General features: G+C 43.0%; 1 long non-coding RNA gene across 2 annotated transcripts; it reads left to right on the top strand.

Moving 5' to 3' along the window:
* The first annotated feature begins 48,175 nt into the window (after positions 1 to 48,175).
* On the top strand, positions 48,176 to 59,774 carry LOC107968837 (uncharacterized). 2 transcript variants are annotated; one of them, XR_001710328.4, is made up of 3 exons: positions 48,176 to 48,347; positions 50,503 to 50,601; positions 59,277 to 59,774. It is a non-coding gene; the product is annotated as an uncharacterized LOC107968837 (long non-coding RNA). The 2 variants fall into 2 exon arrangements; XR_001710327.4 differs by having other exon boundaries at positions 59,136 to 59,774.
* The last annotated feature ends 9,454 nt before the right edge of the window (positions 59,775 to 69,228 follow it).

Raw genomic sequence — 69,228 nt, 5'->3', positions numbered from 1 at the left:
GCTGATCACTTGAAGTCAGGAGTTTGAGACCAGCCCGGCCAACAGGGTGAAACCCCATCTCTACTAAAAATACAAAAGTTAGCCAAGCATGGTATGGTGGCTCGTGCCTGTAATCCTAGCTACTCGGGAGGCTGAGGCATGAGAATCCCTTGAACCCAGGAGGTAGAGGTGCAGTGAGCCGAGACTGTGCCACTGCGCTCCAGCCTGGGGGACAGAGCAAGACTCTTGTTTTAAAATAAAATGTGTGTGTGGGGGGGGTGCTATCACTTAGGGTTAATGAGAGAATTCAGTTAAGCCATATGGAGCACTTAGCAGAGTTTCAGGCATACTGTCAGTGACCCCCCAGAAAAACCCAAAAACAGTTATTATTGTGCTGCTGAAAAAGTGGGGCGGGCACAGCAGCACTACAGATGTGATATCAACTGCCTGGGCAACCTGAGCCATCCCTAAGGGCCCAAAACAGGGAGAGGGGTGAGAAGGAACAGGGTATCCAGATCCCCAGTGATCATGGGTCACTATCAAGAGAAGGCAGCCTCTGCATTTACTGCTGGCTATATACCCATGGCCTGCCCTGAAAAGCCACGTGGTTCACTCTGGGTAAAAGTGTTCCAGCTTACTGGATGCACCAGTAATAATTGTAATACTTCATTGTAAGAATTCATATGTAACTTAAAATGTGTACAATCATTCATTCATTTATTGATCAGTAACCACTTACTAATCACCTACTGTGTGCCAGCCACTAGAACCTGGGGTTACAGCAACAAATAAGACACACAGTGGCTGGGCGCAGTGGCTCATGCCTGTAATCCCAGCACTTTGGGAAGTCAAGGTAGGTGGATCAGTTGAGCTCAGGACTTTGAGACCAGCCTGGGCAACATCGTGAAACCCCATCTCTACAAAAAAATACAAAAATTACCCGGGCATGGTGGTGCATGCCTGTGGTTCCAGCTACTCGGGAGGCTGAGGTGGGAGGATCACTTGAGCTGGGGAGGTTGAGGCTGCAGTGAGCTGAGATGGTGCCACTGCACCCAGCCTGAACAACAGAGAGAGAGAGACCGTCTCAAAAAAAAAAAAAAATCATACAGCATTCCTGCTGTCATGGAGCTTATATTCTAAAGTGGCTTTGCCACATGATGCCTGTGTCCTTAACTTCTTGTCATTTAACTTTTGTTGCCTCAGTTTCCTAACCTAGGACATGGAGATAGTAATAACAGCCACCTCAGAAAGTTGTCATGAGTTTTGAATGTGTTACTATCATAAAGCACTTAGAACAGTGCAAAGCATGGAGTAAGCACTGTGTAAATGCTGACTATCATTATTCAGAGGAAGGCTGAATGAGAAACAGGTTTGGCGAAGAAGATCAAGAGTCTCCTTTGGGTGCTTGTTAATGCTGAGGTATCAGCTGAATACCCAACTTAGGATTATTGATCGGGAGTTCAGATATGTCTGGAGGTCAACGGACAGGTCTGAGTTGGAGGTATAAATCTAGGGGTAATTGGCGTATTGTTGGTATTTAAAGTCCTGAAATTAATTGAGAACAGGCTCAGGGACTCACACCTATAATCCCAGCATTTGGGAGGCCAAGGTGGGAGGATTGTTTGAGGGCAGGAATTTGACACCAGCCTGGGCAACGTAGCAAGACCCCATCTCTACAAACAAAAACTAAGAAAAATCAGCCAGGCACAGTGGTGTGCACTTGTAGTCCCAGCTACTTGGGAGGCTGAAGCAAGAGAATTGCTTGAGCATAGGAGGTGTTTTGTTTTGTTATGTTTTGTTTTGTGTGTGTGTGTGTGTTTTGTTTTTTGGTTTTTGGTTTTTTTTTTTAGACAAACTCCCTCTTTTCCCCAGACTGGAGTGCAATGGCACGATCTCGGCTCACTGAAACCTCCACCTCCCAGGTTCAAGTGATTCTCTTGCCTCAGCCTCCTGAGTAGCTGGGATTATAGGCATGCACCACCACACCCGGCTAAGTTTTATATTTTTAGTAGAGGCAGGGTTTCACCATGTTGGCCAGGCTGGTCTCGAACTCCTGACCTCAGGTGATCTACCTGCCTCAGCCTCCCAAAGTGCTGGGATTACAGGCGTGAGCCCACTGTGCCTGCCCGAGCCCGGGAGTTTGAGGCTACAATGAGCTATGATTGTGCCGCTACATTCCAGCATGAGCAACAAAGCAAGACCTTGTGTCTTTTTTTTTTTTTTAAGCAAATTAATTGAGATCACCAAAGGAGTAGAGATAGAGAAGAGAAACATCCCAAAGACTGAGCCCTGGGGCACCCCAAAGTTTAAGACTTGGGGCTTTGAGGAGGAATAAACAAAGGAGACTGAGAAGGGGCAGCGAGAGAGATAGGAGGAAAACCTCAAGAGTATGGGGTTCTGGAAGCTGAGCGAAGAAAAGCTTTGCAAGAAAGACAGGAGTCAACTGTCAAATGCTCCTGAAGGCAAAGTGAGACAAGAGCTGAGAGTGGTCATTCAATGTGGCCATAGGAGGGTCACTGGTAACCTTGGAGCAGTTCTGGTGAACAGGTAGAGACAAATGCTGTGTTGGTGAATATTTAAGAGAGAATGGGAGGACTTGCTGAGCATAGTATAGATATCTCTTTTGAGATGTAAAGGAAAACAAAGAAATGAGAGGTAGAAAGGAATATGAGGTCAAGGAAATTTTCTTCATTTGTTTGTTTTCACTTCTGTAAGATGGGCTTTATTTCACAATATTTGTAGTGATACGTACGTGTATTTGAAGTGTTCCTTTATGGGACATTTCAACAAGGTAGTTTTATCATGGAAAAGTATAGAGCTCTAGGAGAAAATGTCATGTTCTATGTCACACCATTGCATGAGGTTGGAAGTCATTTTAAATATATTGAGTAAAGTAGGGAAATTAATTCAAGGGTCCAAAAAGTTAGGCCATTGGTGTTTAATAGTTGATGTTACAGAATCATTGTAGAGCCTCGTACTTGAACATACACATTAGTCTGGTGTGACATATACCACGGTACATTGCATCTGAAAGAGAAGAGGAAAGCTGATAACTCAGAAGGAATAGAAGCAAAAATTGAAAAGCTCTTACTTGAAGGATGATGGGAAAGGGCTTTATGAAAGTCTTGGACTCTCAATGATATAAAACAGAGTGGTCTCTCTGGGGTCATCCTACAGAGGTGATAAACATAACATAACATGCACCCTCATGTGCAAAGTTTAGAGCTTCCCTGACGAGGTGGGGTGGGATTCTTACAAGTAAGACAAGCAACAAAAGCCTGAAACTACTTGTGGTGAGGAAGCAAGGATGTTTTCAAAGATTTGGGATTTCTGTAGGAACACAGAAGGAGGCCAGCATGTAGGGAAAACTCCCACCTAAAAGGGTGACCATGAAATGAGTTGAGAAGGAAAATCCGGCTGGGCAGTGACTCACAGCTGTAATCCTAGCACTTTAGGAGGCCAGGGAAGGAAGATCAGCTGAGCCCAGGAATTTGGAACTAGCCCTGGCAACAGAACGAGACCCCATCTCTACTAAATAAATAAATAAAATAAAAATTAGCCAGGGGTGGTGGTGCATGCTTGTAGTCCCAGCTACTCAGGAGGCTGAGGTAGGAGGATCACTTAAGCCTGAGAGGTCAAGGCTGCAGTGAGCTGTTGTTGCGCCACTGTGCTCCAGCCTGGGCAACAGAGCAAGACCCAGTATCCACAAAAAAAAAAAAAAATTTATTTAGCCAGTGTGGTGGTGTGCACCTATAGCCTCAACTACTCAGGAGGCTGAGGCAGGAGGACAGCTTGAGCCCAGGAGTTCAAGACCACCCTGGGCAACATAGTGAGACCCTGTCTCTACAAAAAATAAAAAACTAGCCAGGTGTGGTGGTGCACACTCAATGAAGAAGAAGAAGAAGAAGAAGAAGAAGAAGAAGAAGAAGAAGAAGAAGAAGAAGAAGAAGAAGGAGGAGAAGGAAAACCCATAATCTCAGCCTTTTATTGAAGAAGCCAAGTCTTTAAAAAATTATCAAGTCCTAAAAAGGGAATGTTAACACAATATGTTCTATAAGATGGTTATAAGCCCATGTGAATTTCCAGTATTATTTACTAGAGAAAATGCTATCTAGTGATTGAACTGAAGTAGTGGGAGAGTTTTCTGCTAAGATTTTGCCCAACAAGCAAAGTTCCAAACTGATTAATTTTGCCCTGAAGACCATTCAATCTGCTCACACTGGTTCATTAGACACTCAGAATTTCTGCAGTTTCTGCTTGTTCAGATAGTTTTTGATTGGAAAGTAGTGCTTGATCCATGTGTTAAGCAAGAGATGTCTGTAATAGAACTAAACTCCTAGTGTATACACAAGCTTACTATCTGTCAGCGTTAATACCCAAGATGACACATCCACCTGCCTTTATTATGAGGAAAGTAGGTCTTGCTCTTAGACTAAAGAAATACTGGGGAAAGATTCATGCCTGTAATGCCAGCACTTTGGGAGGCCAAGATGGAAGGATTGCTTGAGCCCAGGAGTTCAAGACCAGCCTTGGCAACATGGTGAGACCTCATTTCTACCAAAAATACAAAAATTAGCTGGGTGTGGGGGTGTGTGACTGTAGTCCCAGCTACCTGGGAGGCTGAGGTGGGAGAATAGCTTGAGCTGAGAAGGCAGAGGCAACAGTGGGCTATGATCACACCACTGCTTCAGCCTGGACGACAGAGCAAGGCGCTATCTCAAAAAAAAAAAAATCCCTTAAGAAATATTGGGGAAAGGCCGGGCGTGGTGGCTCATGCCTGTAATCCCAACACTTTGGGAGGCCAAGGTGGGTGGATCATCTGAGGTCAGGAGTTTGAGATCAGCCTGATCAATATGGTGAAACCCCATCTCCACTGAAAATACAAAAATTAGCCAGGCGTGGTGGCAGGCGCCTGTAATCCCAGCTACTCGGGAGGCTGAGGCAGGAGAATCGCTGGAAACTGGGAGGTGGAGGTTGCAGTGAGCTGAGATCATGTCACTGCACTCTAGCCTGGGCAACAGAGCTGGGATTACAAACACCTGCCACCACATCTGGCTAATTTTTGTATTTTTAGTAGAGACGGGGTTTCACCATGTTGGTCAGGCTGGTCTCAAACTCCTGACCTCAGGTGATCTACCAGCCTTGGCCTCCCAAAGTGCTGGGTGAGCCACCGTGACTGGCCAGATTTGAGGGGAGGAGGAAATGAGGTCATGTGTCTAAAACTCAACACAGGTCAAGCGCGGTGGCTCATGCCTGTAATCCCAGCACTTTGGGAGGCTGAGGCGGGTAGATCACCTGAGGTCAGGAGTTGAGACCAGCCTGGCCAACATGGTGAAACCCTGTCACTACTAAAAATACAAAAATTAGCCGGGCATGGTGGTGCATGCCTGTAATCCCAGCTACTCGGGAGGCTGAGGCAGGAGAATCACCTGAACCCAGGAGGTGGAGGCTGCAGTGAGCCAAGATCGCACCACTGCACTCCAGCCTGGGAGACTAGAGCTAAACTCCATCTCAAAAAAAATTAAAAAAGAAAAAGAAAACTCAACACAATGCCTAGAATACAACCAATTTGTCCACAGTCATTACAGACCAAGGCCACGAAAGCCCAGGTTTGTTGACAACATTCTGTTAACATTCAGTCCTCTTTTCATTTTGCAGCCTGAAAATTTGTTCTTTTGGATGAAACCCTGTGTCTAGAATCTAGCAAATAGGGCAGGAGATGCTTCAGGATAATGAGATGCTTCTAGGGAAATAGAAAATTATAAAATTCCAACCCACTACTTAGAAATGCAAACACATTTTATTTATTCATGGTCACTAATGTCTTTATTGGAGCTGGAACATCTAACACATTCAAACAACACATGATTAGTCTCCATAATAGGAACAAAACAAGCTCCCGGTGAATTAATCAGCTAATCATGTTGCAGAGGGTGTTCAGTGCTTTTCCACCATAAATGTAGTGTTCGAAGGGTCCCCTGATACCTTATGTTCATCCACACATGGGCTTCACCTGTCCCAGCACCTGCTGGTGTCAGATGTGTCAGCATCCTTGATCACCTCAGCCTGACACCCTCCAGGTACTGGGCTCAGCTCCAGGCCCTTGGGGCACCAGACCTTATTCTAGACTGTGAGAGATCATGGTGAGACTGAAGAGTGTTGGCTGGCTTGTTTATTTGATTTTAAAAAGAAAAAAACTCACTGTTAAAGAACAAAGGGTGAAAAGCAAACCCCCAGGGCTTGGGCTTGTTCCTAATTCCGTGATTTTACATACATATTTTTAAATACTTAGTCAATATGGAAAATTACACTCTTTCTTAGCAACCAAATTTATAAAGAAAATTAGATCTGAACAACCTATGAAAGCAGGCAGGGCTCCAAAGGGGGATTCAGTCCAGAGGAAGGTCTAGGACCATAATGCTCAGGACTGACTCCCCTCCAAGCCTACATTTGATTCCTAATGATAATCATCGCTAACATGAAATGAGCACTTTGCGGCAGAAGTACTATGCAAAATGTTTTACATTCATTATCTCATTTATTCCTCACAATAACCCCAGAGGCAGATAAACAGAGGCACAAAAAGGTAAGTATGTTGGTCATGGTTACTCAGCCAGTCATAAGTGGTAGATGCAGAATCTGAACTCTAGACCCCAGGTTTTTGGGTACTATGCACACTGACCCAAGAGCACAGTTCCTTGTGCCCCAAACATCCAAATAGCAGAGTTTATGGGAAAAAGATGTGACTCTGAGCTAAATAATCTAAACAGTGAACTTCATTTTTTCCCTTCACTGAGAGACACAGTCATAGATCATGGGAGCTGAAAGGTAGCAGAATATGTCACCCCAAAATATGCCACTTCATCATGAAGATGATTTTGAGCTCAAGATAACTGAGAAGAAGCAGATATAAGAAAAGCTCCCTGCTCTCCCTCTCCCCCTCCCCCTCCCCTCTCCCCCTCCCCCTCCCCCTCTCCCCCTCCCCCTCTCCGTCCCTCCAGAGTCTCCCTCCCCCTCCCCCTCTCCCCCTCCCCCTCCCCCTCTCCCCCTCCCCCTCCCCCTCCCCCTCTCCCCCTCTCCCCCTCCCCCTCTCCCCCTCCCCCTCTCCCCCTCCCCCTCTCCCCCTCCCCCTCTCCCCCTCCCCCTCTCCCTCCCTCCACAGTCTCCCTCTCCCTCTCCCTCCACAGTCTCCCTCTCCCTCCACAGTCTCCCTCTCCCTCTCTCTCCACGGTCTCCCTCTGATGCCGAGCCGAGGCTGGACTGTACTGCCGCCATCTCGGCTCACTGCAACCTCCCTGCCTGATTCTCCTGCCTCAGCCTGCCGAGTTCCTGGGATTGCAGGCACGCGCCGCCACGCCTGACTGGTTTTTGTATTTTTTGGTGGAGACAGGGTTTCGCCGTGTTGGCCGGGCTGGTCTCCAGCTCCTGACCGCGAGTGATCTGCCCGCCTCGGCGTCCCGAGGTGCCAGGATTGCAGATGGAGTCTCGTTCACTTAGTGCTCAATGTTGCCCAGGCTGGAGTGCAGTGGCGTGATCTCGGGTCACTACAACCTCCACCTCCCAGCCGCCTGCCTTGGCCTCCCAAAGCGCCGAGATTGCAGCCTCTGCCAGGCCACCACCCCATCTGGGAAGTGAGGAGCGTCTCTGCCTGGCCGCCCATCATCTGGGATGTGAGGAGCCCCTCTGCCCGGCCGTCCAGTCTGGGAAGTGAGGAGCGCCTCTTCCCGGCTGCCCTCCCATCTGGGAAGTGAGGAGCGTCTCTGCCCGGCCGCCCATCATCTGAGATGTGGGGAGCGCCTCTCGCCTGCCGCCCTGTCTGGGATGTGAGGAGCGCCTCTGCCCGGCCGTGACCCCGTCTGGGAACTGAGGAGTGTCTCTGCCCAACCGCCACCCTGTCTGGGAGGTGAGGAGCGCCTCTGCCCGGCTGCCCCGTCTGAGAAGTGAGGAGCCCCTCTGCCCGGCAGCCGCCCCATCCGGGAAGTGAGGAGCATCTCCGCCCGGCAGCCGCCCCATCCAGGAGGGGTGGGGGGCAGCCCCCGCCTGGCCAGCCGCCCCATCTGGGAGGTGGGGGGCGCCTCTGCCCGCCGCCCTGTCTGGGAAGTGAGGAGCCCCTCTGCCCGGCTGCCACTCCTTCTGGGAGGTGTACCCAACAGCTCATTGAGAACGGGCCATGATGACGATGGCGGTTTTGTCGAATAGAAAAGGGAGAAATGTGGGGAAAAGAAAGAGAAATCAGATTGTTGCTGTGTCTGTGTAGAAAGAAGTAGACATAGGAGACTCCATTTTGTTCTGTACTAAGAAAAATTCTTCTGCCTTGGGATGCTGTTAATCTATAACTTTACCCCCAACCCCGTGCTCTCTGAAACATGTGCTGTGTCCACTCAGGGTTAAATGGATTAAGGGCAGTGCAAGATGTGCTTTGTGAAACAGATGCTTGAAGGCAGCATGCTCGTTAAGAGTCATCACCACTCCCTAATCTCAAGTACCCAGGGACACAAATACTGTGGAAGGCCGCAGGGTCCTCTGCCTAGGAAAACCAGAGACCCTTGTTCACATGTTTATCTGCTGACCTTCCCTCCACTATTGTCCTATGACCCTGCCAAATCCCCCTCTCCGAGAAACACCCAAGAATGATCAATAAATACTTAAAAAAAAAAAAAAAAGAAAAGAAAAGCTCCCTGGCTGGGCATGATGACTCACACCTGTAATCCCAGCACTTTGGGAGGCCGAGGCAGGCAGATCACTTGAGGCCAGGAGTTCAAGACCAGCCTGGCCAACATGGCAAAACCTGGTCTCTACTGAAAAAAAAAAAAAAAAAAGTAACCGGACGTGGTAGTGCACGCATGTAGCCCCAAATGCTGGGGAGGCTGAGGCATGAGAATCATGTAACCCCAGCGGCAGAGGTTGCAGTGAGCTGAGATCACACCACTGCACTCCAGCCTGGGCAACAGAGTAAGACCCTGCCTCAAAAAAAAAAAAAGAAAAAGATCAGAAAAGCTCTCTGCCCTCCCTCTATTTGCCTAAAAACAGGACAAAAGTTTGTTAAGATATCCTCCCTCCCCTCTCTACCGCAAAGGACAGAAATTAATCACTGGAAACAATGCTAGACCCTTAGCCTACAGGGCACCAGAGGAATCGACATAGTAAACCTCATTAACTAGCCCTTATCCTGCATTAGTTTTTCCCATGTATTTGCCTGTGCACATTTTACTAGAAACTCAAAGTCCTTTTCCTTTATCTTGTCACTTTCTAAAACTTTATTTTCTTTTTGTTAAGATGCTCTTTAACCCCACTTTGTAACCATCCCTTGGAGTTACTCATCACTGGGTGCTCCCATGGGTATGTGCAATGCCCACATTAATAAACTTCTGTTTGTTTCTCTCTTGTTAATCTGCCTTTTGCCAATCTAATTTACAGGGCCCCAGCTGGAAAACCTAAGATGGGTAGAGGAAAGAGACTTTTTTTCCTCTCCCCTAAGAAGTAAAGGTAAAGACCACTGTTTTGTTCTGTTACTTTTATAAAATTGATAAACCATCATTGTTTTGCTGATTGTAAAATAAAATATGCGCTTGTTATAAAATATGCAAATATATACAACTACAGAAAGTGAAAACCCACCACATACACACAGACACATATAATCTCATTTGCCACAGATGCCAGAGATAATTGCTTTTACTAGCTTTCTCTAAACAAAATATGTCTTAAGAATAAATGCAGCAGACTTCTGTTTCTAGTCACAGCAAACTAGCTTGTATTAGACCAATGCTTGCACTGAACAACTACAAATACTGATTTCATGAAAACAAAAGTAAAAGACTATTTGAGCAACAAATTTTCCATACAGAAAAAATTCCAAATTAGATAAGTAGATACTTGTCTTTACAGTGGGTGGAGCTTAAATCTCCTTGTGTGTGGGCTGTTCTCAGAGACCCACTTCCAAAGTATACAGTGCAGAAAGGGGAAAACATAACTTTACTGGAGAAATCTGGCAGACACTGCTTTAACTATGTCAAAGTCAAAATAAAATGTAGAGACAAATCTCTAAATTTAACTTTTTATTTTGGGAAGCAAGAATTGCAGTTCAGGGCATACACATAGACTGGATGGTTTCTGGTTTGTCTGCAGAACAAAGAAAATGTTGGGGGTTTTATTAAAAAGATAAATGTTGGCCGGGCGCGGTGGCTCACACCTGTAATCCCAGCACTTTGGGATTACCTGAGCTCAGGAGTGTGAGACCAGCCTGGCCAACATGGTGAAACCCTGTCTCTACTAAAAATACAAAAATTAGCCAGGTGTGGTGGCAGGTGCCTGTAATCCCAGCTACTTGGGAGGCTGAGATGGGAGAATCGCTTGAACCAGGGAGGTGGAGGTTCTAATGAGCTGAGAACACACCATTGCACTCCAGCCTGGGCAACAAGAACAAAACTCCATCTCAAAAAAATATATATATATATTATATATATAATATATAATATATTATATACAATATATTATATATTATATATTTTATATATATATATAAATGTATGTACTGTTTTGAAAGAAAGCTCACTGGCACTAGAGAAGCTCTGGGTAGCTGGCAAGCACTAGAGAGTGACACCATGGGTAAAACTAGTCTTATAGTCACAGCAGGTCATTTCAGCAGCTCCTAGGTAAAATTGGTCTTCAGGTTACAGGCAGTTTTAGCAGCTGGGCTTTCAGATAATTCAATTCTTGGAGCAATGCTATGTGCCTCAAGTGCTTTTTCCCACAGCCCCTCAACTCTGATTTAGTGGTGTATGACAAGAATGACCCAACTTGTGTAATCAGCTTTCACAACTAAGTGATCAAAGTTGAAACCATTAGTAAAAAGTCATGTTTACATCATGTACTCCCTGACATGATGCAATCCATAGAGTACTTAGCATCTCTGTCATTTTTCTCCCAAACCCGTGATCCTGTCTAATCATGAGAAAACATCGGGCAAGCCCAAACTGAGGGACATTCTGCAAAATACCTAACCAGTACTTCTCAAAACTCTCAAGGTCATAAACAACAAAACAAAAAGACTGATAACAACTGTTACAGACCATAAGATACTAAGGAGATATGGCAGATAAACATAATGTGATACCTGGGATTCTACATTGGAACAGAAAAAGGACATCATGAAAAACCTGGTGAAATCTGAATGAAGTCTACAGTTCAGCTAATAGCACTGTGTCAATGTTAACTTCATTTTTCCTAAATGTAACACAGCTAGCAAGGCAAGATGTTAACAATGAGGGAAAACTGGATGAAGGATGTATGGGACCTCTATCCTATTTTGCAACTTTTATTCCAAAATAAAAAGTTTATTTACTTGTTTTTGTTTGCTTATTTGCAGATAACAGGTACCTAAAAAACCAAAATCTCTGAGAAAAAGGAGGTGCATTGAAGTGAGGCTGGCATGATGCCTGGCTCCCCATTGAACCATTAGGCAATTCATAAGCGCCATGGGGCTAAGCTAAGAGGCTCAGAAGCACTCCCCTTGGGGTCTTAGCTGATGCATATGTAGCATTGAGCCTGGCAGCTTGAAAGCTGAGCAGTATTCTCAGCAGTCTTGCATCACTAACGAGACAAAACTTGAAGTTCAGGGTTCACTGTGAAGGAATAAAGACCCCATAGCTCCAATTAGGATCCCAGAAGACCTACACCCTAGGAATAAAGGTAAAATGAAAATAACCTGATCCTTCTAAAGACTAAAATTTGATTTCAAACCAAATCAGGCTCAGACTGGATTAGGGTAATCTGTATTTATTCGAACTGCTTGCCAGAATCAAAAGTAATCCTCCTGGAGAAAAGTAACATCATGAGAGCCTCAAATTATCTCCATAATTTTGTATACACAATGCCCAGCATTCAGTAAAAAACTTAGGTAACACATGGGACATGGTGAAAAGGTCAAACATACATGTAATTGGGATTTCAGGAGAGAAAAAGAATGGGAAATGGGAAATGTTTGACGAGCCTACTGCCAAGTGATAAAAGATATCAAGTCACAGACCCAAGAAACCCCATGAATGTCAACAAGAATGAATACTAAAAAATCTGACACAACTAGTCATACTAAAACTGCAGAAAATGAAAGACAAAACTTCATAAAAGCGACCACAGAATAAAAGGACATATCATTTTCAAAAGAATAATAATTAGCTAACAGTTATTCAGCAGAAAGTTTGGAAGCCTAGAGAATAATCCAATGGAATATTTGTGGAGCTTGTGGTGGCTCAGAAAACGATTCCCCAAATATGGCACTCCGGCATGCTGAGTGCTTTGAAAATTGAAAAGCCTCAGAAATAAGCCTCAGAAACAAGGGCTCTTTTTCACCTCCCCCACCACCCCCCTACCCCGACATTCCTGTCTCTCCGATCCTCTTTCCCAAGGCACTTGGAGGCACTCTCTCTGGAATTTCCTTATCCAACTAAGAAAGCTCCTTTCCAAATGAAATACAGTCAAGGTCCCTTCCCTAGGAATCTCATTAAATCATCAGGAAAGATTAACCACAGGCGAAGAGAAGAGGCTGGAACTCATCACCATGGCCAGACAAACTTTTCATCAATTCTTTTTTTTTTTTTTTTTTTTTGAGACAGAGTTTCACTTTTGTTGCCCAGGCTGGAGTGCAATGGTGCGAGCTCGGCTCACTGCATCCTCCACCTCCCAGGCTCAAGGGATTCTCAGGCCTCAGCCTCCCGAGTAGCTGGGATTACAGGTGCCCGCCACCACTCCTGGCTAATTTTTGTAGTTTTTAGTAAAGATAGGGTTTCACCACGTTGGCCAGGCTGGTCTCAAACTCCTGACTCAGGTAATTCACATAACTTGGCCTCCCAAAGTGTTGGAATTATAGGTGTGAGCCACTGCACCCATAGTTCATCAATTCTTTTGATAGCAACTCTAAGAAATTATTTAGGAGACTTTATTTGTATAGTAGGACAACCTGTGTTCCTGTGCAGTTCTGCCCTTCACTTTCCAGTCATGTCCCAACCAGCTTCCAAAGAGAATCATTTACAAAATAATATCTGCCTCCCCGCTCCATACATCTCTCCCCTAACAAGAGAGTATTTAGGTCTGTCCCCTCTTCACATCTTACACTTTGTGTATGGCTTCCATGTTTGTGCATGCTACAAAAATTTTGTACACCTTCTTTCCCTATTAACCTGCTAGTTCATTTTCAGTGAACCTCTGGAGGACACAGAAGCTTTCCTTGGCTCCTACAAACTCAAGCAAAATGATAGCCCACCTAGAATTCTATTCTCAATTAAAAGTTCTTTCAGAAATGAAGGTAAAATGAGGCCAGGCATGGTGGCTCACACCTGTAATTTCAGCACCTTGGGAGGCCGAGGCAGGCGGATCACTTAAGGCCAGGAGTTTGAGACCAGCCTGGCCAACATGGCGAAAACCCATCTCTACTAAAAATACAAAAATTAGCCAGGCGTGGTGGTGCATGCCTGTAATCCCAGCTACTCGGGAGGCTGAGGCATGAGAATTGCTTGAGCCTAGAAGGTGGAGGTTGTGGTGAGCCGAGATCACACCACTGCACTCCAGCCTGGGCAGCAGAACCAGACTCTGTCTCAAAAAAAAAACAAAAAACAAAAAAAAACAAAGAAATGAAAATATTTCAAAGAAGCAAAAATTGAGAGAACTTATTTCTAGTAGATAGGAATAAAAGAAATACTGGGCTGGATGCAGTGGCTTATTATGCCTGTAATCCCAGCACTTTGGGAGGCCAGGTGGGTGAATCACTTGAGGTCAGGAGTTTGAGACCAGCCTGGCCAACATGTTGAAACCCTGTCTCTACTAAAAATACAAAAAAAAAAAAAAAAAAAAATTAGCTGGGTTTGGTGGCTCATGCCTGTAATCCCAGCTACTCGGGAGGCTGAGGCACGAGAATCCTTTGAACCTGGGAGACAGAGGTTGCAGTTAGCCAAGATCGCACCACTGTACTCCAGCTTGGGCAAAAGGGTGAGACCCGTCTCAAATAAAAATGGTAATAAAATAATTAAAGAAATACTAAAGGAGGCTCTTCAACAGAAGGGAAATTATTGAACACAAAGGTACAAGAATGCAAGAAAGAATGACAAACAGCAGAAAGGTAAGTATATGATTAATTGTAAATAGATACTGACTATATAAAATAATAATAATGTTTCTTGGTGTTTAAAGTATATGTAGAATTAAAATGCAGGATAGAGAGAAGTAATTCTAAAATGGTGCAGTAAGGACTTCCAAAAATTCAGTTTTCCATGAAAGCCATAAGGACATTGGCAACAAAGGACAAAAAAAAATCTTTTCTAGGCTTCGGAAATTAACCACCAGGTTTCAGCAACGAAGGAGATTCTAGTCAAGAAGCAAAGTTGCATCTCAGAAAGAAGAGTGAGTTTTGTGCATTTTAGCCTTTTCTGTTTCCATACCCTTTCCCAGATCCATGGTAGCCTTGAAAACTAGAAGCCTCTCAGAGAATCACAACTTACTGGAGCAGAAACCCACAGGCTGAAACCTCAGTGGGAACCAGAACTGAGGTAGGGAAATCTAATCTGTAACTGACGAATTGCTGGAAGCTCAATGTGGACAAGTCCAATAGATAAAATATCAGGAGGCCCTAGGCATCAGAAGGTCCCCACATTTTTTTTGAGTGTCTGAAATCATTTATTTATGTATTGTTTAATATATTTTTTAATTATTTAAACTTTTATGTTCAAGGGTACATGTGCAGGTTTGTTATATAGGTAAACTCATGTCAGAGGAGTTTGTTGTGTAGATTATTTCATCAGCCAAGTACTAAGCCTAGTACCCAATAATTCTTTTCTCTGATTCTCTCCCTCCTCCCGTTCTACACCCTCAGGTAGGCCCAAGTGTCTGCTGTTCCCTTCTTTATGTCCACATGTTCTCATCATTCAGCTTCCACTTCTAAGTGAGAACATTCAGTATTTGGTTTTCTGTTCCTGTGTTAGTTTGCTAAGGCTAATGGCTTCCAGCTGTACCCATGTTCCCCCAAAGACACCATCTCATTCTTTTTTATGGCTGTATAATATTCCATGGTGTATCTGTACCACGTTTTCTTTATCCAATCTATCATTGATGGGGCCCCCATGTTTTTGTGAGATTTACCTTGCAGTTCTCACAGTGAATTTCTGAGAAAAATCTCCTTGTGCTTTGGGAGGGGGAGGAGGAAAGAAATTTGGAAGAGAATTTGTTGCCATTAGAACTGTCTTGCAAGAAATGTTAACATAACTTCTTCAAAGAGAACAAAAATAATGTAGGTCAGAAACTCAGATTCATATAAAGAAAGGAAGAGGACCAGAGAATGAATAAGTGGAGGTAAAAGAAAAACTTTCATTTTTCTTAATCTTAATTTATCTAACAGATAACCATTTGTTCAAAATAACAACAATGTATTCAGTTATGTATGATTACGCTTGTGTGTGTGTGTGTGTGTGTATGCTTATGTATACAATGAAATGAATAGAACAATGATACAAGAAACAGGAGAGACAAATTAGGAATGTTTTATTGTAAGGTATTTGCACAACCCTTGAAAAGACATAGTGTTATTTGAAAGAGGACTCTATTTAATTATAAATGTATATTGCAAACTCTAGGGCAACCATTAAAAAAAGTTTAAAAAGTGGCCAGCTGACTGGATAAGAAAAATGTGGTACAGATACACCATGGAATATTATGCAGCCATAAAAAAAGAATGAGCTGGTGTTTTTTTGGTAGAGATGGGGTTTCACCATGTTGGCCAGACTGGTCATGAACTCCTGAGTTCAGACCATTCATACCTGTATTCCCAGCACTTCAGGAGGCCAAGGCAGGTGGATCACTTGAGGTCAGGAGTTTGAGACCACTCTGGCCAACATGGTGAAACCCCATCTCTACTAAAAATTCAAAATTAGCCAGGCATGGTGGTGCGTGCCTGTAATCCCAGCTACTCAGGAAGCTGAGGCAGGAGAATCCCTTGAGCCCAGGAGGCAGAGGTTGCAGTGAGCCAAGATCACACCACTGCACTCCAGCCAGGGAAACAGAGTGAGACCGTCTCAAAAAAAAAAAAAAAGTAAAAAAGAAGTATAACTGATATGCCAAGAAAGGACAGAAAACAGAATCATACAAAATGCCTAATTAAAACCACAAAAGGCAGAAAAAGAGTGAAAGGCAAAATTAGGAATGAAGAATGAGAACAACAAATAGAAAACAGTAACAAATATAGTAGATAATAATCAATTATATAAATAATCAGTTTGAAAGTCAGTGGTATAGCTGGTCACAGTGGTACATGAGGCAAAAACTGATAGAACCACAAGGAGAAACACATAAATCCACTATTATAGTTAGAGACTCCAACTTCCCTTTTCATAATGGGACAGATCCAGCAGCCAAAAAAGCAGTAAGGACTTAGGTAAACTCACCACCACCACCAATCAATGAGGTACGATGGCTACTTATAGACAGCTTCATTCAGCAACAGTAGAATACACATTCTTCTCTTCTCAAGCTCATGTGGAACATTCGCCAAGATAGACAACTTCTGGGCTATTAAAAAAGAAAATCACCTTCCATTCCCTCTAAGTGAACAGGAAAAATTTTTAAAAATAGTAAAATAGTAATAATAATTTTAAAAAATTAAAAATAAAAATGTTTTGTTTTTGTCAGGTTTGTCAAAGATCAGATGGTTGGTATTATTTCTGAGGGCTCTGTTCTGTTCCATTGGCCTATATCTCTGTTTTGGTACCAGTACCATGCTGTTTTGGTTACTGTAGCCTTGTAGTATAGTTTGAAGTCAGGTAGTGTGATGCCTCCAGCTTTGTTCTTTTTGCTTAGGATTGACTTGCCAATGTGGGCTCTTTTTTTTGGTTCCATATGAACTTTAAAGTAGTTTTTTCCAATTCTGTGAAGAAAGTCATTGGTAGCTTGATGGGGATGGCATTTAATCTATAAATTACCTTGGGCAGTATGGCCATTTTCACGCTTTTGATTCTTCCTATCCATGAGCATGGAATGTTCTTCCATTTGTTTGTGTCCTCTTTTATTTCATTGAGCAGTGATTTGTAGTTGTCCTTGAAGAGGTCCTTCACATCCCTTGTAAGTTGGATTCCTAGGTATTTTATTCTCTTTGAAGCAATTGTGAATGGGAGTTCACTCATGATTTGGCTCTCTGTTTGTCTGTTATTGGTGTATAAGAATGCTTGTGATTTTTGCACATTGATTTTGTATCCTGAGACTTTGCTGAAGTTGCTTATCAGCTGGATTCCCTATTTAATAAATGGTGCCGGGAAAACTGGCTAGTCATATGTAGAAAGCTGAAACAGGATCCCTTCCTTACACCTTATACAAAAATTAATTCAAGATGGATCAAAGACTTAAATGTTAGACCTAAAACCATAAAAACCCTAGAAGAAAACCCAGGCAATACCATTCAGGACATAGGCATGGGCAAGGACTTCATGTGTAAAACACCAAAAGCAATGGCAACAAAAGCCAAAATTGACAAATGGGATCAATTAAACTAAAAAGCTTCTGTACAGCAAAAGAAACTACCATCAGAATGAACAGGCAACCTACAGAATGGGAGAAAATTTTTGCAATCTACTCATCTGACAAAGGGCTAATATCCAGAATCTACAAAGAACTCAAACTAATTTACAAGAAAAAAACAAACAACCCCATCAAAAAGTGGGCAAAGGATATGAACAGACACTTCTCAAAAGAAGACATTTATGCAGCCAACAGACACATGAAAAAAATGCTCATCATCAGTGGCCATCAGAGAAATGCAAATCAAAACCACAATGAGATACCATCTCACACCAGTTAGAATGGCAATCATTAAAAAGTCAGGAAACAACAGGTGCTGGAGAGGATGTGGAGAAATAGGAACACTTTTACACTGTTGGTGGGACTGTAAATTAGTTCAACCATTGTGGAAGACAGTGTGGCAATTCCTCAAGGATCCAGAACTAGAAATACCATTTGACCCAGCCATCCCATTGCTGGGTATATACCCAACTGATTATAAATCATGCTGCTATAAAGACACATGGACATGTATGTTCATTGCAGCACTATTCACAATAGCAAAGACTTGGAACCAACCCAAATGTCCATGAATGATAGACTGGATTAAGAAAATGTGGCACATATATACCATGAAAAACTATGCAGCCATAAAAAATGATGAGTTCATGTCCTTTGTAGGGACATGGATGAAGCTGGAAACCATCATTCTCAGCAAACTATTGCAAGGACAATAAACCAAACACCGCATGTTCTCCCTCATAGGTGGGAATTGAACAATGAGAACACTTGGACACAGGAAGGGGAACATCACACACCAGAGCCTGTTGTGGGGTGGGGGGATGGGGGAGGGATAGAGTTAGGAGAGATACCTAATGTAAATGACAAGTTAATGGGTGCAGCACGCCAACATAGCACATGTATACATATGTAACAAACCTGCACATTGTACACATGTACCCTAGAACTTAAAGTATAAAAAAAAAATAAAAATAAAAATTTTTAAAACCACCTTAACTTTTTTTTTTTTTTTTTTTTTTTGGGATGGAGTCTTACTCTGTCACACAGGCTGGAGTGCAGTGGTGTCATCTCAGCTCACTGCAGCCTCTGCCTCCCAGGCTCAAGCAATCCTCCCACCTCAGTCTCCTGAGTAGCTGAGACCACAGGTATACACCACCATGCCTAGCTAATCTTTTGTATTTTTGGTAGAGATGCGGGTTTCACCATGTTGGCCAGGCTGGTCTCGAACTCCTGAGCTGAAGCCATCCTCCCAACTTAGCTTCCCAAAATGCTGGGATTACAGGCGTGAGCCACTGTGCCTGGCCAACATTTAAAACAATGGAAATCATATTTCTGTCCTCAGACTACAGTGGAATTAAACTAAAACTCAGTAACAGAAAAATAGCTGGAAAATCTGAAAATACTTGGAGATTAAACAATACACTTCAAAATAACACATGTGGCCCGGCGAGGTAGCTCATGCCTATAATCCCATCACTTTGGGAGGCTGAGGTGGGCAGATCACTTGAGGTCAGGAGTTCAAGATCAGCCTGGCCAGCATGGAGAAACCCCGTCTCTACTAAAAATACAAAAATTAGCCTGTGTGGTGGCCCGTGCCTGTAATCTCAGCTACTTGAGAGGCTGAGGCATGACAATCACTTGAACCCGGGAGGTGGAGGCTGCAGTGAGCTGAGATCGCGCCCCTGCACTCCAGCCTGGGTGACAGAGCGAGGCTCCGCCTCAAAAACAAAAAACAAAAAACCATACGGGGTGGTTGTGGGTGAGTGGGGCTGGGGTGGCCCCCGCAGGCAGACAGGGTTTGGGCTGGGGATGGGCTCTAGGCTGCATGCTCCCAGGGTGATTTCAGTGCTTCCAAGCTGCCTGGCAGGCTCCAGCCCACTGCCTCATGGAGCCCTAGCCCCATGCAGTTTTCCTTTCTGCCCTCCTGGGCTCCTGGCTGCCCACCTGTGCTCTGAGGATACATCCCATCTCATGGTTAGGACCTCAGGCCTGGGAAAATGATGTACATTCCTTGTGTCTTCATTCCAGTTCTGCTCTGAATCTGCAAAAACTTCCGGCCGGGCACAGTGGCTCACGCCTGTAATCCCAGCACTTTGGGGGGCCAAGGTGGGCAGATCACCTGAGGTCAGGAGTTCAAGACCAGCCTGGCAACATGGTGAAACCTCCTCTCTACTAAAAATACAAAATTAGCTGAGTGTGGAGGTGTGGCGCCTGTAATCCCCCAGCTACTCAGGAGGCTGAGGCAGGAGAATTGCTTGAACCCGGGAGGCAGAGGTTGCAGTGAGCTGGGATGGTGCCACTGCACTCCAGCCTGGGTGACAAAGTGAAACTCCATCTCAAAAAAACAAAACAACACAAAAACATCCTGGGTCACACATATACCCTCTGATTTCCCCTTTTGTTGGTCATATATGTCTTAGAAAAACTATACAATAATCCAATGATAAAAATAAAAGCCAAAGAGACTATAATAATGCAGACATAAATGGATTACCAACAAAAGGACCAACAGAAATCTCTGATAAAAAGAAAGACTAAAGCAATTTTCCCAAAGGATCTCATTGTTTTAAAAATGAACCTGATAATATGAAAAACGTTCTTTGTCATTGTCTCTGACCTTTTTCTCTGAGACCAGAATTTGGGATAGAATATTTCAATATTTACCTGATACTAATCAGGAAATGCATGGTATTTATATTTTCAATGTATTTAGTTATATTTAATGACCTCCTTCCTGAGTTCCTTTTTCATTAAAATAGCTTTCATTTCTATTATTACAATTTTAATAAGACGAATAAATGGAAGGTTTGTGCCGGTAGACACCCTGCTACTAAGTCAATATTTAAAAATTGTTGGTACTCCAGCATTTATTCACACAAATTTCACTGCTGTTTGCTCTAATTTCTTTGGGCTCTTCTAATTTGAGTGGAGAACACTTTTACTGTGAAACAGTGCCATAAGACTGTGCTGTGAAATGAAGGATAGAGTTTTTATGATATGAAACATAAACATATAATTACTCTCCAACACAATGGAACAGCTTATCCAGGAGAGCCATAATTATTATTTACCCTCTGAGGAAGATAGGAAAGACAGGAACATAGGGGAAACCTCTTTGGAAAATAACTTTTACGTAAATGTCTAATGTATATTATGAAATTCTGATATTTGTTGCATTCCTTCTATTTCTACAAATGTATTATACATTCAGTTCAAAACAATACATGGGTCAAAGAATGTATCTCAGATAAATTTTAAAATACTGGGAACACAGTGAAAATAAAAAGACAACTTATCAAAATTTGTGGGATGCAACAAAAGCTGTGCTTAGGGGGAAATGTATAGCATCAGATGCATGTATTAGAAAATAGGCCAGGCACAGTGGCTCACGCCTGGAATCCCAGCACTTTGGGAGGCCGAGACAGGAGGATTGCTTACCCCATAAGTTCAAGACCAGCCTGGACAATATAGTGAGAATTTATCTCTACAAAAAAAAAAATTAGCCAGGTGTGGTGGCACACATCTGTAATCTTAGCTACTTGGGAGGCTGAGGCAGAAGAATCACTTGAGTGTGGGAGGTTGAGGCAGCAGTGAGCCCTGATCTCACCACTGCACTCCTGTTTAGGTGACAGAGAAAGATCCTGTCAAAAAAAAAAAAAAAAAAGAAAAGAAAAGAAAAGAAGTAAGAGCTAAAATCAATAATCTAAACTTCTACCTTCAGAAACTAGAAATATAAGAGCAAATTAAATTCACACTAAGCAGGAAAAAAAGAAATAATAAAAACTGAAGCAGAAACCAATGACATTGCAAACAGGAACTCAACAGAGAAAAATCAATGAAACCAACAGGTGGTTTTTTGCAAGATTAATAAAACATAAAACAGACTAGGAAAAAAAGAGGATACAAATCACTAATATCAGAAATGTAAAGGGGATATCACTACAGCTCCTGTGAATTTTTAAAAGATAATAAGGAAATACTATGAACAACCCTATTCCCACAAATTTTATAACCTAGATGAATTGGATCAATTCACTGAAAGACACAACCTGCCTAAATTCACATAGGAAGAAACAGACAATCTGCATAGGTCTATACCTATTGAACAAGTTGAATTAATAATTAATAAATTCCAAAACAGAAAACACCAGGCCCACATGTATTTACTGGTGAATTCTACCAAACATTTAAGGAAGAAATTAGACTGATCTCTACAATCTCCTTTAGAAGACAGAAGCGGAGGGAATCATTTCTAACTCATTCTATGAGAGTAGCATTGCCCTAATACCAAAATTAGATAATGACATTACAAAAAAGATAACTACAGGCCTGGCGCAGAGCCTCACATCTGTCATCCCAGCACTTTGGGAGGCTGAGGCAGGTGGATCACCTGAGATCAGGAGTTCAAGACCAGCCTGGCCAACATGGTGAAGCCCTGTCTCTACTAAAAATACAAAAATTAGCCGGTCATGGTGGTACACACCTGTAATCCCAGCTACTCGGGAGGTTGAGGCAGGAGAATCGCTTGAACCCGGGAGGTGGAGGTTGCAGTGAGCCACAATCATACTACTGCACTCCAGCTTGGGTGACAAGTGAGACTGTCAAAAAAAAAAATACAAAAACAGCACCAATTAAAGTGACTACATAAGTAAATATAAAAGAGAGTATACATGTATTTTTGTTTGTAACCCTTTTTTTCTACCCAATTTAGAAGACAACCACATAATTATAAATTATATATTTATAAATTATATATTTATAAATTATAAATTATAAATATATTTATTTATATATTATATAAATTTATTATATACTTATATATAAATATATATATATTTATTATATATTTATAAATTATAAATTATAAATCAATAATTATAAAACTATGTTAATTGGCTTGTAATGTATAAAGATGTAACATGTATGACAATACTAGCACAAAGGAGTGGGGAGGAAATGAAGCCATACCGAAGCAATGTTTTCATGTAAGAGTGATATAAAGTTGTTAGTAATCCCAACTAGATTGTTTTTAAATTAAGATGCTAATTGTAATCTTCAGGGCTACCACTAAGAAATATGTTAAAAACAAAACAAAATAGTAAAGAAAAGAACAAAGGAATTAAAATAGTACACTATAAAATATCTTTTCAATGCAAAGGCAGCAGTAACTGCAAAATAGTGGAACAAAAAGACATAAAATATATTAAAAATAAATAACAAAACAGTAGGTGTCAATCCTACCTTATTAGTAATTACATTAAATATAAATAGATTTAAACACTGTGATCAAAAGGCAGAATGGGCATAATGGATTTTTTAAAAAATGATTCAACTCTATGCTGTATACAAGAGCACTCTTTAGATTCAAAGATGCAATAAGTTAAAAGTAAAGGGATAGGCTGGGTGCAGTGGCTCACACCTATAATCCTAGCACTTTGGGAGGCAGAGGTGGGTGGATCACTTGACGTCAGGAGTTCAAGACCAGCCTGGCCAACATTGTGAAACCCCATCTCTACTAAAAGTACAAAAATTAGGGGGCATGGTGGCACACACCTGTAATTCCAGCTACTCAGGAGGCTGAGGCATGAGAATCACTTAAACCTGGGAAGTGGAGGTTGCAGTGAGCCAAGATGGTGCCACTGCACTCCAGCCTGGGTGACAGAGTGAGACTCTGTCTCAAAAATAAATAAATAAATAAATAAAGGAATAGAAAAAGGTATACCATGCAAACATTAGCCAAAGCACAGCTAGTATGGCTATACTAATATCAAAAGAAATAAGCTTTAAGGCAAAAATTTGTACTAGAGACAAACAATAGCATTTTATAATGATATAAAAGTTTAATCCATCGGGAAAATATAACAATTACAAGCATACATGCACCTAACAACAGAACCCCAAACATAAGCTATAGGACAATAGTAGCACAAAGAGAAGGATGAAGTAAATGGAGTTAAAATGTTCTAAGGACCTTGCATTATCTAGAAAATATAAAAGTGCTAATCTATATGAGATTCCAATAAGTCAAAGATACATGTTATAATCTCTAGGGCAACCCGTTAAAGAAGAACAAAATAAGGTATAACTACTAAGCTAAAAATGGAGGAAAATTTATTGAAAATATTGATTAATCCAAGAGAAAAGAAGAAAAAAATAAAAATCAACATTAAATCATTTAGCTATAGAGAAAAGAGAATAAAATCTCAATATATCATAGCTATGTTGAGTATAAATGGACAAGATATGTAAATTAGAAGATAAAGATTGTCAATCTAGATTTTGAAAACTAGCTGGTTACAAAAGATGATCTTGGCCAGGTGGAGTGGCTCATGCCTGCAATCCCAGCACTTTGGGAGGCCAAGGTAGGCGGGTCACTTGAGGCCAGGAGTTTGAGACCAGCCTGGCCAACATGGCAAAATCTCATCTCTACTAAAAATACAAAAAATAGCCAGGCATGGTGGTGCGCACCTGTAACCCCAGCTACTCAGGAGGCTGAGGCAGAAGAATCGCTTGAAGCTAGGAGGCAGAGGTTCCAGTGAGCTGAGATCATGCCACTGCACTCCAGCCTGGCTGACAGAGCAAGATTCTGTCTCAAAAAATAAAAAATAAAAAGAACACTGAACTCAACTAAATTATATATATTCTTTTCAAATGCACATGGAAAAATTTAAAAAGTGAATGTATGCTTGGCCATAAAGCAAGTCTCAACAAATTTCAGAGGATTAAAATCACATAGAGCATGTATCTCTGACTACAATAGAAATAAGCTAAATATGAATTACAGAAAGTAAACCAGAAAAACCCCCAAAAGTTTACAAATTAAGCAATACACTTCACAATGACCCATGGGTCAAAAAAAATTACAACAAAAATTAGAAAACTTGTTGAAGAGAATTATAATATAAAAATGGCATGTCAATACTTCTGGGCTGCTGCTTAGGCATGTTTAGAGAAAATTTTATAGCTTCAAATACATATGTAAGAAGAAAAGTACCAAAAATCAGTTATCCATATTTCCAGACAATAGTTAGAAAATAGTAAATTAAGTCTGGGCATGGTGGCTCACGCCTGTAATCCCACCACTTTGGTAGGCCGAGGTGGGTCGGATCACAAAGTCAGGAGTTCGAGATCAGCCTAGCCAACATAGTGAAACCCCATCTCTAATAAAAATACAAAAAATTATCCAGGCATGGTGGCATGCGCCTGTAATTCTAGCTACTCAGGAGGTTGAAGCAGGAAAATTGCTTGAACCCGGGAGGCAGAGGTTGCAGTGAACTGAGATCACACCATTGCACTCCAGCCTGGGTGACAAGAGTGAAACTCTGTCTCAAAAAAAAAAAAAAAAAAACCCGGGGGGTGTTCCAAGATGGCCGAATAGAAACAGCTCCAGTCTACAGCTCCCAGTGTGAGCGACGCAGAAGATGGGTGATTTCTGCATTTCCAACTGAGCTTTCAGGAGAGTAGTGGTTCTCCCAGCACAGAGTTTGAGATCTGAGAATGAACAGACTGCCTCCTCAAGTGGGTCCCTGACCCCCGAGTAGCCTAACTGGGAGACACCCCCCAGTAGGGGCAGACTGACACCTCACACAGCTGGGTATCCCTCTGAGACGAAGCTTCCAGAGGAATGATCAGGCAGCAAGATTTGCTGTTCAGCAACATTCACTGTTCTGCAGCCTCTGCTGCTGATACCCAGGCAAGCAGGGTCTGGAGTGGACCTCCAGCAAACACCAACAGACCTGCAGCTGAGGGTCCTGACTGTTAGAAGGAAAACTAACAAACAGAAAGGACATCCACACCAAAACCCCATCTGTATGTCACCATCATCAAAGACCAAAGGTAGATAAAACCATGAAGATGGGGAAAAAACAGAGCAGAAAAGCTGAAAATTCTAAAAATCAGAGCACCTCTCCCCCTCCAAAGGAATGCAGCTCCTTGCCAGCAATGGAACAAAGCTGGACAGAGAATGACTTTGACGAGTTGAGAGAAGAAGGCTTCAGACGATCAAACTTCTCCAAGCTAAAGGAGGAAATTCGAACCCAACACAAAGAAGCTAAAACCCAAAGATTAGGCGAATGGCTAACTAGAATAACCAGTGTAGAGAAGGCCTCAAATGACCTGATGGAGCTGAAAACCATGGCACGAGAAATATGTGACGAATGCACAAGCTTCAGTAGCCAATTCCATCAGCTGGAAGAAAGGATATCAGTAATGGAAGATCAAATGAATGAAATGAAGTGAGAAGAGAAGTTTAGAGAAAAAAGAGTAAAAAGAAATGAATAAAGCCTCCAAGAAATATGGGACTATGTGAAAAGACCAAATCTACGTCTGATTGGTGTACCTGAAAGTGATGGGGAGAATGGAACCAAGTTGGGAAACACTATTCGGGATATAATCCAGGAGAACTTCCCCAACCTAGCAAGGCAGGCCAACATTCAAATTCAGGAAATACAGAGAATGCCACAAAGATACTCCTCGAGAAGAGCAACTCCAAGACACATAATTGTCAGATTCACCAAAGTTGAAATGAAGTAAAAAATGTTAAGGGCAGCCAGAGAGAAAGGTCAGGTTACCCACAAAGGGAAACCCATCAGACTAACAGTGGATCCCTCGGCAGAAACTCTACAAGTCAGAAGAGAGTGGGGGACAATATTCAACATTCTTAAAGAAAATAATTTTCAACCCATAATTTTATATCCAGCCAAACTAAGCTTCATAAGTGAAGGAGAAATAAAATCCTTTACAGACAAGCAAATGCTGAGAGATTTTGTCACCACCAGGCCTGCCCTAAAAGAGCTCCTGAAGGAAGCACTAAACATGGAAAGGAACAACTTGTACCAGCCACTGTAAAAACATGCCAAATTGTAAAGACCATCAACGCTAGGAAGAAACTGCATCAACTAATGAGCAAAATAACCAGCGAACATCATAATGACAGGATCAAATTCACACATAACAATATTAGCCTTAAATGTAAATGGGCTAAATGCTCCCATTAAAAGACACAGACTGGCAAATTGAATAAAGAGTCAAGACCCATCAGGGTGCTGTATTCAGGAGACCCATCTCACGTGCAGACACACATATAGGCTCAAAATAAAGGGATGGAGGAAGATCTACCAAGCAAATGGAAAACAAAAAAAGGCAAGGGTTGCAATCCTAGTCTCTGATAAAACACACTTTAAACCAACAAAGATCAAAAGAGACAAAGAAGGCCATTACATAACAGTAAAGGGAACAATTCAACATGAAGAGATAACTATCTTAAATATATGTGTGCCCAATACAGGAGCACCCAGATTCATAAAGCAAGTCCTTAGAGATCTACAAAGAGACTTAGACTCCCACACAATAATAGTGGGAGACTTTAACATTCCACTGTCAACATTAGACAGTTGAACGAGACAGAAAGTTAACAAGGATATCCAGGAATTGAACTCAGCTCTGAACCAAGTGAACCTAATAGACATCTACAGAACCCTCCACCCCAAATCAACAGAATATACATTCTTCTCAGCACCACATGCACTTATTCCAAAATTGACCACATAGTTGGAAGTAAAGCACTCCTCAGCAAATGTAAAAGAACAGAAATTATAACAAACTGTCTCTCAGACCACAGTGCAATCAAACTAGAACTCAGGATTAAGAAACTCACTCAAAACCACTCAACTGCATGGAAACTGAACAACCTGCTCCTGAATGACTACTGGGTACATAACGAAGTGAAGGCAGAAATAAAGATGTTCTTTGAAACCAATGAGAACAAAGACACAACATCCAAGAATCTCTAGGACACATTTAAAGCAGTGTGTAAAGGGAAATTTATAGCACTAAATACCCACAAGAGAAAGCAGGAAAGATCTAAAATTGACACCCTAACATCACAATTAAAAGAACTAGAGAAGCAAGGGCAAACACATTCAAAAGCTAGCAGAAGGCAAGAAATAACTAAGATCAGAGAAGAACTGAAGGAGATAGAGACACAAAAAACCCTTCAAAAAATCAATGAATCCAGGAGCTGGTTTTTTGAAAAGATCAACAAAATTGATAGACCGCTAGCAAGACTAATAAAGAAGAAAAGAGAGAACAGTCAAATAGATGCAATAAAAATGATAAAGGGGATATCACCACCGATCCCACAGAAATACAAACTACCATCAGCGAATACTATAAACACCTCTACGCAAATAAACTAGAAAATCTAGAAGAAATGGATAAATTCCTGGACACATACACCCTCCTAAGACTAAACAAGGAAGAAGTTGAATCCCTGAATAGACCAATAACAGGATCTGAAATTGAGGCAATAATTAATAGCTTACCAACCAAACAAAGTCCAGGACCAGACAGATTCACAGCCGAATTCTACCAGAGGTACAAACAAGAGCTGGTACCATTCCTTCTGAAACTATTCCAATCAATAGAAAAAGAGGGAATCCTCCCTAACTCATTTTATGAGGCCAGCATCATCCTGATACCAAAGCCTGGCAGAGACACAACCAAAAAAGAGAATTTTAGACCAATGTCACTGATGAACATCAATGCAAAAATCCTCAATAAAATACTGGCAAACTGAATCCAGCTGCACATCAAAAAGTTTATCCACCATGATCAAGTGGGCTGCATCCCTGGGATGCAAGGCTGGTTCAACATATGCAAATCAATAAACGTAATCCAGCATATAAACAGAACCAAAGACAAAAACCATATGATTATCTCCATAGATGCAGAAAAGGCCTTTGACAAAATTCAACAACCCTTCATGCTAAAAACTCTCAATAAATTAGGTATTGATGGAATGTATCTCAAAATAATAAGAGCTATTTATGACAAACCCACAGCCAATATCATATTGAATGGGCAAAAACTGGAAGCATTCCCTTTGAAAACTGGCACAAGACAGGGAGGCCCTCTCTCACCACTAATATTCAACATAGTGTTGGAAGTTCTGGCCAGGGCAATCAGGCAGGAGAAAGAAATAAAGGGTATTCAATTAGGAAAAGAGGAAGTCAAATTGTCCCTGTTTGCAGATGACATGATTGTATATTTAGAAAATCCCATCATCTCAGCCCAAAATCTCCTTAAGCTGATAAGCAACTTCAGCAAAGTCTCAGGATACAAAATCAATGTGCAAAAATCACAAGCATTCTTATACACCAATAACAGACAAACAGAGAGCCAAATCATGAGTGAACTCCCATTCACAATTGCTTCAAAGAGAATAAAATACCTAGGAATCCAACTTACAAGGGATGCGAAGGACCTCTTCAAGAACTACAAACCACTGCTCAATGAAATAAAAGAGGATATGAACAAATGGAAGAACATTCCATGCTCATGGATAAGAAGAATCAAAATCGTGAAAACGGCCATACTGCCCAAGGTAATTCATAGATTCAATGCCATCCCCATCAAGCTATCAATGACTTTCTTCACAGAATTGGAAAAAACTACTTTAAAGTTCATATGGAACCAAAAAAGAGCCCGCATTGCCAAGACAATCCTAAGCCAAAAGAACAAAGCTGGAGGCATCACACTACCTGACTTCAAACTATACTACAAGGCTACAGTAACCAAAACAGCATGGCACTGGTACCAAAACAGAAATATAGACCAATGGAACAGAACAGAGCCCTCAGAAATAATACCACACGTCTACAACCATCTGATCTCTGACAAACCTGACAAAAACAAGAAATGGGGAAAGGATTCCCTATTTAATAAATGGTGCCGGGAAAACTGGCTAGTCATATGTAGAAAGCTGAAACAGGATCCCTTCCTTACACCTTATACAAAAATTAATTCAAGATGGATCAAAGACTTAAATGTTAGACCTAAAACCATAAAAACCCTAGAAGAAAACCCAGGCAATACCATTCAGGACATAGGCATGGGCAAGGACTTCATGTGTAAAACACCAAAAGCAATGGCAACAAAAGCCAAAATTGACAAATGGGATCAATTAAACTAAAGAGCTTCTGTACAGCAAAAGAAACTACCATCAGAATGAACAGGCAACCTACAGAATGGGAGAAAAATTTTGCAATCTACTCATCTGACAAAGGGCTAATATCCAGAATCTACAAAGAACTCAAACTAATTTACAAGAAAAAAACAAACAACCCCATCAAAAAGTGGGCAAAGGATATGAACAGACACTTCTCAAAAGAAGACATTTATGCAGCCAACAGACACATGAAAAAATGCTCATCATCAGTGGCCATCAGAGAAATGCAAATCAAAACCACAATGAGATACCATCTCACATCAGTTAGAATGGCGATCATTAGAAAGTCAGGAAACAACAGGTGCTGGAGAGGATGTGGAGAAATAGGAACACTTTTACACTGTTGGTGGGACTGTAAATTAGTTCAACCATTGTGGAAGACAGTGTGGCAATTCCTCAAGGATCCAGAACTAGAAATACCATTTGACCCAGCCATCCCATTACTGGGTATATACCCAAAGGATTATAAATCATGCTTCTATAAAGACACATGCACATGTATGTTTATTGCAGCACTATTCACAATAGCAAAGACTTGGAACCAACCCAAATGTCCATGAATGATAGACTGGATTAAGAAAATGTGGCACATATACACTATGGAATACTATGCAGCCATAAAAAAGGATGAGTTCATGTCCTTTGTAGGGACATGGATGAAGCTGGAAGCCATCATTCTCAGCAATCTATTGCAAGAACAAAAAACCAAACACCGCATGTTCTCCCTCATAGGTGGGAATTGAACAATGAGAACACTTGGACACAGGAAGGGGAACATCACACACTGGGGCCTGTTGTGTGGTGGGGGGAGGGGGAGGGAAAGCATTAGGAAATATACCTAATGCAAATGAGGAGTTAATGGGTGCAGCACACCAACATGGCACATGTATACATATGTAACAAACCTGCACGTTGTGCATATGTACCCTAGAACTTAAAGTATAATAATAAAAAAAAGAAAAGAAAATAGTAAATTAAATACAAAGAAGTGGGAGAGAAAAATAGTAATGATAACAACAGGTAATAATAAAGTTGAAAACAAATATACAATAAAGAGCATCAAAAATTTAAATGTATAAGACCCTAGCAGGAATGATCAAGAATAAAAATAGAGAAGACACAAATTACCAATAGCAGAAACAAATGGGAGCATCATTACAGATCCCACATATCAGAAAGATAATAATATTATGAATAACACTATGACAGTGAACTTGAAATTTTAAGTGAAATAGACACATTTCCAGAAAAACACAACTAAACAAAATTGACATAAGGAAAAAACAAGATATGAAAAGTGCCATATTTACTGAAAATAATGGAATCTATATTTGGAAAATCTTCCTTCAATCAAAATTCCAAGACCAGATAGCTCTCTTGGTGAATATGGCAAGTATTTAAAGAAGAAATAACACCAACTGTACATAGGTTCCCTCGGAAAATAGATGAAGAAACATTTCCCAATGTATATTATAGGTGATCACATAACCTTAATCCCTGTATCTGACAAGGACATTATAACAAAGGAAAACTATCACCAATCTTTCTCAGAAACATAGATGGACAAAAAAATCCTAAAGAAAAAATGGCAATCACAATAACTCATTGTATTACTAGAATAAAGGAGAAAATTGCATAATAATATCAATAGATACAGAAAAAGCATTTACCAAAATTTAAACTCATTCACAACAAATACATAGCAACTAGTAATAGAAGGGAAGTTTTTTTACTTTAAAATATTAATTAAGACTTACAAAAAAGTTGCAAAAATAGTGCAAAATTTCTGTATATTCTTCACCCAACTTCCCCTGATCTTACCCTTTTATGTAACTGTAGTACAATTCTTGAAACTGGGAAATTAACATCGATGCAATATGATTAACTAACAGACATTCTTAAAATTTATATATTTTACATATATAAAATATATATTTATATATTTTACATATATAAAAATATATATTTATATATTTTACATATATAAAAATATATATTTATATATTTTACATATATAAAAATATATATTTATATATTTTACATATATAAAAATATATATTTATATATTTTACATATATAAAAATATATATTTATATATTTTACATATATAAAAATATATATTTATACATTTTACATATATAAAAATATATATTTATACATTTTACATATATAAAATATATATTTATACATTTTACATATATAAAAATATATATTTATACATTTTACATATATAAAAATATATATTTATACATTTTACATATATAAAAATATATATTTATACATTTTACATATATAAAAATATATATTTATACATTTTACGTATATAAAAATATATATTTATACATTTTACGTATATAAAAATATATATTTATATATTTTACGTATATAAAAATATATATTTATATATTTTACGTATATAAAATATATATTTATATATTTTACGTATATAAAATATATATTTATATATTTTACGTATATAAAAATATATATTTATATATTTTACGTATATAAAAATATATATTTATATATTTTACGTATATAAAAATATATATTTATATATTTTACGTATATAAAAATATATATTTATATATTTTACGTATATAAAAATATATATTTATACATTTTACGTATATAAAAATATATATTTATACATTTTACGTATATAAAAATATATATTTATACATTTTACGTATATAAAAATATATATTTATATATTTTACGTATATAAAAATATATATTTATATATTTTACGTATATAAAAATATATTTATATATTTTACATATATAAAAATATATATTTATACATTTTACATATATAAAATATATATTTATATATTTTACATATATAAAAATATATATTTATATATTTTACATATATAAAATATGTATTTATATATTTCACATATATAAAAATATGTATTTATATATTTCACATATATAAAATATATATTTATATATTTCACATATATAAAAATATATATTTATATATTTCACATATATAAAATGTATATTTATATATTTCACATATATAAAATGTATATTTATATATTTCACATATATAAAATATATATTTATATATTTCACATATATAAAATATGTATTTATATATTTCACATATATAAAATATGTATTTATATATTTTACATATATAAAAATATGTATTTATATATTTTACATATATAAAAATATGTATTTATATATTTTACATATATAAAAATATGTATTTATATATTTTACATATATAAAAATATGTATTTATATATTTTACATAAATAAAAATATGTATTTATATATTTTACATATATAAAAATATGTATTTATATATTTTACATATATAAAAATATGTATTTATATATTTTACATATATAAATATATATTTATATATTTTACATATATAAAAATATATATTTATATATTTTACATATATAAATATATCCATATATCTATATATCTATAAATATATATCTATATTATAATTATATATACTATATTTATATAATTATATATTTATATACTATATATGTTTGTATATTTGTAAATTTATAAATATATTTATAATTTTATTATATATTTAAAATTATATATAATATATAAATATTATATACATATATATTTTTTGAGACAGAGTCTCATTCTGTCATCCAGGCTGGAGTGCAGTGGCACAATCTCAGCTCACTGCAACCTCTGCCTTTTGGGTTCAAGCAATTGTCCTGCCTCAGCTTCCCAAGTAGCTGGGACTACAGGCATGTGCCACCACGCCCAGCTAATTTTTTGTATTTTGGTAGAGACGGGCTTCACTATGTTGGCGAGACTAGTCTCAAACTCCAGACCTCAGGTGATCTGCCTGGCTTGGCCTCCCAAAGTTCTGGGATTACAGGCATGAGTCACCGTGCCCAGCCACCTTCTTAAGTTTGCTAGATTTTCCATTAATGTTCCTTTCTGACCCAGGATCCAGTCCAAGATCCCATCTAGCATTTAATTGTCATGTCTACTTACTTTCCTCCAATCTGGAACAGTTCCTCAGTCTTTCTTTGTCTTTATGACCTAAACACTTTTTGAAGAGTACTTTGTTTTGTGAAATATCTCAGTGCAAATTTCTCTGATGTTTTCCCATAGCTAGATTGAGATTATGCAGTTTTGTCAAGAATATTACAAAGTAATGCTGTCCCAGAAGAAAACTTTCTTAATTTGATAAGAATCTATTCAAGAGGATGGCTAAAATTTTTTAAAGTGGAAGATAGCAAGTGTTGGTAAGAATGTGGAGAAATTCAAACCCTCATATATTTCTGGTAGGAATGTAAAATGGTTCAGGTTGTTGTTTAACAGTTTGGTGGTTCCTCAAAAAGTTAAACATAGAATTATCATATGACCCAGCAAGTCCACCTCTAGATACACACCTAAAAGAATTTTAAATGGGCTCAAAAAAAAAAAATCCTCATACAGTAGTCTGCCCTTATCTGCAGGGGATACTTTCCAAGGTTTCCGGTGGATGCCTCAAACCTCGGATTGTACCAAATCCCATACACACTACAGGTTTTTTTTTTACTTCTCCCTCCACCCCCATAATATCTTACTGTGTTGTGCTCACCCTTCTACTTCTTATGATGTGAAAGGCTAAAATGCCTATGTGATGAAATGAGGAGAGGTGAATGACAGGCATTGCGATGTATCATTAGGCTGCTATTGACCTTCTGACTATGTGTGAGGAGGATCATATGATTTGGGCAATCCTGGATAATCAAGCCGTGATGTTGTTGATGGTTGGATGTCAGGAGCAAACAAGATGATGTTGATAACAGGCAGGTAGTAATACAGCGTGGATAAGCTGAACAAAGGAATGATTCATATCCCGGATGGGACAGAGCCAGACAGCACAAGATTTCATTATCCTACTCAGAACAGCACACAATTTAAAAATTATGAATTGTTGGCTGAGCCTAGTGTCTCATGCCTGTAATCCCAGCACACTGGGAGGCTGAGGCGGGTGGATGCCCTGAGGTCGAGAGTTCGAGACCAGCCTGACCAACATGGTAAAACCCCGTCTCTACTAAAAATATATTTTAAAAAAATTAGCTGGGCATGGTGGCGGACGCCTGTAATCCCAGCTACTCTAGAGGCTGAGGCACAAGAATCACTTGAACCTGGGAGGCAGAGGTTGCAGTCAGCTATCACGCCACTGCACTCCAGCCTGGATGACAAAGTAAGACTCTCTCTCTCAAAAAACAAAACTTATGAATTGTTTATTTCTGGAATTTTTAATTTAATATTTTTGGACGGTGGGTGATTGAAACAATGGAAAACAAAACCATAGATGACGGGAGGGAGAAACTGCTGTACATGAGTGTTCATAGCGACATTATTTGCAGTGCCAAAAGACAAAACCAATCCAATGTCCAGCAACATCTGAATGGATAAACAAATGTGGTACATACACACGGTGGAATATTATTCTGCCATAAAAAGGAATGAAGTACTGATTTGTGCTACGACATGAGTGAATCTTGAAAACAGTATGCTAAGTAAGAGAAGTCAGACACAAAATACCAGAGATGTATGAGTTTACTTATATGAAATATCCAGAACATGTAAATCCATAGAAACAGAATGCAGATTGGTGGTGGCCAGAGGTGGGAGGTTTGGGGGAATGGGGAGTAATTGCTGAATAGGAACAGAGTTTATTTTGGAATGACAGAAATGTTTTGGACCAGACAGAGGTAGTGACTGCACAGTGTTGTGAATAACCAAGTGCCCTAAATGTTATATTAGGTGAATTTCACTTCAAATTTTAAAATTCTACAGCAAACATCATACTTAATGGTGAAATATTGAAAGCATTCCACTGAGTTTAGAACAATGATGACCATTGTCACCACTTCTTTTTAACATGGTAGTAGAGGTCTTAGCCAGTGAAACAATTACAAACAAGAAAAAGAGGAAGAAAAAGAAAGGAGGAGGAGGAAAAAGAGAAGATGTACAGGGGGAGGGAGAGGATAAATAAAATGTCTGAGAATCAGTAAGTTAGCCAGGTGTGATAGCATGCCTCTGTAGTCTCAGCTACTTGGGGAGCTGAGGCAGGATGATCTCTTGAACCTGGGAGGTCAAGGCTGCAGTGAGCCAAGATGGCGCCACTACACTCCAGCCTGGGTGACAAAGTGAGACTCTGCCTCAAAAATATTTTAAATAAATAAAATAATAAATAAATAAATGAAAATAAAAATTTTTAAAAAGAATCAGTAAGGGAGAAATTAAAATTGCTATAATACACAAATGACATTATTATAGACCTGGAAAGTCTAAACAAATCTACAGATAAACTGCTACCATGACTGGGTACAGTGGCCCATGCCTGTAATCCCAGCACTTTAGGAGGCTGAGGTGGGCGAATCATTTGAGGTCAGGAGTTCAAGACCAGCCTGGCCAATATGGTGAAACCCCGTCTCTACTAAAAATACAAAAATTATCCAGGCATGGTGGTGTGTGCCTGTAATCCCAGCTACTCGGGAGGCTGAGACACGAGAATGGCTTGAACCCAGGAGGCAGAGGTTGCAGTGAGCAGAGATCGCACCACTGCACTCCAGCCTCGGTGACAGAGTGAGACGCTGTCTCCAAAAAAAAACCTGCTACCATTAATAAATGAATTTAACAAGTCACTAGATACAAAGTCAAAATTTTTAAAAATTCATTGTATTTCTGTCTAATTAGAAATTGAAAAAAATTAAATATCATATACAGTAGCATCAAGGACATAAATATACAGGGATGAACGAAACAAAACTGTACAGAGCCTCTACACAAAAAATTATACAACTTTATGGAGGATTATAAAAGAAGATCATAAAAAATGAAAGGATATAATTTCAGGATATGTTCAGGATCGAAATACTCAGTATTGGCTAGGGGCAGTGGCTCACACCTGTAATCCCAGCAGTTTGGGAAGCTGAAGCGGGTAGATCACTTGAGGCCAGGAGTTTAATACTAGCCTGGCCAACATGGTGAAACCCCATCTCTACCAAAAATACAAAAATTAGTCGGGCGTAGTGGCGGGCACCTGCAATCCCGGCTACTCAGGAGGCTGAGGTAGGAGAATCGCTTGAACCCAGCAGGAGAGGTTGCAGTGAGACAGGGTTGTACCACTGCACTCCAGCCTGGGCAACAGAATGAGACTCTGTTTCAGAAAAAAGAAAGAAAAGAAATAGTATTGTTAAGATATCACTTCCCCCTAACTTGATCTATAGATTCAAAGCAATCACAATTAAAATCCCAGCGGATTTTTGTGGTGGCAGGGGTATAGGGGAAAGGGAATGAGGGAGGTTGAAATGGACACACCAATTCTGGAATATGAAAATACAAAGGGCCAAGAATAGTTAGGAAAGTCTTGAAAAATAAAAACAAAGTTGAAGGATTTGGACCATAGTAGTTTCTTCTTATCTGTGAGGGATATGTTTCAAGACCCCTGGTGGATGCCTGAAATCACAGATAATAGCAAAACCTATATATACTATGGTTTTTTTTTCTGTTATATACCTATAATAAAATTGACTTACAAATTAGTCCCATTAAGAGATTAACAACAAAAACTAATAATAAAATAGAACAATTATAACAATATATTGGAATGAAAGTTATGCGAATGTGGTCTCTCCTTCTCAAAATATGTCATTGTTCTGTACCTTGAGTAACATAAACCATGGAAAGAGGAACGGTAGACAAGGGGGTACTACTGTGCAATAAGTAAAATAGCCCAGTATTAATGCAAAGACAGGCAAACAGGCCAATGTGAAATAACAGAGTGTCCAGAAACAGCACACACATACACAGACAAGACAAAAAATAACACGTTAGCACAGCGGGGAAGAGGTGGGTCTTTTCTATTAGTGGTGCTGGGTCAGCTGAATAACCATATAGGAAAAAGAGTGAATCTTGACTCTTATCTCATACCATACACAAAAATCAAATCCAGATAGGCGCTGAATGTGAAAGGTGAAACAATAAAGCTTTTAGAAACTGGCGTAGAAAAATATATTTATGTCCTTATTTTAGGCAAAATGTATTAAGCAGGACACGAAGAAGCACAAATCATAAAAGAAAAGTAGATAAATTGGACTATATTAAAGAGTATCTGTTTATCAAACAAACTATTAAGAGAGTAAAAAGGAAAGCTATTGGAATGGGAAAAGATTTCTTGCATCTGGGTATGGTGGCTCATGCCTATCATCCCAACACTTTCAGAGGCCAAGGCAGAGGGATCGCTTGAGCCCAGGAGTTTAAGACCAGCCTGGACAGCATAGCAAGACCCTTTCTCTACAAATAGATAAATAAATATTTTTAAAAATATTTTTGCAATACATATAACTGACAAAGATCTAATATCCAAAATGCATAAAGAACTGCAAATTCATAAGAAAAAGATTAACAACTCAACAGAAAAAAAGCAAATGTCTAGAACGCAAAGGATGTTCCAGACAAATGGCCAAGAAACTTGTTTAAAAAGTGTTAATCCTCATTAGTCATCAGTGAATCACAAGTTAAAACCACAGTGAGATATCCACCCACCAGTATACTCAAAATTGACATGACACGTCACTTGCTGGCAAATATGTGGTGGAACTGAAACTCCCAAACACCATTGGTAGAAATGTAATCTGGTACAACTTTGGAAAATGGTTTGGCACTATCAAAGCCAAATGTAAGTGGCCAGGCACAGTGGCTCACGCCTGTAATCCTAGCACTTTGGGAGGCCAAGATGGGTGGATCACTTGAGGTCAGGAGTTTGAGACCAGCCTGGCTAACGTGGTGAAACCCCGTCCTACTAAAAATACAAAAATTAGCTGGGCGTGGTGGCGGGTGCCTGTAGTCCCAGCTACTCTGCAGGCTGAGGCCGGAGAATCGCTTGAACCCAGGAGGCAGAGGTTGCAATGAGCCAGGATTGTGCCACTGCACTCCAGCCTGGGCGACAGAGTGAGATTCTGTCTCAAAAAAGAAAAAAAAAAAAAAAAGGCTAAATGTAAATAAACCCTTTAACCAGCTAGGTATATACCTAATAAAACTGGCACATTTACCACGAAAAGGCATGTGTGAGAATATCTACAGTGACATCGTTTTTCATAGACAAAGATGAAAACAATCCAAATAGTCATAAACAGAAAAATAGATCAACAATGTGCGTATATTCGTACAATAAAATACTATGCAGAAAGGAATATGAGGGACAGCTAGTACACCCAGCTGCATTTCATAATGTTGAGTGAAAGAAGCTAAACATAAAAGAGGCCATGCTTTATGGTTCCACTGACGTAAAGTTCAAACTAAATCAAACTCATTTCTGGTGTCGGAAGTCAGAAGAGTGGTCCCCTGAGAAGAAAAGTGGCTGAGGGTGCAAGAGACCAGCTTCTGGGCTCCCACAAATTTGTGCATCTGACTGGGCATCACATGAGGGTGCTCGCTTTGAGAAAACTCATCAAGTTATGACTTCTCTATGTTTATGTTCAATAAATAAGTGTGGGGTTTTTTGTTGCTTGTTTTTGTTTTTTTTTTTGTACAGATGGGGTCTCACTAAGTTGCCCAGGCTGCTTTTGAACCCCTGGACTCAAGCAATCCTCTCACCTTGGCCTTCCAAAGTGCTGAGATTACAGGTGTGAGCCACTGCACCCGGCCTAAATAAGCTTTTTTTTAATGAATGTAGCTTATACACACCAGTCTTTGGTAAATCTAAAAATACACTTATAGATGCACAAATAACCAAAAAAAATCTTACCTTTGTCCCTTTCTTACACAGGCTGGGGTCCTAGCCCTGCTTACAAATCTCCTCTATCTTCTCAACATTGTGCTAGAGTTTTCAGCAGAAACCTCGTGCATATTTACAAAATAGTCTGTCAAACATTTCAACTCCTACAAATTCCAGAAAACCAGTTGTATAGAGTCAAAATCAAAATCCAAGTTAGGGCTCAGCCAGAAGACTCTGTTACTCAAAAATAAGATCACATACCCCGACTTGTTTTTTGAATTTTTTCATGGACTTTTCCCCTTATCATCAGCATGTTTAAATCCACCGTATCTCCTTTAACAGCTATGTAATAATCTATTTTATAACTTTACAGTATTTTACTTAACCATCCCCTTTTAAAGGACATTTAGGTTGTTTCTAGCTTTTTGCTTTTATAAAAATGTTCCAGTGACTATTCAAGCACATACATCATTCTCATTTGATGATTTATCCTTTCATTTGAATAAGTTATCTGGGGCCAGGCACAATGGCTCACACCTGTAATCCCAGCACTTTGGGAGGGCGATGCAGGCAATCACCTGAGGTCAGAAGTTCGAGACCAGCCTGACCAACATGGTGAAACCCCATCTCTACTAAAAATACAAAAATTAGCTGAGCATGGTGGCAGGCACCTGTGGTCCCAGCTACACAGGAGGCTGAGGCAGAAGAATCACTTGAACCCGGGAGACAGAGGTTACAGTGTGCCCAGATTGAACCACTGCACTCTAGCCTGGGCAACAGAGGGAGACGCCACTGAAAAAAAAAAAAAAGTTATTTGAAGTTGAAATATTAGGCCAAGTGGCTGGCTGGGTGTAGTGGTTCACACCTGTAATCCCAAACCTTTTGGAGGCTGAGGCAGGAAGATCACTTGAGGCTAGGAGTTTGAGGGCAACCTGGGCAATATAGCAAGACCCTATATCTACAAAAGATTTTTAAAAATTAGCCAGGTGTGGTGGTGCACACCTGTAATCTCAGCCCTTTGGGAGGCTAAGAGAGGAGGATTGCTTGAGCCCAGGAATTTGAGGGTACAGTGAGCCATAACGGCACCACTGCCATCCAGCCTGAGTGATGGAGCAAGACCCCGTCTGAAAAACATTTAAAAAAGAAAGATTTAAAAAAGAAAAACTCACAACCACCCTATAAGGCAGACACAACTGTATTTTACAGAGGAGAAACTGAAATTCAGAGCATTAAGTGATTTGCCCAAAATCCCCAAAGCTGGTAAGTGGCAGGGCCAGCCTGGTCCACAGGGGGCTTAACCCTGCTGTACTCTGTGACCTTACTTCACTTTTGTCGAGGGTCCGCTGATCCCTGAGCCCTGCTGTGTTAGCAGTTACCATGGAAGAACTTTCTCCAAAGAGAGAGGTGGTTCTACCCCGGCTTTTGGGAAAAGCACCCACATGTGCCTGCAGGGAAGGAAAGGGCTTCTGAAGGGCTATCCCTCCCCGGGGGGCTTGGCTGGGGCCCTGAACGGGGGACCAACTGTGCTCTGGTCTTCAGAGCTGAGCCAGGGATGCCCAGGATGGGTTCTCCTCTCCACCAAGCAGGGGATGTGTGCACTGCAGCTTCCTCCAGGCTCTGTCTCCACACACCTTCTGGGCACCAGGGGACACTGAGCACAGCCTCAGCCCCAGCCTGCACCTCTGCCAACTGGGAGCTGGGGGCTCTAGGCTGTTGCGTCCATCAAGACTCTCAAGGGTCATCACAGCTTCCAAACAGAGCCCCTTTTTCCCCCAGTCCTCCTCCAGGAAGCCCCCTGGAGCCCCAGCCCACAGACAGTGCCCCTGGGATGTGCTGGCCATCCCCTCCTCCAGCCCATCGTTTTCCCTGCAGGTCTGTCTTCAGGACCTGTCTTCCTTTTCCCCTTAATCCACACCTCCTTCTCCTTCTCAAGCAGGAACTAGACCGTTTTCACCTTGGAGGTCCCCACAGTCCCCAGCCAAGAGCTGGGCTCACAGAATGTGCTTAATAAACTGGGCACAGTGGCTCACGCCTGTATTCCCAGCACTTTGGGAGGCTGAGGCGGAGGATTGCTTGAGCCCAGGAGTTCAGCAACAGCCTGGGCAACATAGTGAGACCCTGTCTCTATAAAAAATTTACAAAATAAAATTAGCTGTACATGGTGGTGTGCATCTGTGGTCCCAGCTACTTTGGGAGACTGAGAACTATAACGGGAGGATCGCTTGAGACCAGGAAGTCAAGACTGCAGTGAGCTGTGACCACACCACTGCACTTCCACTTGGGCAACAAAGCAAGATCCTGTCTCTTAAAACACACACACACACACACACACACACCCCACATCATTTTGTAAAGGTCAAAATATAAAAATAAAAAAGAAAGTGCTTAATAAATACTGGTGATGGGCTGGACCTGGTGGCTCATGCTTATAATCCCAGCACTTTGGGAGGCCAAGGCGGGCGGATCACTTGAAGTCAGGAGTTCCAGACCAGCCTGGCCAATATGGTGAAACCCCGTCTCTACTAAAAAATACAAAAATTAGCCAGACATGGTGGTGGGTGCCTGTAATCCCAGCTACTCAGGAGGCTGAGGTAAGAGGATCACGAATCAGGGAGGCGGAGGTTGCAGTGAGCCGAGATCGCACCACAGCACTCCAGCCTGGGCATCGCAGCAAGACTCTGTCTCAAAAAAAAAATAATAATTAATTAAAAAAATAAATATTGGTGATGAATGGGCACATAAATAGCTCCACCAAAGAATTTCCAAATGAACACACTTAGGTGCGTGTGACTCCTTTATGAAAGGAGCATGGCTGGAGAATGGCTGAATGCTTTGGGTTATGGTGGAAATGGAAAACCTGCCTTTGGGATTGAGCTCTGCCCTGACCAGTTTTGGTCCCTGGCTTGGGATGAATCACAAATAACCTTTCCAAACCTGGGATTCCTCATGTGTGAAAATGGACGTGATGGAGCAGTTCCGCACTCCTCACAGGTTTGAGGGAAGGGAAGGAGATGAAGGCCACGGCGAGTGGCAGCGTGAAGAGTGGTCCTAATTTCACTTTCCATCCACTGTGCAGTGTAGTGATAAATACCTGGGAGCAAGAGAGGGTCTTCCTCAGGGCCCCCAAGCCCATGCAGTACACGGCAGGTTCACTTCTCCTCCACTGGCCCAAGAGGAAAGCTGTGTTTTCAGCCTTTATTACATACATCTATGTATAGAGATATAGATATCTATTTTTTGAGACAGGGTCTCACTCTGTTGCCCAAGCTAGAGTGAAGTGACGTGATCTCAGCTCACTGCAGCCTCCACCTCACAGGTTCAAGCGATTCTCCTGCCTCACACTCCTGAGTAGCTGGGATTACAGGCACCCACCACCATGCCTGGGTAATTTTTGTGTTTTTTGTGGAGACAGGGTTTCACCATGTTGGCCGGGCTGGTCTCAAACTCCTGACCTCAAGTGATCTGCCCACCTTGGCCTCCCAAAGTGCTAGGATTAGAGGCATGAGCCACCATGCCCGGCCTGGACTTTAGAGAACCAAGCATTCATAAAAGGGGCTTTGAAATTCCAAGGTCTCATCTTGTCCTAGAAGTCTACCTTCTCTCCCAGGAGCCTCAGCTGTCTTCTGGAAGGTCTGAGGCAGGGGAGGGACAAGATACCTCCAAGCTCAGATGACAGGTGCCTGCTGGGAGACCTTTAAGTCTGGACAGTGGCCTGCCAGCCACATCCAAAGCTCTGAGGTCATTTCCCCTGATACCAGAGACTTGGCATCTGCCGGAATCCCGGGTGGATTAGAATGTCAGGAGTGCCCCAGATCTGACACCTCACACCCTGACACCCTAGGAGAAGGCCTGGGAGGAGCAGACTACCCTCTGGGTGCCCTGAGCTCAGGGCCAGCTGCAAGGGCAGGGCCACCAAGGCCTGGGGAGTAGGGAGGGTGCTGAGTGGTCCAGCCCCTGCCTGTGCCCTACAAGGTTGGTATTGGCCTCAGGAGTACCTAATTGGCATTAGAAAAAGCAAACACCTTTGGAAGACCTCAGAAGCTCTGAAACAGGATCACAGCCCTTTACTGTTGATGCCACCAGCAGTTGCTAAGGGATGAAGCAGGCATTTCAGGCACTGGCAAGAGGGGATCCCCAGGGCGCTGGGCAGAGTCTGGCTCCTGGCAGCCGCCTGCGACTCTGCCCACATCCCTGGCCCTGCACAGAGGCCATAGGTCTCAGCCGGAGGCCAGCGGCTGTGCTGAGAAGTCATTTGCCTGGAGCATGCAGGCTGCACCCGACAAACTATAAAGAGGAGGCGATGGCTGGTTGGGAGGACACGGGATCAAGCTGGCAAGTCAAGGAGCCTCTTTGAACTTGAATTTCCTTCTCAATAAAATGAGGATATTTAGGCAACATAGACTGACCTCCCAGAGTGAGTGTTAGGATTAAAAGAGAGAATGGGGCTGGCACGGTGGTTCACACCTGTAATCCCAGCTGGGAGGCTGAGGCAGGTGGCTCACCTGAGGTCAGGAGTTTGAGACCTGCCTGGGCAACATGGCGAAATCCTGTCTCCATTAAAAATACAATAATTAGCTGGGCGTAGTGGCAGGTGCCTGTAATCCCAGCTACTCAGGAGGCTGAGTCAGGAGAATCACTTGAACCCGGAAAGCAGAGGTTGTAGTGAGCCGAGATTGTGCCACTGCACTCCAACCTGGGCAACAGAGCAAGACTCCGTCTCAAAAAAAATAAAAGAGAGAATAACTGGAGAGGACTTAGTGAGTTGTAAGGAGGAGTTCAACACCAGTCATTGTCATTATAAATAAAAGAACTGGGGTTTTGGCATCTGGGAAAGGAGAAGACACACCCATCCTCCACTTGGCCAAATAAGGTTCATCAAATTGTGTCTAGAGTGTGCTCTTATCCCATCCTGTTAGCAATATGTAAATATACATTATCAAGTTACATAAAATTATAAAATAGAATGTTTTCCACGATATACATTTTATTAAATGTAATCTCCATAAATAGATAAATGAACTATATGAATAAATCCATTGTTCATATATAGTCTGGAAAGTTAATCACTGTCTGTTAATAGCCACCTCATCAAGAGGGGAGATTATGGATGGTTTTGATCTCATTCTTTTCTTTTCTTTTCTTTTCTTTTTTCTTTTTTTTTTTTTTGAGGCAGAGTCTCGCTCTGTCACCCAGGCTGGAGTGCAATGGCAAAATCTGGGCTCACTTCAACCTCCCCCTCCCGGGTTCAAGTGATTCTCCTGCCTCAGCCTCCCGAGTAGCTAGGATTACAGGCATGTGCCACCACGCCTGGCTAATTTTTGTAATTTTAGTAGAGACGGGGTTTCACCATGTTGGCCAGGCTGGTCTCAAACTCCTGACCTCAAGTGATCCACCAGTCTCGGCCTCCCAAAGTGCTGGGATTTCAGGCGTCAGCCACTGCGCCAGGCCTGATCTCATTCTTTTTGCTATCTTTTCTGCAACGACTGATTGGTTGCGTGCTTTTTATAAACAAAAGTGGGTTCTGGCCTGCAGCTCTGTAGAGGGGGCTACTTCAACACTGGCCTCTCCTAGGAGATTGGGAAGACCAAGTGTGTCCAAATACCCCCAACTGAATGACCCAGGGCCACTGAAGTGGCCTCTATGGGGCCGCAGTTTCACAGCAAAACCTTTTTTTGTTTGTTTGTTTTTGTTTTTTGAGACAGGTCTGTTGCCCGGGCTGGAGTGTGGTGGTATGGTCTCAGCTCAGTGCAGCCTCCACTGTGGGCTCAAGTGATCCTCCATCTCAGCCTCCCAAGTAGCTGCGACTACAGGCACATGTCACCACACACAGCTTTTTTGTTGCTGTTGCAGAGGTGGGGTTTTACCATGTTGCCCAGGCTGGTCTCAGACTTCTGAGTTCAAGCGATCCTCCCGCCTGCACCCACCAAAGTGCTGAAATTATAGGTGTGAGCCACCACGTCCAGTCACAAACATCTTTTCCCATTCCAATAGCTTTTTTTTTTTTTCAAATAAAACTGACAAGGAAGCCCAACCTCTAAACAGGGTGTGGGGAGACAGCCTGCAGAATGGAAGGGGCTTAGACTCAGATCAGAGAGACTTGGGGCTATGTGGCCTTAGGCCCCTCAGCCTCCATTTCCTTATCTGTAAAAAGGGCTCCTAAAGCTTGCCCCACAGGGTGGTTGTGGAAACTCAGTGTAATATCTCCAGAGGTGTCTGGCACATGGCAAATGCCCCCAAATTATTAGCAATTATTTTACACATTTTTTAAAACAAAATATATAAACATGGAATGGCTCTGGTTAAAAGGGTATGATGCTTCCCTGGGCTTCTGCGGTCACCCTAAAGGGACCTCCAGGGAGCCTTGAACTCCAAACAGCAGTGTCTGAAATGTCCTGGTGCAGGTGGGAGCACTGAGTTGGGGTCAGAAGTCACAGGCCCAGGCCAGGCGTGGGAGCTGACAAGTTGCGTGGCCTTGGGTGGATCACTTTCTTTCTGTGCCTCTGCAGCCCACATCAGTGGTTCTCACTGGGAGGTTTGGGTGGGAGAGGGGCCGATTTTGGTTTGTCATGGCCAGGCTTTCTACTGCTTCTGCAAACAGCCTTGTAGTTTAAACCCATGAATAATTCTCTCTTCAATAATCCATTTTACATACAGTGTATATGTGTACATATAAACACCAAGTATTTTTTCAGTTTTAACCTATACTGCATTTTCTAGTATTGCGATTCCTATGTAAATCAAGAAAAGATATGTTCTGTTTGGCTCAGTACTTTACCAAGAGATTTCAGAATATCAAACCACTAGTGGCAACATAGCTCATGGTATTTGACTCACCAAAACATCACATTACACAAAAATGAAAAGCATGTGAGGTTAATATGTCAATTCACTTGATTAGTGATTATGTTTGAAATATGTAATGTATACCTATTTCAAAACAACACATACACAATCAATATATATAATTGTCAATTAAAAAATGAAAAACTAAAACATCACATTACTAAATAACACACATGTTTATGATGATTCTATACAGAACTGCAAGCACCTATTTTATTAATTCTACTAGTGTAGTTGGGCCAAGGCATTTACATATTTAAAAGCATACATATCTATTTTTAAATTTTTATTTCAATAGTTTCTGAGGTACAGGTGGTTTTTGGTTACATAGATAAGTTCTTTAGTGGTGATTTCTGAGATTTTGGTGCACCCATCACCTGAGTGGTATACACTGTACCCAATATGTAGTCTTTTAAAAGCATATTATTTTGTTATGTTGTTGTTGTTGTTATTATTATTATTATTATTATTATTATTGAGATGGAGTCTCACTGTGTCACCCAGGCTGGAGTGCAGTGGCATGATCTTGGCTCACTGCAACCTCCACCTCCTGGGTTCAAGTGATTCTCGTGCCTCAGACTCCCGAGTAGCTGGGACTACAGGTGCGTGCTACCATGCTCAGCTAACGTTTGCATTTTTAATAGAGACAGGGTTTCACCATGTTGGCCATGGTAGCTGGTCTTGAACTCCTGACCTCAAGTGCCTTGGCCTCCTAAAGTGCCAGGATTACACACATGAGCCACTGGGCCTGGCCTATGTTATGTTTTTATAAATTGCATTTCTTCCATATACATAATACATGTAGGTCAGTTATGTTATGCATACAGTAACAGTAAGGGAGGTTTTAAAGTAATTGTTATAAAAAGGGAACATTGACAATGACATAAAATTGTGGGAGGGGCTAAAAAGGTAGGATGGCGTTGGGATTGTGGGTTGAGCACCTTGCCTGATTGTCATATACTAGTTTTCTTTCTTTCTTTTTTAGAGATATGGTCTTGCTCTGCTGCCCAGGCTGGAGTGCAGTGGTGTGACCATAGCTCACTGCAGCCTTAACCTCCTAAGCTTAAGCAATCCTCCCTCTCAGCCTCCCAAGTTGCTGGGTTTACAAGCACACACCACCATGCCTGGCTAATTTTATTAATTTTTTTGTAGAGATGAGTCCTCACTGTGTTTCCCAGGCTGGTTTGGAACTCCTGGGCTCAAGAGATCCTCTTGCCCCGGCCTAGGGAGTTGCTGGGGTTACAGGTGCACGCCACCCAGCGGGCTCCTCCCTGGTTGTGGAGTGGGGTTCAGGAGAGTTCCTCCTACACAGACCTTGTGTTGGGCTGCGGAAGCTGCGTCAAATCCAGTAAGCCCTGCCTATGAACCTCTTTAGTCTGAGGCTTCTCAACCAAATGGGATTCACCAGCTGAGAACCACCCTTGTTAAGCTTAAATCGACACACAAATTGGGAGTTTCCCAGTGACATCATCGGCACCCATGGCCTCCAGTCTACTCATCATCCCAAACTGGGACCAGATGGGGAGCGCCTCAGGCAGCATCGGAGGGGCATCCCTCAGGTTCTGGTTGCCAGGGATCCCCAATGGCCAGAGCTGTGATCCCACAGGCCCCCAGGCACCCCACAGAGCTTATATTCTAGGACCACTCTGCGACTTGAGGGCAAATGAGAAACCTGGGCCAACGCATGTGTGTATAAATGTGGAAGCTGTAAAGACTTCTTTCTGTGAAGGAGCATCCTTCATTCTGAGGCCATGATTTTCCTATTATTTTTTGTATTAATATGACCATGCTTTTATGAAATAATGGTGATGGTAGGTAGAGGAGCTGGTGTATTGTTTCACAAACATCCTTTTACATAGCAAAGTAGTTAGCAACCCTCTTTGATGCCCCCTGTTCTCTCTCTCTTATCCTGAACCCCAAAAGTCTTGCAGTGGAAGACAAAGACATTAAAACAGACTCATTCCCAAGGCAGTGCCAGGGCACCGGTAGCCATCTGTACCTGTCACGGTGAGGTCACAGAAGAAGGGTGTGGTTAGCACTACCTGGGAAAACTTCACAAAGGAGGTGGTGTTTGAGTGAAGTCTTGAGGTCCCCAGGGCTGCTTACCAGGCAGTGTGGATGGCATGCAGTGGGATGGTGAAGGATGGAGCCAGAGGAAGGAAGGACATGCCCGCCCAGCCGTGTTTGGGATGCTGCCTCCCTCGAGAGGGGTCATGAAGCCTAGCAGGCAGTGGAGCCCAGGTAATGGTGGACCTTGAGGGGAATGCCAGCGGGAAACTTAGACCCATGAACTCCAGACTGTACATTGAGGCCATCAGTTTCAAATGTTTACTTTTTGGTATTTGCTATTCCAAGCTGAACACAGGGAGGTGGGTGAGTTGGAAGCTTGTTTGTGCTTGGAAGCTTGTTTGTGCTGGATGTACTTTAGCAGGACTTCCCCAGACTACAGGGGGCTTCTGAGCCACTGGGCTCCCCAGAGTGATGAGAGACCTGCTGTGTAGACTACTCCTGAAAGACTTTCATGAAGGCACAAAAGCAACAGGTTTGCTGAGTGGTGCTGCCCGTGCCCCGTAAGGAGAACGGTGTATACTGTTTCCACACGATGCAGCAAGCCAAGCTCCAGGCTGCACACTTGGGGTCTTTAAAGGATGCCTCATTGGAGTAAAATGGGACTTACTTTTTTTTTTATATAACTCAATTTTATTCTGAGCCCCTGTTATGCTAGGTGGCAGAAATGTCATCTCAGGCAATGTTGGGGGCCTGCCCCTTTCCTCAGGGCTTGCTATCAAGGAAGTCATCGAGGGCTTGCAATCAAGGCCTGGGGTCCCACCTGTCCTCACAGCTTGCTGCTGGGACACCTGCTCCTCCGTGCCCCAGGTCTAGAGTCTCTGCTGGTGTTGGGCGCCTGGCAGTGTTTCACTGGGGAGGCCTCCTTGGCTCCAGCTCATTCCTCTTTCTCTGTGTCTGGTGCCTGCCCAGGGCCTTTCCCATTAAATGGTACTGGGTGCTCTCTGGTCATTGGCTCCACAGTCTGGATGGATGTTTTGCCTCCCATGTGAAGCTTAGACAAGGCACGAGGGTCAAGGATCCCCTCTCGGGACCCATCAACATCTGTATTCCCCCACCTGGGGAAGGGTGCTGGTTTTCTTCATTATGCACCCCCCATCTTTAGGTGAGTTCATTAGTCCTTTTTAATTTTATTATTATTATTATTATTATTATTATTATTATTGAGACCGGGTCTCCCTCTCTCATCCAGGCTGGAGTGTAGTAGAACCATCATAGCTCACTGCAGCCTCAACCTCCTAGGCTCAAGTGATCCTCCCACCCTGGCCTCCCAAGTAGCTGGGACTACAGGCACGGGCCACCTCACCCAGCAAATTTTTAAATTTCTTGTAGAGACTGGGTCTCACTATGCCCAGGTTGGTCTCAAGGGATCCTCCTGGCTTCAAGTGATCCTCCCACCTTGGCCTGCCAAAATGCTGGGATTAAAAGTGTGAGCCACTGTGCCCAGCCTAGATTAGTCCTTTCTATTTGCCTAAAGGCATAGGCATTTGAAACTGAAAAGCCAGGAAAAGAATATTTTCTCTTCCACTTTAATCACCTCCTTTGAGGCATCAAGCGACTCTGGGCTTCGCTGCCTAAGTGGGGTAAAAAGAACCATGGTTGGGTCTGGATACCTCCCTAATTATTAAACCAAAATAAAACAAGCAAGCAAACCAAAGCACCTCTAATCCTCTGCTGCAGCCCCTCCCTAGCGTGGTCTCTGGCACAAGGCGTTGGTGCTCTCTGCAGGTGGCCTTTTTGGCCCCAAGCTGCTCCTCCATGGGATGGAAAGCTGACCAGTGGGTTGGGGAAGCTGGAAATCAGGAAATGGTCACGGGTCAGTTGCTGTCAGTCACTATTCCTTCAGCTGTCACTGCAGGGCTCAGAGACTGCATTTCTTTGGCCACTATCTAGCTTCTGTACCCTGGGATGATGGAAGATTCAAACAGAAAAAACTCTCTTGCTTGTAACTGGAGCTAAAATTGAAGCAGTGTTTAAGGTCTAGTTTTTTGTTGTTTGTTTGGTTGGTTGGTTTTTTTTGAGACAGGGTCTTACTCTGTCGCCCAGGCTGGAGTGCAGTGGTGCGATCAACTGCTCACTGCAGCCTTGACCTCCCAGACTCAAGTGATCCTCCCAACTCAGCCTCCCAAGTAGCTGGGACCCCAGGCACACACCACCATGCCTGGCTAATTTAATTCTATATTTTGTAGAGACGGGGTCTCCCTATGTTGCCCAGGCTGGTCTTGAATCCCTGTGTTCAAACGATCCTCCCACCTTGGCCTCCCAAAGTGTTGGGATTACAGGCATGTGCCACGGTGCTGGACTGGTCTTTACTTTTCTTCCAATCCAGGTTCCAGAAACAGGAGCTGCCTTTCTCCGAGATATAGGTGTTTGTGGTTAAGAGATTGGGGTCTGCTTTTCCTGCTTACCACCTGACAACTTTGGAGAGGTAATTTACCAACCCCGTGCCTCAGTTTTCTCCTCTGTAAAGTGGGGATGATAGTGGCATCTGCCTCAAAGCATTGCTGTGAGGATTGGACGAATCCATGTAAAGTGCTTAGACCCGTGCCTGGCACACAGTCAGCCTTCAATAGATGTTGGCTGGAATTATTAGGTGACTGTGGCTCTTGGGAGTCCTGGCATCACAGGGTTCAAGATTTTATTTTTTGTTTAAATTAAATTTATTGAGCCAGGGTCTTGCTCTGTGGCCCAGGCTGGAGTCCAGTGGCACGATCTGGGATCACTGCACCTCCGACTCCCAGGCTCAAGCCATCCTCCCACGTCATCCTCCCAGATAGCTGGCCCGGCTCCCACCATACCCAGCTAATTTTTGTATTTTTAGTAGAGACGGGGTTTCACTATTTTGCCCAGGCTGGTCTCAAACTCCTGAGCTCAAGCAATCCACCCGCCTTGGCCTCCCAAAGTGCTGGGAGCACAGGCGTGAGCCACCGCGCCCAGCCCCAAGATTTTAAACTAAAGGCAGACTGTGCAAAGGGAGAGAATGAGGACTGCTAGACAGGAAGCGCTGGGGACTTCAGGCCACGAAAACAAGGCAAAATGATAACATTTCAAACTATAAATAGCAGAGCAAGCAATTCCTCTGTCATCCTGCAAAACAATGAGCCTCTTCCTTCATGTCGCTTGAAGGATAAATAGAGTCCCCTTCACTCCCCCACCACACACACAGGGAAGTAACTTGAGAGCCATGTCCAACAGCAGAGGAGGAACTGGGAGTGTGCTGGTGGGGGCTGATTCTTCAGCTCTGGTCCCCTGGAGTCTGACTGGGAGGCCTGCTGTGCCCAGCCCGGCGAAGTCCCTCCCAGGCAAGCTCCTGGACAAGCCTGCAGTGTGGACTTCCAGGAGGGGGTATAGGGACCTGCCAGTTCCTGGGCCCCAGGCTTCTCTGACAAGGGAAAGGCAGAGAAACATCATTATCCATGGATTTCAAAAACATCCCTCAGGGAGCTTGAGGCTGCAATGAGCTGTGATTGTGCCACTGCACTCCAGCCTGGGTGACCCTCTCTCAAAAAAAGGAAAAAAAGGAAAGAAAAAAGAAACATCTCCAAGGATTCCAGAGTTGGACGCATCCGCAGGAACTGGCTCCAGCCTCTGCCTTTGGCTTCTTGGTCACTCATGACTAATCACCTCACCATCATCAACGTCACCTCTAATGTTTCTTTGGAGCATTTATTACATACGTGGCACTTTTTTTTTTCTTTTAAAGAGACAGGATCTTGCTCTGTCCTGCAGGCTGGAGTGCAGAGGCACAATCATAGCTCCTGCTTTGGCCTCCCAAAGTCCCGGGATTACAGGCGTGAGCCACTGTGAGGATTGGATGAATCCATGTAAAGTGCTTAGACCCGTGCCTGGCACACAGTCAGCCTTCAATAGATGTTGGCTGGAATTCTTAGGTGACTGTGGCTCTTGGGAGTCCTGGCATCACAGGGTTCAAGATTTTATTTTTTGTTTAAATTAAATTAAATTTATTGAGCCAGGGTCTTGCTCTGTGGCCCAGGCTGGAGTCCAGTGGCACGATCTGGGATCACTGCAACCTCATTGTTTTGCAGGATGACAGAGGAACTGCTTGCTCTGCTATTTATAGTTGAAATGTTATCATTTTGCCTTGTTTTCGTGAGCCACTGTGCCTGGCTTTTTTTGATCATTTCCTTAGTGAAATGCATGTTGTTAATAATGTGATTCACTAATTTGTCAAACATTTACAGAGTACTATGCAAGTACTATACAAGACCCATCCTTCACCTCCTGGGCCCAAACAATCCTCCCACCTCAGCCTCCTGAGTAGCTGGAACTACAGGTGCACACCACTACATTTGGCTAATTCTTTTTTGTAATTGTTTTTTGTTTGTTTGTTTGTTTGTTTGAGACGGAGTCTCACTCTGTCACCCAGGCTGGAGTGCAATGGCGTGATCTGGGCTCACTGCAACCTCCGCCTCCCAGGTTCAAGCTATTCTCCCTGCCTCAGCCTCCTGAGTAGCTGGGATTACAGGTCCCCGCCACCATGCCTGGCTAATTTTTGTATTTTTAGTAGAGACGGGGTTTTGCTATGTTAGCCAGGCTGGTCTTGAACTCCTGATCTCAAGTGATCCACCCTCCTGGGCCTCCCAAAGTGCTGGGATTATAGGTGTGAGCCACTGTGCCCAGCCCTATTTTTGGTAAATTTTTTGTAGAGACAGGATCTCACTGTGTTACCCTGACTGGTCTTGAACTCCTGGCCTCAAGCGATCCTCCCACCTCAGCCTCCTAAAGTGCTGGGATTACAGGCATACGCCATGGTGTCAAGCCTATGTGGGTGACACTTTTCTAAATATTGGTGCCTCTGCATGCCAGCACACCAAGGCCCCCTGGTCTTCCCCCAAAATCCCGCCCCAAAGGCCTCCTCCTCCAGAAACTCAGTTGCTCTGGGAAGCTGGCTGAAGTCAGGCCACAAATATTTCTGGGCACCTACTATGTGCCAGACACTGATCTGAACAAGACACACTGCCACTGCTGCTAAATAACATTGCAAACACAATGAAGGTGAGCAAAGGGGAAGTACTGGCTGCCACCAAGAAGGGTGCTGGCCTTCCCCGAGGTCCCCTGGTCCAGAGCCTGGGCCAGCCACTGACACCTCACTGGTCAGCTGGCCATTGTTTCATATTTATGTGTGCCCCTCATTCTGTCTAGTGGATGTCTGGTTGAGTGACTTAATAGCGACAGAGTTGGGAAGGGATTCTGGGGTGTGTCCAGCCTTGAACTCCGAAAGGACAGGGCTACACTCACCCCGCATCTTAGTGCCCAGTAGTGGATGTTCAGGAGTAAACGTAGAGTCAGTTAATACAGGATGGAGCAATTGAATAGATGAATCCTTCATTGCCTCCTGTAAGGCAAAATTGTAAGGGAACTTAAGCTATTTCACATTCCTTCCTGCCCTTCGAAGCCTCACTCAGTGCTTGGCTCACAGAAAGAACTCAATAATATTTGTTGAAAAACAAATGGATGCAAACATGAATTAGTACAACCCTGGTGTCTGTCATAGTGCAGGGAATGCAGTGCATAGGACTCTGCAAATGTTTGACAAATTAGTGAATCACATTATTAACAATATGCATTTCACTAAGGAAATGATCAAAAAAAGCCAGGCACAGTGGCTCACGCCTGTAATCCCGGGACTTTGGGAGGCCAAGGCAGGAGGATTGCTTGAGATCAGGAGTTCCAGGCCAGCCTGGGCAACATAAAAAATTAGCTGGGCATGGTTGTACCTGCATGTAGTCTCAGCCTGTTGGGAGGCTGAAGTTCAAGGATCACTTGAGCCCAGGAGTTTGAGGGTTACAGTGAGCTATGTGACCCACCACTGTACTCCAGCCTGGGCAACAGAGCAAGACGCTGTCTCTAAAAAAAAAAAAAAAAGTAGACAAGAGGAAAAGAAAACAGAAAAAGAAAAGAAAAAAGAATTGTTTTCATTAACATTTACTGGTGATAGATTTTTTTTACAATCATACAACTGTTTACTCCCTTTTCTTGAATTTCTTAGCAAATTTTTAAACAACAACAAAAACAGACCCCTGACCCACCAAGGGAAAGGTGGTTTGAGTCTAAATTTAAAAAACTCTCCATGTGAGAATCTGAATAAACTCCAGAGCCTGACAGTCACCTTTGGCTGAGGCTGGGGCTGCTCAGAGTGAGAGACTGCGGACGGGGGAGGAGGGGCTGCTTGGAAAAGTACAGCTATCTCAGCCACACTCTCTCTGGGAATTCACTCTTTTTCTATTTTCAACATCATTATCCTATTTCCATATGATTTTACAAGATGCAAAGCAAATATTAGTACAGGTTCTTCTTTGCAAAAAGAAGCCATTTAATCTAATGAAGTACTGTCCATGGTGATGTTTGGACAAGCTGACTTCATACTAAGTCAACATTGAGGGGACTCTCAGAGCAGGCTCCCGTGTGGACTTTATGTCAGCATCTCACCTTGGCTCAGCGTGATCCCCCATCAGAAAGAGTCAGAGACAAAGATGGGAGACTGAGAGAGACCTGGAGGCCGAAAGACCAAGGCTGAGAGGAAAGGCTCCTGGCCGAGTACCCTTGGGGGCTTCCAGAGCCCATTCTGTCCTCTGAAGTGTCTCTTGGAGCTCACCTCTGTCACCAAGCACTCTTCTTGCTCCCCACCTTGCCTCAAAGGGAGGCTGGGGAAAGCTCTTTCTTTGCCAGCTTCCTCAATACCCTTTTTTTTCTTCATTCTTCCTCTTTTCCAGGGATATTTGCTTTAAAAAAAAAAAAAAGAGAGAAAGAAAAGAAAGAAACTTGGCTGGGTGTGGTGGCTCCTCATGCCTGTAATCCCAGCACGTTGGGAGGCCAAGGCAGGAAGATCACTTGAACCCAGGAGGTTGAGGCTACAGTGAGCTATGAGTGTACCACTGCACTCCAGCCTGGGTGAGAGAGAGAGCCCCTGTCTCTTTGAAAAAAAAAGGACCCAAAGACCAGGAAAGGTGTTGCTGTGCAGAGGCAGGGGGTCCTTGCTTTCTCCTCAACCGGTCCCTGGGGGAAGGAGAGAGAGGCATGCTGGGCTTCTGCCCACCACTTTCCCTAGAGGTCTGCATCTGTCGTAAGCATCAGGCCTGAGGCTGTGTTAAGGAGCCACAATCTACTTCCTCCCCACTCACCCCAACCGGCCCAGAGCCACCAAACTTGCCAAATTCCTAGAGCGGACTCCAGGAGTCCACTTTACCTACTCGGTAGAGGCTTGGCACCTCCCTCTGAAATATTCTTCCCACTTGGGCTCTTCCCTCTACCATCATCGCAATTTCTCCTATATCCACATGCAACCGTACTATTATTTCATTTTATTTCTTTTTTTTTTTTTTTTGAAGATAGGGTCTCCCTCTGTCACCCAGGCTGGAGTGCAGTGGCGCAACAATGGCTCACAGCAGCCTCAAATTCCTGGGCTCCAGTGATCCACCAACCTCAGTCTTCTAAGCAGCAGGGGGTACAGGTGTGAGCCACCATGCTCTGCCTCTATTTTTAAAAAACCAGCTTTATGGCCGGGTGCAGTGGCTCATGCCTGTAATCTCAGCACTATGGGAGGCCGAGGTGGGTGGATCACGAGGCCAGGAGTTCCAGACCAGCCTGGCCAACATAGTGAATCCCCGTCTCTACTAAAAATACAAAAATTAGCCGGGCGTGGTGGCATGTGCCTGTAGTCCCAGCTACTCAGGAGGCTGAGGCAGGAGAATCACTTGAACCCGGGAGGCAGAGGTTGCAGTGAGCTGAGATTATGCCACTGCACTCCAGCTTGGGCAACAGAGCAAGACTCTATCTCAAAAAAAAAAAAAAATCAGCTTTATAAGGTATAATTTATGTACATTAAAATTTACCATTTCAAGTGTATAGTTTGATACATTTTGATAAATGTATGTAGTCTATAGCCTCCACTACAATTACAATATATAGAATATTTCTGTTACCCAAGAAGGTCCTCCATGCCCTTTTGCAGTCCCTCTCCTCCCCTCCCAGCCCCTGGCAATGCTGATCTTCTTTCTGTCCTTGCAATTTTGCCTTTTTAAAGTTTCATAGAAGAAGAATCACACAGCACCTAGTTTTGTGAGTTTCTTAGCATAATGCTTTTGAGGTCCATCCAAGTTTTTGAAAGTATTAATAGTCCATTTCTGCCGGGTGCACTCACCTGTAATCCTGGCACTTTGGGAGACTGAGACGGGTGGATCACCTGAAGCTAGGAGTTTGAGACCAACTTGGCCAACATGGTGAAACCCCGTCTCTACTAAAAATACAAAAATTAGCCAGATGTGGCGTGTGCCTGTAATCCCAGCTACTCAGAAGGTTGAGGCACAAGAATTGCTTGAACTTGGGAGGCGGAGGTTGCAGTGAGCAACATCGGGAGGCGGAGGCTGCAGTGAGATCGCGACACTGCACTCCAGCCTGGGCGACAGAGTGAGATTCCATCTCAAAAAAAAAAGTTATTTATTTTTATTTTATTTTATTACGTATATAAAATTATATATGTGTAAATTAAATATTATAAAAATACATATAACTATTATAAAAATAGAATAAAAATAAATATTATAAAATATAAAAAATAAGTAGTATAAAAATTATAAAAATATTTTATATATATTTAGCCAGAGTCTCGCTCTGTCACCCAGGCTGGAGTGCAGTGGTGAGATCTCGGCTCACTGCAACCTCCGCCTCCCAGGTTCAAGTGATTCTCCTGCCTCAGCTTCCCGAGTAGCTGGGATTACAGGCATGCACCACTACGCCCAGCTAATTTTTGTATTTTTAGTAGAGACAGGGTTTCACCATGTTGGCCAAGTTGGTCTCAAACTCCTAACCTAGGTGATCTGCCCGCCTTGGCCTCCCAAAATGCTGGGATTACAGGCGTGAGCCACAGAACTCAACCTATATATATTTATATATAAATTAAAATATAAAAATAAAAATAAAAATATCATATATATTATTAGAGAAAGGGACTTTCTCTGTTTCCCAGGCTGGAGTGCAGTGGTGCAATCATAGCTCATTTCAGCCTCGAATTCCTGAGACTCAAGGGATCCTCCCAGCTCAGCCTCCTGAGTAGTGTAGTATAGGCATATGCCACCATGCCCAGGTAATTATTTTTTATTTTTTATTTTTTCTACCAACCCCTGCCTTTTTTTTTTTTTTTTTTTTGAGACAGGGTCTTACTTTGTTGCCTAGGCTGAAGTGCAGTGGTGTAGTCCTAGCTCACTGCAGCCTTGACCTCCCAGGCTCAAGGGATCCTCCTGCCTTAGCCTCCCAAGTAGCTAGGACTACAGGCATATGCCACTATGCCCTGCTAATTTTTGTAGAGATGGGTCTCACTATGTTGCCCATGGTCTTTATAATTTAATTATATATATATATAAATTAAAAATAATATTACACTTACAGAAAACTTAGCACTACTATAAATGGAAAACCTTTATACCTTATCATAAATCAACACAGGCAAAAATATTAAAAAGAATAATTTTTAAAGTTACACAATTCCAGCTATCTCCTGTTGCCTGCTATCTTAGATTCTCTAGAAGTCAAGCCAGGGCTTGAGTATAAGGTGGGGATTCTTGTGCAAGTGATTTACAGGGGGTACTTCTGGTGAAGGAGGGAGGGAAACAGAAAGAGGCTAAGCAAAGGCGTGGGGCCAGCTGAAGCTCTGGAACAGGAATGGGACCAGAGTTGAACCACCTCAGGGCATGAGGGCTGGGCTTTTGTGCCTGGCATCAATCAGTCATTGCCGCATACTTCCTCTCGGGATGATGATATAATCTCCCACCTATTTCCAGGTGAGGCAATTTCCAAAAGAAGGGTGTGGCTGTAAAGTGCTAGCTGCCAACATTCACAGCAGCGGGGAGGTGAATGTATCAACTAGGTGACGGGGATTAGGCAGGACCAGCAGCATCTATTATACCAGTACCAGCCAAAGGCTTTAACCTAAGTTTTCCTCTCTTTTTGCTTTAGACAGTATGTCACTCTGTCATCCAGGCTGGAATGTGCAGTGGTACAGTCATGGCTCACTGCAACCTCAAACTCCCAGGCTCAAGGGATCCTCCTGCCTCAGCCTCCCAAGTAGCTAAGACTACAAGCACACATCACTATGCCCAGCTAATTTTTTATTCTTTGTAGAGATGGGGGTCATCACTATGATACTCAGGCTGGTCTTGAACTCCTGGACTCAAGCAATCCTCCCGCATAGGTCTCCCAAAGTGCTGAGATTACAAGCGTGAACCACCACACCTGTCTGGTTTGCTATCTTTTGGAGTTAAAAAGAAATGAGAAAACGTGGCCAGGCATGGTGGCTCACACCTGTAATCTCAGCACTTTGGGAGGTCGAGGCTGGTGGATCACTTGAGGTCAGGAGTTTGAGACCAGCCTGGCTAGCGTGAAACCCCGCCTCTACTAAAAATACAAAAATTAGCTGGGAGTGGTGGTGCATGCCTGTAGTCCCAGCTACTTAGGAGGCTGAGGCAGGAGAATTGCTTGAACCCAGGAGATGGAGGTTGCAGGTTGCAGTGAGCCTACATCACACCACTGCACTCCAGCCTGGGCAACAGAGCTCTGTCTCAAAAAAAAAAAGAAAGAAAAAAGAAATTAGAAAATGTTAGAGTGATGTTAAAGACAGGTTAGCACCAAATAGAGACTTTCTCCTTAATGTCATCAGATGATGGGAAAGAGAATTGAAAATGGACTAGCTTTCTTACTGATACACTGTTCCTTCATGCTCTGCCTGGTCTTTTTGCCAGCTCGGGTGGCCCAGTGCATCCCACACTTTGGGAAACACTGCTGTAAGGCTTTCAATGGGATCCAGCCTGCCATGGCCCCCTCAGCTCCTCTCTGCAGTGCTTTCTTACTTCCCAGCCATTTCATCCAGCAGCCTTGTGTTACACAGATGGCCCACTGTTTGCTCCCAGCTTATTCCCTGCCTTTCCAATGTTCTGCTCTATATTGCAGGAAGCTGTGTTTCCCAGGCTCCCTTGCCAAGTGGCTCTCCATAGCTTTGTGTGTTGGGAGAAAATGGTACAAGACCAGAGTATGGTAGGGTGAGATGTGGGGATCAACCATTTCCCCCCTCTTGCTCTGCACCTTCCACAGTGGCTGTGTATCATCTATGGTTCCAAGCCCTTCTGTGGCTCTGACTCCTGCCAGACAACCCTCACCTCCATGGGGCGAGCTCTCACGGGCAGCCCTGCCATGGTTCTAGCTGCTGCCACCAACACTGGCTTCTGGGCTTCATCTCCTCAACCTTGGAATAAGAAGCTTCCTGCTGGTGCTAAGCTGTGTTCCTCACTATCCCGTTCAGCCTTTCATCCTTCCATTATCTATGTAAGCAATTCCTTGTGTTAAACTCCCGCTGTTGAAAGACCTAGAGTAGTTTCTTAATTCTGACACAGAGAAGCAGCAAGACAGCAGTGAGCTAACCAAGGGTTTACAAAGTCATCAATGAGAAGTTCTGCATCAACCAATCCATTGCTAAGGTCATGTGGCTATGAAAGTCACCCAAGGCCAAGACCTCAACTTTTCCCGCTTGAAAATCCTTGAATATAGAAGGAGTTGGAGGAGGAGGAGTAATAAACTATTCCTCCAAAAATCCAGATGTGTTAATAGTCCCAGCCTTGGCCCTGCACCTCCCCTTCTCCCTCCTCTCGGCAATTCCTGACTTGATTAGTTACCAGGTGACTAATGCCTTTCTGCTGGTTTATCAGAAAAAAAAAAAAAAAAAAAAGGTTTCTAATACAAAAAATTAGCTGGACATGGTGGCACACGCCTATAATCCCAGCTACTCCGGAGGCTGAGGCATAAGAATTGCTTGAACCTGGAAGGTGGAGGTTGCAGTGAGCCGAGATTGTGCCATTGCCCTCCAGCCTGGGCGACAGAGTGAGACTCTGTCTCAAAAAAAAAAAGGGGGGTGTTCTCACATGTCCTATGGGGCCTCTCATGAACAATCAGGATATAAGGAACCAGACAGAGAGAGAGAGAGAGAGAGAGATCACAATGGGGCTTAATTTGGAGCCACTTAAATAGATGGTTTTATGAAACCTAATTCCCTCTGTTATTTCTAAGTATGCCACTGAGAATTTTAAGACTTGCACACAGCTACTGCTTTCCACTGCAGGCGGGAATTGCCCTCCAGGTGGGAGAGCCAGAGAGGGATGCAATAAGTCCCAGGAGGTTAAAGCCAAGGCCAGGACTCCAATGCTTTGCCTAGGACTTTGTTGTCATTTTCTTCTTGGAAATGGGCCATGATTAGAGGGGGCCAGAAAGGAGCTCTGCTCTGGGGAGGTGAGCCAAGCAGCAGATCAGCCTCGTACTGGTGCAGCCACAAGTGCCAGGAAGCACCACTTTGTGTTAGATGTCCTGAGAATTTTCATCAATGCCCTTGCTGGATGGGACTGATTCCGGGCCAGGCACACATGAGGGCCTCCCAGAAGGCAGGATTCTTCCTATTTGTGACATTAGATCTTTAAAAAGTAAAAAAGCCGGGCGCGGTGGCTACGACCTGTAATCCCAGCACTTTGGGGGGCCGAGGCAGGTGGATCACTTGAGGTCAGGAGTTTGAGACCAGCCTGGCCAACATAGTGAAACTGTGTCTCTACTAAAAATGCAAAAATTAGCCTGGCGTGGTGGCGTGTGCCTGTAATCTCAGCTACTCAGGAGGCTGAAGCAGGAGAATCGCTTAAACCCAGGAGGTGGAGGTTGCAGTGAGCAGAGATCGCACGACTGCACTCCAGCCTGGGCGACAGAGTGAGACTCCATCTCAAAAAAACAAAACAAAAAAAATTAATACTTTGTAGATCTGTTACTTATGTAGGTTTTACCCACAGTCTGGGCAAGGGGCAGCTTGGTGATCATGGATTCACAGTCGTGTCAGCACCTCCTCCTTCCTGGGTCCCAGGTTTCCATCGGGGGTGCTCCCGGCAGGGGGCAGCTGGAAACTGCCCCAAGCAAGACTCGCCAAACAGCAAGATGGGTGGCAAGGGTCCAGGAACAGGTTTTGGCAACACAGAGGGAAACACATACTAAGTGAGTTTATTTTTGTTTTTTCCATCTTTAATTGAGTATTTACTTCGTGTCAGGCACTGGGCTAGGCACCTCCCATGCCTTGGCTCATCTGATTAACACAGCAACCCAGGAGTCAGGTGCTATTTTAAATTGCTGTTTTGCAGAGGAGGTGCACCAAGGCTCAGAGATGCAAAGTAACATGCCAAGGTCACACAGCTGCCTGGGGCCCCTATTGCAAGAGCAGTGTCTAAACTCCTCAGCCTGGGAGGCAAAATAAACATCTGGTGAGGCAAGGGTCACTCACGGAGAGGCAGAGGGAAGTTCCAGCTTGGGGATGGTGGAAACGTGCTGACGTGAAAGTTGGGCCAAAATAGGCACACAAAGGAGCCAGCTAGGGGTTTGCTCTGCAAAACCAATGATTCGTGTTCTTGGAAGCCATGTTCCTGCTTCACCTGAAGGCTCTGCCTGGTGTTATCTTTCTTCACATTGACTCTGTCCCAGGAAGCCTTTATTTCTTGCTTACCACAGACAGGATGGGGCAACTGCTCTGTACGAGAGCTGCCTAAGAGCTGCAGGAAACACAGATATTGACAGCACAGGATCTCTGCTCTCAAGAAACCCACAGGGTAAAAGGAAGAGGAACATTTATCCAAATGGAAATGACCAAGCCATGCCTAAGGAGAAGAGTGAGCAAACCGTCAGAGACACAGAAAGGAGGGCTATCAGGGAAGACTTCTCAGAGGAGGTGGTCTTTGAACTGGACCCAGAAATGGACCGGGGATGCAATGGTTGGATTGAGAGGAAAGGCTAGTCCAGGCTGAGGAAATAGGTACAGAGGAGGAAAGGGTAGGAAATGGTTAGGACAGGGGAGGAGCCAGATGTGGCTGGAGTGTGAGCTGTTGGGCTAGAATAGGATAAGATGAGTCTGGAAAGGTTATTTGGGCCAGATTATAAAAGCTCTTGACTGAAGAAGCGATATTCCGCCAGCAAGAGAAACATGTGATATAAGCTTTTCATGAATGAGAACCTCGGCTCTTACATCAACACATATCCTCAGAACACTGCTGCAGGACAGGGGTCAGGCTCCCAGTTTTACACAGGAGGAAACCAAAGTTTGTAGCAATTCTTACTCTACACTTCCTTCCTCCTCCACCATTAAAGATGTCTTTCTTGGAGGCCCCCTCTGTTGTCTTGAAGACAACCTAATCCAATCACAGGGTCCTTGTGGCTAAATAAAATCATCATTTCCCCAAGAGAAAGGCTACTCTGAGAGGCATGGGGAAGGGAATAGGGTGCAAGACAGGGAGGAAAGAAACCTGGGTTCAGTCTGGACTCTATCAACAGCCTGTGACCTTGGGGAAGTCACTTCCTCTGTCTGGGTCTTGGTTTCCTCATCTGTAAAGTGAGGAATTGAAGTGAATACTTGCCAACTCCCAGAGTCTGTGCATAATTAAATGAGGCCCGGGTGTAGAGGGAGAGAAGGGAAGGAGCGTGCCTTCATTTTTTGGTATTTTTGAGTGTGTCCTGGACACTATGCCTCATGCAAAGGACAGGGACATAGGAAAGAATATGGCTCCCTAAGAAGGAGAAAGACAAGTGAAATGACAGAAACAGAGGCATTGAAAACAGCAGGGCTCAAAGTTAGGCTGGAGGTCAGGGAGGGCCTCGCAGAACTGGAGCGTGAGCAGCCTGTGAAGGAAGGACAGGAACTCACTGCCCGGCGATCAGGACGGCCAGGGCCTTCCAGTCAGGGGAGCTGTGTGGACAACGCAAGGAAGGCGGCAACTCCGTATCTGTTCAGGCAGGTGCAAATATGGATTGGTAGTGGGGTAAGGAGGACCGTGGAGAAACAGATCGGGCTGGAGAGGTCAACCAGGCCTCGTGGCCAGGGAGAAGTTCTGACCCGGGGGTCTGATCAATAACTGATGGCAGGCTGATTAGAGGACCTCCCACCCCCGCAGAGGCTCCCTGTCCCCCTGCGCAGTTCTCACCTCCCCACCAAGGCAGAAAGACTCAGCACAGCTGCCTCTTATGTGCAGGCTGGAGGAGACAAGCAGGGCTCCAGGTGGGAGTCACAGAGGCCCTTGGTTGGTGCAAAATTGAGGAAACTAGGACACCTGCTCTCTGCCTGACAGAACTCTACAAACTGCAGCCTGAGGGTGCACAGCATTAAAACTGTGATTTCAGGCCGGGCACGGTGGCGCATGCCTGTAATCCCAGCACTTTGGGAGGCCGAGGTGGGTGGATCACTTGAGGCCAGGAGTTCGAGACCAGCCTGGGCAACATGGCAAAACTCTGTCTCTACTAAAACTGCAAAAATTAGTCGGGCATGGTGGCACATGCCTGTAATCCCAGCTACTCGGGAGTCTGAGGCATGAGAAGCACTTGAACCTGGGAGGTGGAGGTTGCAGTGAGCCGAGATGGCGCCACTGCACTCCAGCCTGGGCAACAGAGTGAGACTCCATCTCAAAAAAAACAAAAACAACTATCATCTGAGCCAAAGAGAATGCAAAATCCGGCAGCATGGATTCAGGACTCAGGGCTCTATCCCGGGGAGCATCTCTCCAGGCCAGGTATAAGCATTCAATAAATATGCTAACTTTTTATTTACTCTTTATTTTATTTATTTGTTTGTTTATTTTTGTAGGGAACAGGGCCTCGCTATGTTGCCCAGACTGGTCTTGAACTCCTGGCCTCAAGTGATCCTCCTGTTTTGGCCTCTCAAAGCGCTGGGATTACAGGGATCAGCCACTGCCCCTATGCCAAAATGTTAACTTCTTTACATATTAATGCCCCATCCCCAGAGCCAATAAGATTACCAGCTTCATGAGGGCAAAGACAGTGTCTCTGCCACCTTTATAGCCCTCTTAACTGTTGGCATCCTGCTTTGAAGTTCCACAGAACTGAGTTCTGTGCCAAGCTGGGCTACTTCCTGCTGTGTGACCTGACAAGCCACTGACTCTGGAGAACAGGGATGATCAAGCCCAGGCCAGAGTGTTGGAAGGATCTTTGAGTGACTCCCACTCCCCTGCACTCCATTGAGGCAGCAATTGTGACTATTGTTATTGTGATCTCTAAGTGGATGAGGAAGTAGACCTTGTGTGAAACTTCCCCTTTCTGGGTTTCCAGCTTCTTCAGCTGTAAACAAAGGTGCTCGACTTGTCTTTGGTTCCACTTGGAATATCTCTGTGAACAGAAGAGATGTTCCAGGATCTTCTTGCAAGAGGAGTCTCCTGGCTGCTGGCTTCCCAAGAAGCACCCTTGCCCTAGGATCCATGGAAGTGATAAGAAACACGGTGGTCCTAAGTTCTTAGACTCTTAGAGCAAAAAGTTCATAAATCCTTCCAAGGATGGGCTTTAGGGGTGGCCCAGGAGCCTCCTAAATTGGGTGCAAAATGTTATGAATACATTTAATAGGGAGGAGGCCCTATTAATTGCCATTTTAATTCACAAAATCTGTCTACTCTCCTAAAGGGTCCTTGAAGGTGTGCGCTGAATCTCCAGGACTCAGCCTAGTGTATATTTTTGTGGAGTGAAGTAAATGAACATTTGTGAGCTGACATCCTGCTTCAGCTGTGTGTTTTGTCCAAGGTGTGAAAAAGACCTGAATTTAAGGTGACTTGTATTAATTCCATGGCAAACCTCTTTCAACAGACAAAATTACAACAAGTTTAGTTTAAAGATCTTAATTGGCTTTTATTTGTGATTCCAGAACCAGGCAACACTTATTTCATAAGACAGATGAGTGCTCTGACAAGCTGAGCAGAGGAGCTTGGTTTTATTTTATTTTTTAATTAATTAATTTTTTTTTTTTTTGAGATGGAGTCTCACTCTGTCTCTTAGGCTGGAGTGCAGTGGCGCCATCTCAGCTCACTGCAACCTCCACTTCCCGGGTTCAAGCGATTCTCCTGCCTCAGACTCCCGAGTAGCTGGCATTAGAGGCATGCACCACCGCGCCCAGCTAATTTTTGTATTTTTAGTAGAGATGGGGTTTCACCACATTGCCCAGGATGATCTTGAACATGTGACCTCAGGTAATCCGGCCACCTCGGCCTCCCAAAGTGCTGGGATTACGGGCGTGAGCCACCACACTCAGCCCGGAACTTGGTTTTATAAACAGAGGGGCTGAGGGAAGCAGAAAGAGAAAACAGAAAGTGAATAGGTCATTTCAAAGCCACTTTTCTTATAAAGGTTAAAGCAGAGGGGACTTTTTTTTATCATGCCAGCTAAAACCAGACTGTTTGGGGATTTGGCTATTATCACTCTCTCTCTGTCCTGATTTCTTGGAAGGTCAGATAAACAACTTACTTTCAGTTTGGTGGTGTGGAACTTCACATGAGTGACTCCATTCTGGTTTGGTCTGTTGAGCCTGGTGTGGGAGCTCGGTCCAAACCAATGGCCTCCTAAAAATCTTATTTCATACCCCAATAATTTTTAGATTACAACATCCTACTGTTTATCAAATTTTATGCAGGTTCCTATACTCCTCTGTATTCCCCTTGCCTCATAATGTCTACAAATGCTGATGAGTATAAACTGTTTAAATCATAAAATATATTAAAAATAATTCTGTTGGGACATCTTTAAGACTCTCCTAGCACCATTGAAAGTTGTTGGTGCTTCCCCCATGGTACTGAAAAACTGAGATTTAGAAATACCATTGCCTACTTTAGGAATATAGTTTAAGGGAAAATGTGGGTTATAGCCTGTGTCCTAGAAACATTTCAAAGCCAAAAGGTCTTTTAGACATTCTGTGGGTCTTGGTGACATGGTTTGGTAGCCAGGGCAAAGAGGTGCTCTGGCCTCAAAACATCAGAAGGCCCTTCTCAGCACTGCTTGACTATATCATACAATGTAGTGCTTGTTTATTGTCTTGTATTATTTTTATTTTTATTTTTTTTAGTTTCCTTCCATCCTGGTCAATTGCATTGTTTTTAAGGTCTGTATTATTAAAATAATAGATGCACAAGGTAATAAATTATTATTATTATTATTTTGAGACAGAGTCTTGCTCTGTGCCCAGGCTGGGTGGAGTGCAGTGGTGCGATCTCGGCTCACTGCAACCTCTGCCTCCTGGGTTCAAGCGATTCTCCTGCCTCAGCCACCTGACTACAGGTGTGCACCACCATGTCCAGCTACGCTTTTGTATTTTTAGTAGAGACAGGGTTTTGCCATGTTGCCCAGCCTGGTCTCAAACTCCTAAGCTCAGGCAATCAGCCCGCCTCAACCTCCCAAAGTGCTAGGATTACAGGTGTGAGCCACTGCACCTGGCCTACATGGTAATAAATTAAATAGCTCAGCATTACTGATGACAACAGTCTTCCATCCCATGCCTCCCAACCTCAGAAGCTGTCTTTTCACCACTAGAAATCTGAGAATCTGAGACCTTTTTTTTTTTTTTTTTTTTTGAGATGAGGTCTCTCTATGTTGCCCAAGCTGGTCTTGAACTCCTGGGCTCAAGTGATCCTCCTGCCTCAGCCTCCCAAAGTGCTGGGATTGCAGGCATGAGCCACTGTACCCAGCTTAGGATCTGAATTTTTTTTTTTTTTTTTTGAGATGGAGTCTCACTCTATTGCCCAGGCTGAAGTGCAGTGGTGCCATCTCGGCTCACTGCAACCTCTGCCTCCCAGGTTCAAGCGATTCTCCTGCCTCAGCCTCCCAAGTAGCTGGGATTACAGGCGTGTGCCACCATGCTCAGCTAATTTTTGTATTTTTAGTAGAGACGGGGTTTTGCCATGTTGGCCAGGCTGGTCTTGACCTCCTAACCTCAGGTGATTCTCCTGCCTCAGCCTCCCAAAGTGCTGGGATTACAGGTGTGAGCCACTGCACCTGGCCTGGATTTGAATTCTTTAGGTGGCTAATTCCACCTTGGAAGACATCTATTGACTCATACAATGAAACATGAGAATTTAACTCTCACTTTACCTCCCTAGTTTCCTCCATGTTTGACACTTCTAGTATTACTTTTACTTCATCTATTGGTTACTATTGTTCATTTACATATTCCGGATTTTATATCTTCTCCATCAACCTGACAAACTCTCTTCACTCCTCACTTTGTAAGACAGAACCCATTAGCATTTTCTTCACACTTTTTCCTCCACTTCCCATACTTCTTTTCTCAGCTACACTTATAGTACAACATAAAGAAAAGTGCACATATCATGAGAACAGCTTGATGAATTTTCATAAATGGAACTGGTTTCGTAAATAGAACTGTTACAGTAGGTAGCTAGACATGAGCAGAAGTAGGCAGAAGAGGCCATCTCCCGCCATGACTGGCAGGCATCTGTCAGGTGATGGTCAGGCAGTTGTTACACTGTCTCACAGAGATCATTACTGGTCACAGCCAGCACCAGGCAAAGGTAGTCTCCCAACAGATAGAAAAACCCTGAAGCTGGTGATTAGCTTCCTAACAAGATCTCAGAAGCTGGGTGAGTGGGCTCACACAGGCACACTAAGAGGCAAAATTAGAGTTTAACTGGTTCCTTACAGGAACACTCAACTGGTAAGGGAAGATGCCTCAAGTGAGCATGCGCACAACTCCAGGAAATACACTGTGCATGCTCCTTTCCCAAGTGCTGGCAAGCCACTGCAGCTGCGGACAGCCCACCCCAAGGGAAGAATCAGGGAGAAGGGAACCAACACCCCCAGAAACATGCCAACATATAAAACCCCAAATCAAAGGTCAAAACAGTGCATTTGATCTCTCAAGTCACCCACTTGGCCCTCTTCCAAGTGTACTTTACTTCCTTCCATTCCTGCTCTAAAACTTTTTAATAGGCTGAGCATGGTGGCTCATGCCTGTAATCCCAGCACTTTGGGAGGCCTAGGCAGGCAGTTCATTTGAGGCCAAGGAGTTCAAGACCAGCCTGGCCAACATGGTGAAACCCCATTTCTACTAAAAATACAAAAATTGGCCAGGCACCACTGTGCCTGTAATCCCAGCTTGTAATCCCAGCACTTTGGGAGGCTGAGGCGGGTGGATCACCTGAAGTCAGGAGTTTGAGACCAGCTGGCCAACATGGTGAAACCCTGTCTCTACTAAAAATACAAAAAATTAGTTGGGCATGGTGACAGGCCCCTGTAATACCAGCTACTCAGGAGGCTGAGGCAGGAGAATTGCTTGAACCCAGGGGGTGGCGGTTGCAGTGAGCTGAGATGGTGCCACTGCACTCCAGCCTGGGCAACAGAATGAGACTCCATCTCAAAAAAAACAAAACAAAAAAATTCTGGATCATGAGCCATGGCTACAGGGGAAGGGGGCCTGGAAACAGAGTCTGCAATGGAAACAGAATCATTCATCATTCATGCATCAGCCCTTAAGATGGCACACAGGCAGCCTCAAACAAAATCTGGTTCCATTAGGAAAAAAGAAGGGAAAGAATCGTTTAGGGGTAGGTAACTGTTTGCATCTACCACAGACACCCACATCTATACAAGAGGTACACACATTCTTGTGAAACTCACACGCTTGCCCTCACACCTGCCCAAGCAGAGAGAAGAGGCTCCCCTCTCTGCTCCCAGAGCCCCCGTGGACATCTCAGTGTTGGTGTTAATTACCCAGCTTGGAGCTGCTTGGTCTCTGTCTTGTCTCAGAACTGTGAATTCCACGGAGGAGGGATTGTGTGGTCATCTTGGAATCTCCAGAGCCTGACCTCCAATAGGGCATTTGAGACCTATTGAGGAATGAGGGAAAGACAGGAGAGAGGGAGAGGTGGAGGGAGGCAGGATAGGCAGGAGAAACAAGGGAGTCATTGGTATCTTTTGGATTAACTTTTCTGGCCCCTGAGAACAATGTCTGTTGGTTTTGGATTCTGGAGCTTTTAGTATAGTCTGGTCTAAATTGGAGTTCACAGAACACCCAGAATGCAAAGCGAACATGGCTTCTTTAGTTTTTCAGTGTCCGATGAGCTCTTTACATTGCAGAGAGGTGAGGGTGAGAAAGGAGAGCTGCGTCTGCTCCAGCTGTGTCTGTGTCTGGCAAACAGGAGCCCAGGGCAATGATTTCTCAGCTACTTTAAGGCCCACCCCTTCTCTTCCC

The sequence above is a fragment of the Pan troglodytes genome, chromosome 18, assembly GCF_028858775.2.
Source record: "Pan troglodytes isolate AG18354 chromosome 18, NHGRI_mPanTro3-v2.0_pri, whole genome shotgun sequence".
NCBI classification, from domain to species: Eukaryota; Metazoa; Chordata; class Mammalia; order Primates; family Hominidae; genus Pan; species Pan troglodytes.
The sequence above is the reverse complement of the archived record's forward strand: the minus strand, read 5'-3'. Positions and strand labels throughout refer to the sequence as shown.